This window comes from Marmota monax, unplaced genomic scaffold, assembly GCF_021218885.2.
Source record: "Marmota monax isolate L192 unplaced genomic scaffold, Marmota_monax_Labrador192_F-V1.1 WCK01_AAM20220418_F8-fsc00082, whole genome shotgun sequence".
NCBI classification, from domain to species: domain Eukaryota; kingdom Metazoa; phylum Chordata; class Mammalia; order Rodentia; family Sciuridae; genus Marmota; species Marmota monax.
This window is the reverse complement of record NW_026695207.1, coordinates 314,789-386,877: the sequence shown is the minus strand read 5'-3', so window position 1 is coordinate 386,877 and position 72,089 is coordinate 314,789. Positions and strand designations below refer to the sequence as shown.

The following is a 72,089-nucleotide window of genomic DNA, read 5'->3' as shown; positions in this document are numbered from 1 at the left end:
AAAAGTTAAGTTTTTAGTTAATATATAGGTTTTAATTAATATTCTCAAAAACTTCCATAATCATAATCTTATAGACTTTGCAAAAGAACCCATAGAATAAGTAAGTTTAGCAAGGTTTCAATAAAGGGAATAAACTGTGAATATATATGACTGCATAGTTGAGCCTCAAAATAACAAGGCTGAGTAAAGAAGCCAGACAAGAGAGGACACAGCCTTGTCCACTTTCTATGAAACTCGAGTGAATGCACTCTTTGTCATTGCAGTTTAATATGCATCAGTGGCTGCCTGGGGTGGGTGGCTGGAAGGTACAGGAGGCAGAGGTCACCAAAGGGCACAGGGAAGCTGGAGATGATGGGTGTATCATACTGTGATCGTGCTGCAGGTTTCATGGGTAAATGAACACATCAAAACTCACCATACTGTACACCTAATATGTATGTAGATTATACCTTGTCAAAGCCAATGAAAGAAGAAAAGTATTAGATCAAGAATAGCTAAGACAATTTTGAAACAGGAAGGAAAATAAAGGAAGGTTACTTAAGTACCAAAAATGACAGGCTATAAACTGCAGGACTCCCACAGTGAGGTGTGGCAGCAAGCAAAGGAGCAGATCAGAGAACCCAGAAGCCCGCACCTCCACGGAAGTTTAAGTAACAGAGTGGATTGTTCAATAGGTGGTACTCTGAAAGTGGCTTCTCCATGGGGAGAATATACAGAAGTCAATTCCTGCCTCTTGCCATTAACAATAATAAATTTCACTGGATTAAATATTTAGCTGCAAAAAGCAATACTTTTAAAGGCATACAAAGAAAATAAAGGCAAATATAACTTCAGGGTGTAAAAAATTCTCATTCTAAACATGAAACTGACAATTCATAAAAAAAATAATTGATTCTTTAAATTTCAAAATATGCCATTAAAAAAAGTGAAAGAGAAATCATAGATGAAGACTAGCTATGAGTATCAAATTGAATGATTAATTCCCAGAATTTATAAAGAACTCCCACAGATCCATATGAAAAAGACAATACAATAGAAAAATATGCAATTCAAAGGAAACCCAAATGACTAAGAAACTCACTCATATTCAGGAAAATTAAAATTTTCCAATTAAAACCCCAATCAAATGCCATTTTATATTCAACTTACTGATAAAAATTGAATGTGCTTTTATTACTACAGATGGAAAGGCATGTTGTTTACTTCATGGGGAGAACATTGTTGAAGTCTCTGTTAAAGTTGAAGCAGAATGCATTCCACAGCCCCTCAATTCCACTTCCGGGTACATAGCTAGAAAACCTTTGCACATGAGTCCCAGAACAATTAAAAAATATATTCCTGTCAGAAACAGGAAAAGGAAGCAACAAAAATTTTTGTCAATAGAATAGATTTCCATAAATGTGGTAGTCATATGGTCAAATACTATATAATAGATAATGAATATACTCTCAAAGTGTCAGTGCAATAAATCTCAAAACATGTTGCAAGTTGCAGAATGATACTGTAGGTTATCTTTCAGTAAAATTTAAAAGCCCATAAAATAGCAGCATAATTATCTATGGGTATTTATACATATAGCAAAAGATTAAAATATGAAAGAGACATTCTCACTGGTGAAGATGGGAAGGGAAGAAAGAAAATAGAATCAGGACAAATCCAGATGCCTTTGCTTCTAATAATGTACCTCTTTTTTTAAAAGACAGGAAGAAAATATGGACAAATGCTACTTGATCACACCTGAGAGTTCACAGAGACCGAGAGCAGACGGTGGTTTTCAGGGGCTGTGGGGAGGTAGGGATGGGGAATTGGGTTTTCAGGGGTGCTGAGCACCAGCTTTACAAGATGAAGAGGTTCTGCAGGTGGATGATGGTGATCTTCACACTGCAATATGAATTCCCTTAATGACACTTACTTGTACACTTAAACATTGTTGAAATGGTAAAATTTACGTCATTTAGATTTTACCACAATTAAAAATAAATTATCAAATGGTGAAATAGTATAATACTGCACTACAAAAGAATTTAAGGCCCAGCGCCCCGCTGGCGTGGTAGACACGTCACCCCAATTGGAGGAGGGGCAGAGCAGAGGCGCCACCCCACGGCCCATGCCTGCAAGGTAGGCAGACCTGAGACCAACTGGCAGAACAGGCCCAGAGGCCCACTGGCGTGGTAGACACATCACCCCAATTGGAGGAAAGGCCCAGCTGCTGCCTGCAAGGTAGGCAGACCGCGCGTCCCGGAGAAAGGGCCCAGCGGCCCGCCAGCCTAGTTGAAAGATCACCCCAATTGGAGGAGGGACACAGCCGTCGCCCGCACCTGCAAGGTAGGCAGACCTGCAACCTGGAGAACAGGCCCAGCAGCCCGCCAGCTTGGTAGACAGATCACCCCTATTGGAGGAGGGGCCCAGCCATTCCCCGCAAGGTAGGCAGACCACGCGACCTGGAGAAGGGGACCAGCGGCCTGCCTGCGTGATAGACAGATCACCCCAATTGGAGGAGGAGCACAGCCGCCGCCCGCCCCTGCAAGGGAGACTTTGCAACTATACAAGAGCAATATAAATATATAGGGGGAAAATTCAATAACACAACAGTTTCACCAAGCAGAAAGAAATGCAAGCAGTATGAAAAGACAAGGAAAGAAAAGACCACAAGCAATGCAGTGGTCTCAACTTTAGAAGAGGTAATAGCTGCAGAAGATGGAATGTCAGATAAAGAATTCAGGATTTACATGCTTCAGATGATCTGGAGTCTCAAGGAAGACATTAGACAGCAAAATCAGACAATGAAAGATCACTTCAACAATGAATTACATAAACAAATCCAAGAAGCAAAGGATCAACTATACAGGGAGATAGAGGTTATAAAAAACAAACAAACAGAAATCCTAGAAATGCAGGAAGTAATAAACCAACTTAAAAACTCAAATGAGAATACTACCAGCAGAGTAGAACACTTAGAAGATAGAACATCAGACAATGAAGACAAAGTATTTCAACTTGAAAAAAACAGACAGCTCAGTGAGACTCTTAAGAAACCATGAGCAGAACATCCAAGAAATATGGGATAACATAAGGAGACCAAACTTAAGAGTCATTGGGATACAGGAAGGTATAGAGGTCCAAACCAAAGGAATGAGCAATGTGTTCAATGAAATAATACGAGAAAACTTCCCAGACTTGAAGAATGAGACAGAATCCCAAATCCTGAAGCCTACAGGATGCCGAACCTGCAAAATCATAAGAGATCCACACCTAGACACATTATAATGAAGATGCCCAACATACAGAATAAGGAGAGAATTTTAAAAGCTTCAAGAGAAAGGAAGCAGATTACATTTAGGGGTAAACCAATCAGGATAAACAGCTGATCTTTCAACACAGACTCTGAAAGCTAGAAGATCCTGGAACAACATATTTCAAATGCTGAAAGAAAATGGGTTCCAACCAAGAATTGTGTATCCAGCGAAATTAGCTTCAGGATGAAAGATGAAATTAAAACCTTCCATGATAAACAAAAGCTAAAAGAATTTGCAGCTAGAAAACCATCTCTTCAAAACATCCTCGGCAAAACATTACAGGAAGAGGAAATGGAAAATAACAATGAAAACCAACAGTGGGAGGTAGTACAGTAAAGGGAAAAAATAATCAAAGAGGAAAAACAAACCATGTTAAGTAACATAAATAAACAAATATGGCTGGAAGAACAATCCATATCTCAATAATAACCCTAAATGTTAATGGCTTAAACTCACCAATTAAGAGACACAGGCTAGTAGAGTGGATCAAAAAAAAAAAAAAGATCCAACAATATGCTGCCTACAGGAGATGCATTTGATAGGAAAAGACATACATAGAATGAAGGTGAAAGGTTGGGAAAAATCATATCACTCATATGGACTTCAGAAACAAGCAGGAGTGTCCATACTCATATCAAATAAAATAGATTTCAAGCCAAAGTTAATCAAAAGGGAAAAAGAGGGACACTACATACTGCTCAAGGGAACCATACACCAACAAGACATAACAATCATAAATATATATGCTCCAAACAATGGTGCAGCTATGTTCATCAAACAAACTCTTCTCAAGTTCCAGAGTCTAATAGACCACAATACAATAATTATGGGAGACTTCAACACACCTCTCTCACCACTGGACAGATTTCCAAACAAAAGTTGAATAAGGAAACTATAGAACAATAATACAATTAATAACTTAGACTTAATTGACATATATAGAATATACCACCCAACATCAAGCAGTTACACTTTTTTCTCATCAGCACATGGATTCTTCTCAAAAATAGATCATATATTATGTCACAGGGCAACTCTTAGACATTATGAAGGAGTAGAGATAATACCATGCATCTTATCTGATCATAACGGAATGAAACTGGAAATCAATGATAAAAGAAGGAAAGAAAATTCATGTATCACTTGGAGAATGAACAATAGGTTACTGAATGATCAGTGGGTTACAGAAGACATCAAGGAGGAAATTAAAAAATTCTTAGAGATAATTGAAAACACAGACACAACATATCAGAATCTATGGGACACAATGAAAGCAGTTCTAAGAGGAAAATTCATTGCCTGGAGTTCATTCCTTAAAAAAAGGAAAAACCAACAAATAAATGATCTCACACTTCATCTCAAAATCCTAGAAAAAGAAGAGCTAAACAACAGCAAAAGAAGAAGAAGGCAAGAAATAATTAAAACCAGAGCTGAAATTAATGAAATCGAAACAAAAGAAACAATTGAAAAAATTGACAAAACTAAAAGTTGGTTCTTTGTAAAAATAAATAAGATCAACAGACCCTTAGCCATACTAACGAAGAGAAGAAGAAGAGAGAACTCAAATTACTAGCATACAGGATGAAAAAGGCAATATCACAACAGACACTTCAGAAATACAGAAGATAATTAGAAATTATTTTGAATCCTTATACTCCAATAAAATAGAAGATAGTGAAGGCATCGATAAATTTCTTAAGTCATATGATCTACCCAGATTGAGTCAGGAGGATATAGACAACCTAAACAGACCAATATCAATTGAGGAAATAGAAGAAGCCATCAAAAGACTACCAACTAAGAAAAGCCCAGGACCGGATGGGTATACAGCAGAGTTTTACAAAACCTTTAAAGAAGAATTAATACCAATACATTTCAAGCTATTCCAGGAAATAAAAAAAGAGGGAGAACTTCCAAATTCATTCTACGAGGCCAACATCACCCTGATTCCTAAACCAGACAACGATACTTCAAAGAAAGAAAACTACAGATCAATATCTCTAATGAATCTAGATGCAAAAATCCTCAATAAAATTCTGGCGAATCGGATACAAAAACATATCAAAAAAAATTGTGCACCATGATCAAGTAGGATTCATCCCTGGGATGCAAGGATGGTTCAATATACGGAAATCAATAAATGTTATTCACCACATCAATAGACTTCAAGATAAAAACCATATGGTCATCTCCATAGATGCAGAAAAAGCATTCGACAAAGTACAGCATCCCTTTATGTTCAAAACTCTAGAAAAACTAGGGATAACAGGAACATACCTCAATATTGTAAAAGCTATATATGCTAAGCCTCAGGCTAGCATCATTCTGAATGGAGAAAAATTGAAGGCATTCCCTCTAAAATCTGGAACAAGACAGGGATGCCCTCTCTCACCACTTCTGTTCAACATAGTTCTCGAAACACTGGCCAGAGCAATTAGACAGACGAAAGAAATTAAAGGCATAAAAATAGGAAAAGAAGAACTTAAATTATCACTATTTGCAGATGGCATGATTCTATACCTAGCAGACCCAAAAGGGTCTACAAAGAAACTATTAGAGCTAATAAATGAATTCAGCAAAGTGGCAGGATATAAAATCAACACGCATAAATCAAAGGCATTCCTGTATATCAGCGACAAATCCTCTGAAATGGAAATGAGGACAACCACTCCATTCACAATATCTTCAAAAAAAATAAAATACTTGGGAATCAACCTAACAAAAGAGGTGAAAGACTTATACAATGAAAACTACAGAACCATAAAGAGAGAAATAGAAGAAGATCTTAGAAGATGGAAAAATATACCCTGTTCATGGATAGGCAGAACTAACATCATCAAAATGGCGATATTACCAAAAGTTCTCTATAGGTTTAATGCAATGCCAATCAAAATCCCAACGGCATTTCTTGTAGAAATAGAGAAAGCAATCATGAAATTCATATGGAAAAATAAAAGACCCAGAATAGCAAAAACAATGCTTAGCAGGAAGTGTGAATCAGGCGGTATAGCGATACCAGACTTCAAACTATATTACAGAGCAATAGTAACAAAAACAGCATGGTACTGGTACCAAAACAGGCGGGTGGACCAATGGTACAGAATAGAGGACACAGAAACCAATCCACAAAACTACAACTATCTTATATTTGATAAAGGGGCTAAAAGCATGCAATGGAGGAAGGATAGCATCTTCAACAAATGGTGCTGGGAAAACTGGAAATCCATATGCAACAAAATGAAACTGAATCCCTTTCTCTCGCCATGCACAAAAGTGAATTCAAAATGGATCAAGGAGCTTGATATCAAATCAGAGACACGCCGTCTGATAGAAGAAAAAGTTGGCTACGATCTACATTCGGTGGGGTCGGGCTCCAAATTCCTCAATAGGACACCCATAGCACAAAAGTTAATAACTGGAATCAACAAATGGGACTTACTCAAACTAAAAAGTTTTTTCTCAGCAAAAGAAACAATAAGAGAGGTAAATAGGGAGCCTACACCCTGGGAACAAATCTTTACTCCTCACACTTCAGATAGAGCCCTAATATCCAGAGTATACAAAGAACGCAAAAAATTAGACAATAAGAGAACAAACAATCCAATCAACAAATGGGCCAAGGACCTGAACAGACACTTCTCAGAGGAGGACATACAATCAATCAACAAGTACATGAAAAAATGCTCACCATCTCTAGCAGTCAGAGAAATGCAAATCAAAACCACCCTAAGATACCATCTCACTCCAGTAAGATTGGCAGCCATTATGAAGTCAAACAACAACAAGTGCTGGCGAGGATATGGGGAAAAGGGTACACTTGTACATTGCTGGTGGGACTGCAAATTGGTGTGGCAAATTTGGAAAGCAGTATGGAGATTTCTTGGAAAGCTGGGAATGGAACCACCATTTGACCCAGCTATTCCCCTTCTCGGTCTATTCCCTAAAGACCTAAAAAGAGCATGCTACAGGGACACTGCTACATCGATGTTCATAGCAGCACAATTCACAATAGCAAGACTGTGGAACTAACCTAGATGCCCTTCAACAGACGAATGGATAAAAAAAAATGTGGCATTTATACACAATGGAGTATTACTCTGCATTAAAGTATGACAAAATCATAGAATTTGCAGGGAAATGGATGGCACTAGAGCAGATTATGCTAAGTGAAGCTAGCCAATCCCTAAAAATCAAATGCCAAATGTCTTCTTTGATATAAGGAGAGTAACTAAGAACAGAGTAGGGAAGAAGAGCAGGAGAAGAAGATTAACATTAAACAGGGATGAGAGGTGGGAGGGAAAGGGAGTAAGAAGGGAAATTGCATGGAAATGGAAGGAGACCCTCAGGGTTATACAAAATTTCATACAAGAGGAAGTGAGGGGAAAGGGGAAAATAATGGGGGGGAGAAATGAATGACAGTAGAGGGGGTAGAGAGAGAAGAGGGGAGGGGAGAGGAGGGGGGATAGTAGAGGATAGGAAAGGCAGCAGAATACAACAGACACTAGTATGGCAACATGTAAATCAGTGGATGTGTAACTGATGTGATTCTGCAATCTGTATACGGGGTAAAAATGGGAGTTCATAACCCACTTGAATCAAAATGTGAAATATGATATATCAAGAACTATGTAATGTTTTGAACAACCCACAATAAAAATTATAAAAAAACAAAGAATTTAAAAGACAGGCCGAGAGAGATGTCACACAGAAAGAAGAGAAGGCATGTGCACAGGATCCATCTGGGGACCCATCCCACATCAATGGGTAGGTGCTCAATATTATAAAATACCCAGATCCCCCAAGGAGATAGTGCCACAGAATCTCAGAGGATAAGAACCGCTAATTTGGGACAAAAGTCTCTGCTGTAAGCTTGACTCTCCCATTTCTCTTAACAGCATCTCTGCTACTTTAATTGTGATTTGTGGATGGTTACAGAGAGGGAGAGCAGAGAGGTTGGAGAGGTGCTGGTGGAAAGATGGGGTTGCAACCCATGTAAAACTTGATCCAAATCTGCTGCCTGGACCTGGGATTAAAGTATTTCATCACCTACGCATAAGGTGCAAGCATGGAACTGGAGGTCAAGAAAGCACTCATTCCCTGCTTCTACAGAATCCCTTCCACAATATTTGAGGCAGGACTAGCTACACAATTTGCAGGACCTTGTGCAAAATGAAAATACATGATCCTTTGCTCAAAAAAATGTGAAGAATTATAGGCTGCAATAGCAGAACATAACATCAATCAGCAGGTTTTTCTAGGCCGTTGCCCTGGGGGTCTGTCCCGGCAGCCAGCCAAATGTCCAGGCTGCAGGAAGCGGGTAGGCAGCAGAGGAGACTGTGCTGGGCACTGTGAAGTGCTCAGAGGCAGGTCCTTCCTCCACGAAAACATGATCAATCCCACAATTAGGGTTTATTTGTCCAACAGTAGCACTACAAGTGAAGGATATGAAGGATAAACATTACTAAAAGAAGCCACCATTTCTCCTCCCATATTCTAGGAAAAAATAATGAAACCTTTGCTTCAGGTGCCCCGCCAAGAATGAGAAGGGCAGAGGGGTCCCAACAGCAGCCCCAACATTTGGTTTCAAGCCTCATTGCTGAGGAAGGCCTTATCTTCTTTAAAGAAATGGCCAGACCTCTGTGAGAAGTATTTTGGAGGCAGGGAGCTTTCCCTGAGGGAGCCCCACAATCTTTCTATATTTCCTGCTTGTACTAGCACATGTGTCAGATAACTGTTTTGGAGAACTCAACATGTAGACACTTCTTTCTTTATAATACATCATATATGAATATAAATCTTTGCCCTTCCCCCATACCTAATGGGAGAGAAAAATTTCTGCTACCCCTGAGCCACCAAAGTGCAGCTTCAGAGTCAAGAGACCATGGTGATTAATAGTCACACTCTTGCACCAGTCTAGCATGTATGAGGCCTTGAATTCAATCCCCACTACTTTTAAAAAATAAAAATAAAGAGTCCTACTCTTTTCGGGCCCAGTTCTACAGCTTTCCATCCATGTGACATTGAGTGAGGTGGCTGATGTCTTCAAGTCTCAGTTTCCTAATCTGTAAAATGGGGACAAGAGCAGTTAAGGATTAAATAAAATAATAACCATAACACTCCTGCATCTAATAGAAGAAAAAGTTGGCCCTGATCTCCATCATGTGGGATTAGGCCCCAACTTCCTTAATAAGACTCCTTTGGTGCAAGAATTAAAAATCAAGAATCAATAAATGGGATGGACTCAAACTAAAAAGTTTCTTTTCAGCAAAAAAAAAAAAAAATCTGTGAAGTGAACAGAGAGCCTACATCTTGGGAGCAAATCTTTACCCCCTCACACATCAGATAGAGCACTAATCTTCAGGGTATATAAAGAACTCAAAAAGCTAAACACCAAAAAAATAAATAACCCAATCAATAAATGGGCCAAGGACCTGAACAGACACTCTCAGAAGATGATATACAATCAATCAACAAATATATGAAATGTTCATCATCCCTAGCAATTAGAGAAATGCAAATCAAAACCACTCTAAGATTTCATCTCACTCCAGTCAGAATGGCAGCTATTATGAAGACAAACAACAATAAGTGTTGGTGAGGATGTGGGGAAAAAGGCACACTCATACACTGCTGGTAGGACTGCAAATTGGTGCAGTCAATATGGAAAGCAGTATGGAGATTCCTTGGAAAACTGGGAATGGAACCACATTTGACCCAGCTATCCCTCTCCTTGGTCTATACTCAAAGGACTTAAAAACAGCATACTACAGGGACACAGCCACATCAATGTTTATAGCAGTACAATTCACAATAGCTAAACTGTGGAACCAACCTAGATGTCCTTCAATAGATGAATGAATTAAAAAATGTGGCATATATACACAATGGAATATTACTCAGTAATAGAAGAGAAAAAATTCATGACATTTGCAGGTAAATGGATGGAGTTAGAGAAGATAATGTTAAGTGAAGTTAGCCAATCCCAAAAAACTAAATGCCCAATTTTTTCTCTGACATAAGGAGGCAGATTCATAGTGGGATAGGGAGAGGGAGCATGGGGATAACAAAGAGGGGCAGGGAGGAGGCAGGGAGTTAGAAATGATGGTGAATGTGATGGACATTATTATCCAAAGTACATGTATGAAGACACGAGTTGGTGTGAATATACTTTGAACACAACCAGAGATATGAAAACTTGTGCTCTATATGTGTAATAAGAATTGTAATGCATTCTGCTGTCATATATAATTTTTTTTAAAAAAATGAATTATTAAAAAAAAATAACCACAACACTCACCTCTAGTCTAGCACATCAGACTCCTCAACAAATGTTAGTGCTTATCACTGATTGAATCACAGGGTCCAATGAGGATGAGAATGTACACTTGGTCTGTGTACATTCTCAGGGGCCAGTTCAGCAGCAGCAGGTGAGTTCTGGTTTAGAACTCAGCCCTAGCCTCATCTGCAGCTCTACCCTCAGCTGCCCGCTCCACTCTGAAGAATGTCCAGCAAAGCTTAGAGCCCAGGCCTGGAGAGAACAGACACCTCCTTCCAAGATTCCTACCCTGTCCTCTGCCATCCCCAATCACCCACCAGGCCAAACTCTTCAAAACATGGCCTTTATCAGTGATGACATTTCTCTCCTCAAAAGCCTGGTCCTCAATGCCTTGTGCCAGAGGTTCAAGGACTTGCATGATACAACAGCATCCCACAAGCTGACCCCATTGATCCCAACTCCACATCCCCCAGCCCCTCAGGCAAGCCGGGCTGCTCCCTGCCCTGGGAATATCTACCAGCCAACCTGGCCTAGCAGTACAGGACTGCTAGTACCAATGGGTGGAGTACCTGGAATCTGTAACTTACAGAAAGCATCAGAAATAAAACTTCCTCTAGACCCCTGTGCTGTTCCTGAATGTGGTGGTGCACACTGCATTGTTCATGCCAAAATAAACTAAAAATGGGTCAAAGAGTTAAGCTCTTTTTTTTATTAACTCTTATTTTTAGTTGCACATTTTTATGGGGCACAGTGTGAAAATCTAATCCATGTATACAAAAGGTAATGATAAAAATCAGGATGATTAGCATTCCCATCTCCTTAGACACTTTTTTAAATTCTTTGATTAACATGTGATAAAGGTACATATTTATGAGGTACAGTTTGATATTTCAATATGTGAATGCAATGTGTACTGATCCAATCAGGGCAGTTAAAGTCTGCTCTGTCATTTGTGCTTGGAGCCTTTGGTCTCCTCTCCTGGTTATTCATGAAGTGCATAATAGGCTGTGGTGAACCTCAGTGGGTGCAGATCCTGTCCCTGCTGCTCTGCTTCAGGACCTGTAGCCAACCTCCCCTGCCTCTAGCAATCCCACTCCACATCTGGAGGAACATTCTCAACGCAGAGAAGGCCTTTCTGAACATGACACGAGCTTTGTCACTCTCCACGCATCCCTCGCACAGGAGTCTGTTCATTTTTGTCACCACTACATTCTGAAGTCTCTTCAACCCCCGGAGAAATGAGGCACTGCATTGCCCGAGCCCTCATCCCAGCATGGTTCAGAGTGAGAGCCCCCCAGGGAGGTCCTGCAGGAGGGGACAGACACGTGCTGGGGGCTCCTGAGAACCTCCTGTACACAGCAAGACAGAGAATGTGGCACAGAGACTCCTGGGCACTGCAGCAGTTCCCCATGAGAAAACCCACTTCCAAGCTCCTGCCTGAGATTTCCAGAGCCCTTGCCCATCCTCCAATCCCCCAGGTCTTCCAAGGATGTGAGCCACATTCCCCTCATTAAAATGTTTAACACCAGGATTATGTAGAGTGACTTCAATTTTCCAACCAACCCCTGTCTGATCGTTGGGAAATTATGCTACAATTATATCCACACATGTATGAAATCACATACATACAAAAAGTCATTCTTTTTAACAGCAAAAAATTGGAAACAACCCAAAAGCACATCAGTAGTGGGCAATGAAAAATATGATACATTCAGAGTAGATTGTCATTTGTCACACACTCTTCAAGTACCCATGTGGCACATGAAAGTGAAAAACACACAAAATTCAAATTGACTTATATTGCATGCAACCATTTGTATCATAAAGAAGTGCAGAGAATGCTTGTAAGAAATCAGCGACTATGGGTGGCTTGGGGGAGGGATTAGGAAACTGGTGAACAGAAATGGAGGAAGCACTATCCCTTCTTTTACTCTGGAATATTCTATCATGTGGCTACATTTAAAAAAATAAACAGAAATATGCAATGAATACTATTCAACCATAAAAAACAGATGAAATCCTATTATTTGCGACAACCTGGATAGGACTGGAGGTCATTATGTCAAGTGAAATAAGCCAGGTACAGATTGAGAAGTACCACATGATCTCACTCCTATGTGGGATCTAAAACATTGGATCTCAGAAGTTGAGACTATGATAGTGGTTACCAGAAGCTGGGGGGCATACTGAGCGGGAGAAATGGGGAGAGAGGTCAGTCAATGGGTCTTCGGTCATAGCGAGATCTTACAGTGATCGACTGCACAGCAGCATGACGACAGGTAATGATAATGTTCTATGAACTTCAAAAAAGCTATAGGAGAATTTTGAAGGTTTTTTACCACAAAAAAAAAAGTTGATAAATGATTGAGAAGACAGATAAAGCTTGATTTGAACATTACAAGATGTTCATATGTATTAAATATAATTTGGTAACCCATAAATATGTGCACACTTTTGCCAATTAAAATTTTTTTATTTTTTTTAGTTATTAATGGACTTTATTTTTTTCATGTGGTGCTGAGGATTGAACCCAGTACCTCACACATGCTAGGCAAGCGCTCTACCACTGAGCCACAACCCCAGTCCTAAAAATAAATTTTTAAAAGAAACAACCATTTGGTTGGTAAGATTATATAACCACATGAAAGGCCAGAGCAACATCAACAGAGGCCTCTCTTTGGTCTGTCTTCTAATCTCCTCCTGAAATTTAAAACAAATTAGAGAACTCAACTTTCTTCTTAGAGTGTGTTGGAATAATTAGCCTTTGGGAAGATTAATTTCCTATATCCATTTATATCCTTCAAGTTTATATCCCAAAGGATGAGGTAAAAACCAGATTGATATCTCTGTGCTTCTTTGCCTTTAAGAGTACTTATATTTCAAGTGTATGTATTTTATCTTTTAGAGCTGAAATATCTACTGTCTTGTTTGATAAATTCTAGAGACTGATTTGGCTTTTGTCATATCTTCTAGTTTAAAAATAAAATAAAGGGGGTATCTTAGTTTTCTGTTCCTATAACAAAATATGTGAATCTTGTACTTTATCAAGTAAACAGGTTTACTTAGCTTATGATTCTAGTAGCTTGAAGGTCCAAAGAGCATGGTGGCAGCATCCCGGCAAGGGCTCCCTACCCATGTTACAACACGGCAGATACATGAGACAGCAAGAGAGAGCCAACTGAGACAAACTTATCTACAACAATCCATTTTCAGAGGAACTAATCCAGACCCATGAGACCTGATCCACTCCTGCAGGGACACACTGATCCCTTCTGAGTGTGGCACTCTCATGACCTGACTCTTCCCGCTAGGCCTGCTGCTTCACTGTTCCACCACCTCCAACACCAGCACCCTGGGGACCAGGCTTCCAGCACGTGGGCCCTTGGGGGACAAGCCGCACTCACACCATAGCCAGGGCATCCTATACTCCTTGGGAATGAGATCCAGAGCCTTTAAACCTGCCAACATCCTCATCCAAGAGTGGCACAGGTGCCTCCACTGAGTGGCAGCCACTTGAATTCCATGACATAGTGAAACTGAGGCTCAATATCAGTGGCTCTAAAGAGCCTGTTTTTTAGGCCACTATTCACAATCCCAAACATGGAATAAAACATCTAACACGATGAACAAAAAAGACATTTTAACTCCCCAAGGAAACTTCTCTAATCATTCCAGCAAATGCTCCTTATTTATTCCTTAAACTCTTGTAATATTGTATATAATTTCAGTCATTATTACTTTAAATATTGGCTATCCACCAATATAGTCATCTGTGTTTGGATGCTTTTTTTAATATTCTGATTGTTATTAGTTTTTAGACAGTGATAAGGAGATATTGTCCAGCTGCTTCTGATATTGCCACACAAAGTTAATGGAGATGCTTTATTTTGCTTTATATATATATTATCTCCTGCCTTTCCAGTTACGTCTGTCAATCACTCTACCTTCCTTTTTACCTAAGTCCTTTCTAGCTGGGTGTCTCTCGCACAGGCAGGAGCCCCGACAGCTCCAGCTCCCGCGTGGCTTTGCTCCGGGGCGCAGCACCTGCAGCCTATCAGGCCTCTCCTGGGAGATGTCCCACTAACTCACGCCTCAGCCAGTCACCTGACGCTGGCCATCCCTCCGTGCCTCACTTCAGTCTTCCCTCCTTCAAGCTCTGCCTCAGCCGCCTTCCCTGCTTGTCCAAGGGACAGAAACGCTGCCAAGATGCTTGAGGAAGAAGATGCATTAGAAGGTGTCATGTTGAACTGTGCCCCAGAAAGACCCTTGTTGAAGAGCCGGTTGTGCCCGGCTCAGAGCTACTCCACGATGTGTGGTCTTCAGGCTGTGCCTAAAACAGTTACTCCACTTTATAATGCAGGAGTTTGCCCTGAGCTACCCCATTCTGAGTTTCTGTGCGGTGGTGGAATTGACTCTGAGCCTGGTTCAGAGTCGACCACCTACCTAGCACAGCCACGAGTAACAAACTGGTGAATTCTCCTGCTCATGAAGATGGAGCTAATCAGCAGCACAGGGACACGTGGGCATATCAAACTCACACGGGAAAAACCAGGCCCATGAGCTTACCCAACATCCCAGACCACAGAATGAAGCAAGTCATACTCGAGCCCACGTTTCAGACAGCTTTTTCACTGCTGTGACTAAAAGACCTGTCGAGAACAATTTGAGAAGAAGAAAAGTTGATCTGGGTCTCACAGTTTCAGAGGTCTCAGTCCACAGGCTCCATTTCTTGGGGCTCCAGGTGAGGCAGAACATCATGGCAGAGGGGTATGGTGAGGAAAGCAGGTCACGACACCACCACAAGGAAGCAGAGAGAGAGAGAGAGAGATGCCGCTCACCAGACACAAAATATAAACCCCAAAGGCACGCCCCCATGCCCCACCTTTCCAGCCACACCCTTCCTGACACTCAGTTAATCCCCAGCAGGTGACTGATTCACTGACTGGGTTAAGGCTCTCACAACCCAACCACTCTCCTCGGAACCTTCTTGCATCGACTCACACATGAGCTTTTGGGAGGCAACTAACTTCTAAACCATAACAGCCCATAAAAGGAGGAGCACCCCAAAACTGAACACAGCATCATCCTGACCCCAGCACCTGGTCACTCATCAGGAGCCTTGCCCAGGAAAATCTCCACAGCAGCGAAACTCAGGTTTCTTCTATGGCCCCACACAGCACGGTTCCTCCTCCCAGTGCTGACAGCAGGGCCCACTCCTGCTGACTTCTCAAGCCGAGGCTCCCAGCTGACAGCAAACTACTGTCACCTGGCCTAAAATAAGTTCCTGCGCTTTGACAGCTCTGTGTCCTGAACAAGTTCTTGGCTGGCTTGTAATTTTATCCGACCACCTACAGTGACTCTCTGCACTTTATCTGCTCTCTGGGTTTGCTCAGTTGAGCCTCATGAACCCTCCTGGCTGCCCTTCTGAATCCTATATATACAACGTGGTAAAGGGTGCCTCTCATTTGAGTGTTGCAGGTATTAGTAGTTAAGATTGGAATAAAAGAACCTGTAATTGCCCAGCTTACAGTTATCAGGTGACCCACGAGTATTCAGTGCACTAACTGCCGCTGCTGAAAGTGGTGTAGCCTATGAATTTATTTATTCAACACATTTTGACATTGTAGAGAGACACAAATGTGTTTTGTCAGTTAATGACATAGCTCCCTCGTGACATCCTAGTATCTGTGAATGTGACCTTACTTTTAAATAGGATCTTGGCAGATGCAATCAGGTTAAAATTATCTCATTAGGATGGGCCCCAAATCCAGGGTCACTTGTGTCTTCATCAAGTCATTAGAGACACAGACATGCACAGAGGAAGACCGTGGGGAGAGATGCCTGTCAGAGCAGGAGAAGGGTAGAGTCACACTCTCACGGTCAAGGCACACCAAGGATCTCCACCAGGGACAAGGAGAGAGGCTGGACAGGCTCTCGCCCTCAGAACCCTCAGTGGGAAGCAGCCCTGATTTTGGACTTCAGCCTCTGTTACCAGGCCAGTGGAGATCAGAATCGGGTTCATGCTCCATGTCCTCTGCATTCCACGGAATTGAAGAATGAGCACTGAGAATACCGAGGTAAACAGGTTTACTTAAGAAAGTGATAGAGAACAGACTTCTTCTCCAATGGGACCTCGGAGTCAAAAGCCTTTGGAGGAGTAAACTTGTCTCTCTTACAGCCCTGAGGACTTCTCTCTTTCATTTACCACTGTCTTCCCTTTGTTCCTGAACCTGCCTAGGAGACACACGGGAAGGTGCTGGGATGAGTGTCAGCAGCCTCGGTTCTCTCTTGGGTAAACAGTGGTCACCTCAAGACCCTCACCATTCTTCCCTACACTGACTGCCTGGTCTTTCTCCTACCTCACCTCCAGAACTGTAAGATAAAGTTCTCATGTTTTAAGCCACCTCGTTTGTGGTGTTATGGAAACCTAAGAAACTCACCCAAGGACCCTGGTTGTCTTGTGGTACTCAAAGACAGTATGAACTTGTCTCACGACAGTGTGGCTACATGAAGCCAGGCCGTGCACGCTTCCTTTGCCTCTGGGCTCCACTCCCTGCTTCATTCCTCTCTCTCTCTCTCTATGGACTCTCTAGAGGGGAGAGACCACATCTCCCAGCTGTCTCTTCAACCTCTGCCTCCATAAGAGATGGGCTTGACATTCTAGAAACTAAGACAAAACTCCTAGGGAAGGGCACACTTTGTCAAGAGCCCCCTTGGCCAATCAGTTATCAGAAGGGGAGACAGGGTCACAAAATAGCTGCTTAAGCAAATGTAGCAGATGACATCTTCTGGAAGCGTCCAGAAGAAAGGAACAATGCTTTGACTTAGACTTCAGTTCTGCCTTCGCTCTCATAGGCAATCCAAAGAATCCCAAGAGTCCTCCTTCAAGATTTCTCTCTCTCTCCAACACATATCAGTGAGGTTCTCTGCTTCCTGAAGTATGGTATAAAAAAAAAAAAAAAAAAGCCATGAAATGATAACATTCTATTCTGTAAAATGTTTTGTTTTGGGTTTTTTGTTGTTGTTGTTGTTGTTGGTATTGTTGTTGTTGTTGTTTGGTTGTTTTGGTACCAGGGATTGAAATTGGGACATTCAACCACTGAGCCACATCCTCAGCCCAACTTTGTATTTTATTAGAGACAGGGTCTCACTGAGTTGGTTAGTGCCTTGCCATTGCTGAGGCTGGCTTTGAACTTGCCATCCTCCTGTCTCAGCTTACTGAGCCACTGGGATTATAGGTGTGTGCCACTGCGCCCAGCCTGTAGAATGTTTTAAACTAGTCCTTTTAATTGGTGCATTATAATCATACCTAAAATTGGAATTCATCTCAAAGTGTTCATACATGCACGTGAGAGTTTGGTTGTTTAGACTTAACCCCTATTATAACCATTTCCAGACCACACTCACGGCTTCATCGATAAGGTAGTGGGGCTGAAGGGTAAAAGTCCTTGTAACCCATTATTCAGAAAGGTTGTACAATAGGTGTTCCTGGAGCATGGTGTTCTGACTTGACGACTTTTGCCTGTCCCCCTTCCTGGCTTACAATCCACATTCGAGCTCAGAACCAGGGTGGTTCTGCCTCCTTGCTCAACTCTGTGCGGTGAGTGCAACTGATGGTGTGGGTGTGAGGCAAGGCTTGGCTCCAACCAGTAGCCACACACAACCCAGGGCAACTGAGCCGAGAAGCATGAGTGCTTTTGAGGGACTCCATCACACCACTGACAAATAACTTGAAACATGTTCTTCCGACAGTGACTCAACAGCATCACCTTTGAATGCAAAGCAAGGTTCAGTGATCCATAGGCATCTTCTAATCTCAGGGCTACTTCTTTAATTAATTAATGAAGGACAAACATCAATGTCTTGAATTCATTGATCTTATCATGCAATCAAATTCTACAAGAATTTTGGGGATTTTTCCCTACACTTCTTATTGATAAGATCAGTCAAGACAAACTGCAAAATCTCAATGGTTTTAAATATTATTTCTCACCGATGCTTATGATGTATGTGGATTGGTGGGACTCTGCTCCATGTCCTCTGCATTCAGGGACACAGGCTGACAGACACACCACCATCTGACATGACAGGGGGAGGGATTGCAGCAAACGGTGCTTCAGCTCTGAAGAGGTTTGTCTAGAAGAACCACCTGCCACTGCCACTCACATTGCTCCGGCTGAGTGAGCCATGTGGCCATGCCTCTGTGAGCCACATGGCCATGCCTCTGTTCAAGGGGGCATGGAAGCACAATCCCACCAGGTGGAATATTGGGAAGAGTCCTCATCATCACTCCAGTCCAGCCCAAGAGTCGTCTCAGTTTTATTCCCTTAAAATCAATGTATTCTCTTCCCAAGAAAGACATTTCAAAATCCCATCCAGTCGTGAATCCAGTACCTCTGGGAGGTGCTCAGTAGTACCTTCAACAGGAGTGTGTGAGCTTGCTAGGCCACCAGAAGATAGATGGCTTCTTTGATGGCTCTGTAACAATGGGTGGCTTAAGCTGTAGAAATCTGTTTCTCACAATCTTGGAGGCTGGAAGTTCAAGATTAAGTTGTCTTCAGGGCTGATTTCTCCTAAGACCTCTCTCCTTGATTGGCAGGTGGCGATCTCCTCACTGTGTCATCTGTGAGGCTGCATCACTGGTGTCTTCTTCTTATAAGGACACCAGTCCTATAGGACCAGGGCTCACCACATGACCTCATTTAACCCTAACTCTCCCTTTAAAGGCCCAGTCTCCAATACAATCACAATGGAGGCCAGGGATTGAACATATAAATCTAAGGGACAAAGAAAATGTGTTACACATACACAATAGACTATTATTTAGCCACGAAGAAGAACAAAATCATGTCATTTGAAGGAAAATGGATGAAACTTGATTTCATCGATTATTTTGTTAAGCAAAATAAATCAGACTCAGGAAGACAAGAATCACATGTTTTCTCTCATATGTGGAATCTAGAGGGAAAAGAAGAACATTAGAAGGGTGAATATTAAAAAGAGGAAGGGAATGAAGGAGAGGGGAAAGGAAGTGGATATGATCAAAGTATGTTATATGAAGGTACAAATATGCCACAATGAAACACATTCTTCTGTATAATTAATATGCACTAATTCAAAATATCACAATTAAAAAATTAAAGGGATACAATTTAGTCCATAGCAGGAGGTGATTCACAATAACCACATGGTTCTGCATATGATTCCTCTTGGTCTGAAGACCATGAACTAAAAACACTAGCTATCTGTTCCATGCACGCATGCACATGCATACACACACACACACACACACACACAATTTACAAAGGCTATAGGAGGAGCAGACAACCTCGACAAGCTTTCCTGTTTGGGAAGAAGAAAAATGGGGGAGAGACAGCAGACACTGGTCTTTGACAGTTCTAAAATCTCCAGAGCAAGTAACCTGGGGTCTGACCTGGGTGGGGACAAAGTCCTGAAACAAGCCTGGGTGAGAAGCCTCATTTCCCATCACCACCGTGGCCTCCGGCCTTCTTTCCATTATGCTCCTCGCATAACTCAAGAAGCAAGCATCGGGGACCAGGCTTTGCTCAAGGGCTGCACTGCTTTCTCACTCTACGTCCTGCCCTGCAGGGTTGGTGGTCCAGGGATCACTCTAATATTTCTAGTCTTTCCTAGTTCAACCCTGTTATTCCCTTGTACACCTCTTGCAACAACTTCATCTGCTTTGTATTTATTTGATTCCAGAAAACTCCATGTGCTAACAGCCATGTCCACAGTTTTCTTCAAGATGTCTCTTATTTGGATTTTTACTTTGGCATGCATTAGTCTTTTCAGGGGTTTTTCATAATAGTGCTGTGATGGCCAAGGAAATATAGTCACTTGAACAATTTTTAACAATAGATCATGTCCTTTTTTCCAAGGCTCCATTTTAATATTATTTTATTGCCTAAAGTCTCTAATTTTATCATCTACTACTTGGAATCTAAAATCATAGCATTTCCAACATTGTGAAGTCTCAAATATCACATTAATCCCTGCTTGGAATCCAGCTAATTTCTTTCTGACCTTGTTTCACATATCACCTTGTCAAGTTCAACCAACAGAAACCAACATACATTACTAATATTCTGTTACTTGCCTCTTTCTCTAGAGCTAAAAATGCATTAGACATGCAATCTGCCTTCCAAATCATGGTGGGCAACATATTAACTAAACTTTTCTGCTGCTATAAAACATGTCACCTCTCCAAACTTTGCAACAATCTCTTCACTGCCTACAACCTGTCCTTCAGACTAATGATGAATACACTTTTCTTGTTATGTTAACACCCCTCTCCTGATAGCAATTTCTGTATTAGGCAGAAAAAATGAAATTATGGAAAATAAGTATTTTTTTTCTCAAATTACACGTACATCATGCATCAGCTAGTGAGGGGCAAAGAGTGGATTTGACTTCACTAAGGGTTGCAGACTGAAATAGACTCCACCATCTGGAACTATTGTGGCCAGAGGAAGTGAATGTAATTGGTGCACTCTATCCTAAAGACTTCTGCCCACATTTTTTTTCTTTTTTTTTTTCTGCCCACATTGTATTGGCCGCACCTAATCACATGGCTGTGCCTCATTTCAAGGGGGTGGGGAAGTCCAATCTTACCATGTCCCTGGAAAGCATAGCACCAGACTAGCAATAAAAAGTCCTTATGTCTATCTAGCACAATCCTTTTTTTTTAAGATAGGAGTACATAAGAATAATTTACAAATAAACTTTCTGTAAGACTACATCTAAAAAGAAGGGCCATAAATTATATTGTTATGCTGTGTGCATGTATGAATATGTAACAACAAATCCCACCATTATGAACAATTATAATGCACCAATAAAAATGTGGAAAAATAAAATAAAAAGGACACCAATCTTCATCCTTATTTCTGTATGTGTGAGAATACCTCTGGCCATTTCCCAAAGTGATCTTCCAAAGGCAAGTTCCACTGCCTATTAAGAGATACTATGTGAAAAAGGAAAGAAAAAAAAAGAATTGTGTAGTCTAGCAAAGCTGACAAATGGGGAAGATACTAAACATTTCCTTCACTCCAGAAGCACTCAGGGACATCTCAGGGAGCTGGTACACCTTGATATACTCCTCAGGGAAAAATGGCTCTCATTTCTAAAACAACAATTCAGTCAGTGAATTGAGTCTTTGTTATGTCTAAGTTTCTGTTTCTCAGGTGAATTAACTCTGTGCTTGGTTATTTTGGAAGGTGTCCAAAGAATTACCTGTAACCAGAGAAGTCACCTCTGTGTTATGGAGCAAGCTATAGCATGCCAGAGTTTTATACCCTGCACTTCTTGGCAGGGAGGCATCAGCCAGCGAGTATGAAAAGACTTGATGTTTCGGGGCTGGGGATGTGGCTCAAGCGGTAGCGCGCTCGCGTGGTATGCGTGCGGCCCGGGTTTGATCCTCAGCACCACATACAAAGATATTGTGTCCGCCAATAACTGAAAAATGAAATATTTAAAAAGTTCTCTCCCTCTCTCTCTCAAAAAAAACAAAAAAGACTTGATGTTTCATATAGATAATTGTCCTTGCTCCCAGACAAAAGTGTGGGACTGGTCCTTCTCTTTTCTAACCAAAGCCAGTTTTGCCCTTTTAGGAGTTCTTTTACCATAAGTGCTATTTTATCATCTGTACTGATGTCATTTTACTCATTTAACAATAGAAGGATGCACTACATTCCATTACCTCCACGGGCCTGCCCCAAACTCCCCTGTGTAACCTCACTGATGCTAGCCTACTACCATACTATTACTGGAGACCTTGACTTTGGGCTACTAGGCCCTGCTTTTCTCTATGGAGTAAGTGTATCTACTATGCCCTGGTTGATTACTGGAGACCTGGGCTGTTGGCCACAGTGTAACTATTATGTCCTGGTTCTCTCTATAGAGGACATGGAGGCTATGGACCCATTTTTACCTAGTTACCATTATGTTTATGACTTTAGACATGCAAGACTGATTTACCTCCTGTTATTAAACTGCATTGTGAACAACTTAGTGTTTGAGACACTCTAGATAATGAATTTCCTCTCTTTCTGTTCTTTTGCCTTATTACTTCTAGAACATTGGGAGCTTACTCAAGAAGGATAATGCTCCACAGTTATGTCTTCTCTGGGAGTTGCAAACAAGACTTAGCCAGCCTGCTGAGCATAAGCATACGGGTATTCCAAGAGAGACGGAAGCTTTGCTGATCAGTGAACAGAACGAACCACAGCTGCTAATTTACCTCTGGCTCGAATCGGGAGTTGTGACTTAAGCCATCTCCAAGGGCTGGTTAAAGCTCTGATTCATGCATGAACCACCCAGGCCATATGGGGTAGGCAGCTCAGCCAGAGTTGGAATTTTCTACTCAAATTTTATTGAGTGCGGGAAAACAGTGCTTCTGATACCAATCCATTGCCATTTTCTGATTTAACAGTATCATTTAAAGCCACACATTTTAATCTCTGAAGATACAATCTGACTTGCTCACAGGTAAAATTTACGGAGAGCTACTAAGAATTGTCCTCCTGACTACATGGTCATTTCCATCTCTTTTCACAAAGGCCTTAGTCTCTGTCAATCCCCAGCTGTGCGTGATGTGCCATCAGGAATAATGCACTGAACCTGTGCTCCTCAAACTTCTAGAGCATCCCTAGCAGAGGAAAGTGCTCATATCCAGAAGGGAATACAGCAAACTTTTCTGACGATGACGAAATTCCTTTGAAGAAGTTCCTGTTCTCTCTTTTAAATGTGAAGAAATTTGGTCTTCTACTCCATAGATACTTATGATAATTTTAATACAATAGTAAATACCAGGGTCTAGTCAGGAAACAAACCACACCCATTATTGTAACAGAATTTAATTTAAAAGTTAATGAATATGGATGACCTCAACAATGCAGAAAGCAACAGACACTCTAGAGCTACAGAACCAAGGAAAACAGTGAGTCCAGGAAAACAGTATCTTTCCAGAACCAAGGAAAGATACTGGGCTTCTGAAACCCCCGAAGTCTCTAAGAGAGGACATCAAGGTCTGGTGTGGATGTTTCTTGGGGGACAGAAGAGGCTGGTTCTGGATATGTGGGGAAAACTGCAATGTGCAAGCAAGCGCTGCTGCCGAAATCTGGGTTTTATCTGTTTACTGTAAGGCACAGAACTGCCACTGTGGCTTAATCAGTGACAGGAAAACAGGAAGGAGATCCCTCCCCCTACAGGCCTTGCAGTCTCCCTCTATCGCCCCCTATCGCCCCCTCTTTTTTTTTAATTTTTTATTGTGGGTTGTTCAAAACATTACAAATTTCTTGACATATCATATTCCACACTTTGATTCAAGTGGGTTATGAACTCCCACCTTCACCCCATACACAGATTGCAGAATCACATCCGTTACACATCCATTGATTTACATATTGCCATACTAGTGTCTGTTGTGCTCCGCTGCCCCCTCTTGACAGAACCTAAAAAGGAGCCGCTGGGAAAGCGGAAATGTCTTTGCAGACTAAACTCCAGCAACTGAAAGCTGACCCTGGAAGGGCAGAGCACCTCTGAGGGGCACAAACTTCAGAGCCTGCACAGATTTGACTGTTTTCTAGGAACAGTTCTAGCTGAGTTGGTTCTCCAACAGATGGAACACACTGATTCATCCTCTGGTTCCAATGCTTCTGCCAAACTCTTTATAGAGACCTGACAGTGCACCGACATTGGCCATAACCAGCCCTGTGTGGATTAACTGAAAGGCACTGAGCAAGGCCCACGGGCCCAGCGTTCCTATTCTGGTTCAGCCACTTCTTTATGACCTAGGACATGCCACATCTCGGTTACCTCTTATTGAATATGGAGGGGTTGGATCAAATTTTCTTAGTCCATTTCAAATTTATAAATCCTGGAGATTATTATGGGAAAACTCACCTTTTATTAGCATCTTTTGTGGATAGGAAACCCCAAAACAGTAAAACTTCTAAGCCTCTATTGGGATCCAGAAGAAATGTAAAGAGAGGTACCAGGAAGAGGAGAACCATGAGAAAAAGATGTGGGAGAAGAAAACAGAAACCAGAATAGAAGGGTGCTGAACGGTGATGAGGTGAAGTTAGGCACCCACAGCAGGAGATGGTTCCTGCCGTTTCTGCAATTCTGATTACTTACAATGGCTCAGCTTGTGATTTCTGGTGGTTGTGCAATGGAAGCTTTGTGTGCTCTATAATCCTGTGCAGACACACACAGAATGGGAACAGCCTGCTCTGGGAAAGTCCAGCCTTTCCTCTGTAGGAAGAAATTAGAATCCCAGTGTTGACCTAATCCTCTCCTCCCCTCCACACTGTAAAAATGGAAGATGACAGAACTATCAGTATTGCCATTTGCCACAAAGCATTTCTTGACATCCTGTTCCCTTCATATAGATGGAATACTTTGTGCTTCTTGGCAATACTGTGTTATTTCAATGCAACATATGTATGACTCACTCCTTTGCTAAAGGATGAATTGCATCCAACTGGATCACAGAAAAGACAGGTGAGTACCAAACAATAGACAGTGTTGTATCTGGACTTCGTGCACATAGAGTTGATGTCAAAGCTCTTACAGTTCCCCTAGGATGCCCCTTGAATTTGGTTACAAATCACTTGGTGATTAAATATCCTCTCCAAGATACCATGGCTGACCTAATGAGGGACAGACTCATCATAACAGATTGTTAATCTGAGCTGGCCAGGTTTTTTGCCCTTTGTTTCATTTTCAAAGGTTTTTATTACTGTAAGAATTTGGTAATATTCTTTATTAGGATGATAAGTTTTGAATTGCTTTTCCTTTTATTATCACATTAGTTCCTTCTTAATGGTTTTACTAGAACTCAGAAGTCTCCCGAGTTTTAATAACCTCCCTTTTTTCAGTACTTATAGTCATGGAATTAATTGTATAAAATCATGATCCTTCACTGAATGTGTCACCAGGCCAAAAGAAGAAAATTCAGTAAGAAGAATTAGACCTTGAAGAGTGATTAATGATTCATCGGGCTACGGATTCTTCACTTTAAGACTTTCATTTGCTTTGCTATGGCAAAATTTCTTTTCTTTCCACCTCTAAGAATACCCTTCAGACTGAGAAACACTTTTGAATTCCTGGAACTGAGGAATAGATAGTAAAGATTAAACTTTGTACACATCAGTTGACTTTTGAAAAATAAATGAAAGGGCTTCTTTTTGTTCACCTAATACTCTTTTTTGTATCTGACTTTGTTTAAAGAAGGGACAACACGCAGGCATGGTGGTACGCCTGTGATCCCAGAGGCTTGGGAGGCTGAGGCAGAAGGATGTCAAGTTTGAAGCCAGCCTCAGCAATTTAGCACCTCCCTAAGCAACTTATCAAGACCCTGTCTCAAAAAGGAAAAGTAAAAATCAAGGGCTGGGATGTGGCTCAGTGGTAAAGCACCTCTGGGTTTAATCCCTGGTATGAAAAAAGAAAGAAAGAATAGACGACACAAGATGAACTAAAGACAATTGTCATCCAAATTTTCTTAGTATCTTATTTTCTTGTTCATGTTCCCTAATCCATGTTGGTAGTCATTCTCCCAAGAATACATGTCTACTAATTAAAGTACTAAGATCAAATCCTCTTTATTAAACAATAAATTAATTAATGTGAATGAATACTAAAAAGAACAAAATGTCAACTATAACATGCTCTGGAAGAACAATTTTAAATAATCTTTTATCTTAGATACTGTTGAACAGTGAGACTATCAAGCAGAAATAGTCACTTTCCAAAAAAGGAATAAATAACTAAAGGCCCAATTACAAGAAAAAGATTTTGGCAAATTAAAATCATAGTTAAAAATTCATTTCAAAGGAAAGATTATTTGGGGTGATTAGAAACTTTTACTAGTACATAACTATAGACAGACAGACAGACCATAAACTTATAGAATATGAATATATATACATATCAACTAAAATCTCTCCAGCAGCAGCAAATTAGAACATTATCCCCATGTCAAAATTTCTATTCTAAATCTAACATATAATGGATGCACAATAAATGTCGACTAAATTAATGGGTGTGTTCAGTAATAGGTTTAATCAGATTAAAAATAACTGAGCCCATCAAACATAACTCCCTTGTCTAACAAAGCTATAAATTTTAGAACTAGTCAATTATTGATGGATTTGATCTTTGGGGAGGTAAGTTATTTCTAAAGATGTAAAATAAACAATTAAGGTGATAACCAAAATAAGGCACAGACTAGTCCTTGACACATATAAAACTAAAAATAGATTTTAATTGCTTCAGAAGCATCAGGTATCCAAGTAACTTCACTGGTGAATTCTCAAAATATTTAAAGAATTAACAACAATCCTTAACAAACTCTATGAAATAAACTTCAAAAAATTAAAAAGGAGCCAGACATGGTGGCACATGCCTATAATCCTAGTGGCTCGGGAGCTTAAACAGGAGTACTGCGAGTTCAAAGCCAGCTTCAGCAAAAGCAAGGTGCTAAGCAACCCAGTGAAAACCTGTCTCTAAATAAAATACAAAATACAGTTGGGGATGTGACTTGGTGGTTGAGTGCCCATGAGTTCAATCCCTGGTACCAAAAAAAACAAATAAAATCAAAAAGGAGAGAACATTTTCCAATTCATTCTGAGTACAGTATTACCTAATACCAAACTAGACAAAGACATTACAAGAAAACTACAGATCAATATCCTTATTATGCAAGGCATGGTGGTGCATGCTTGTAATCCCAGCAGCTTGGGAGGCTGAGGCAGGAGGATCACAAGTTCAAAGCCAGCCTCAGCAACTTAATGAGACCCTGTCTCAAAATAAAAACTAAAAAGGGCTGGGGATGTGACTCAGGGTTCAATCCCTGGTACCAACAATAGTTAAATAAATAAAAATAAAACTTTTAAATCCTTTATTAGGATAGGAACAAAAAGTCCTCAGTAAAATACCAGGGAACATAATCTATAAACATAAAAAATTATTCATTGTGCCAGGTATGGTGGCACATGCCTGTAACTCTAGCAGTTCAGGAGGCTGAGGAGAATCGTAAGTCAAAGCCAGCCTCAGCAAGTTAATGAGGCCCTAAGCAACTTCGTGAAGACCCTGTCTCTAAATATATATATATGTATATATGTGTGTATATATATATATATATATATATATATATATATATATATATAAAACTGGAGATGTGATCAGTGGTTAAGCGTCCCTGGGTTCAATTCCTGGTACAAAAAAAAAAATTCACTGTGATCAAATGGGATTTATCCTATGAGCACAAGATTGGTTCAACACATGAAAATCTATCAACGTAATATGCCACACTGATAGGAGGGGGAAAAGACCATATATAGAGAAAAATGATTTAATAAGATCTAACACTATTTCATGATAACAACACTTAACACACTAGAAATAGTGGAAAATTTCCTCATACTGATAAAGAGTATGTCTGGAAAAATAAAAAGCATAGATAACATTACACTTAACGCTGAAAGACTAAAACTTATCCCCAAGGACGAGATTAAGACAAAGCTGTCCACTCATTACTTCTACTTAACATTGTACAGGAGGCTGTAACCAGAGAAATTAGACAAGAGAAAGAAATAAAAACATTAGGTTAGATGATATATATAATCTTGTGAATAAAAAGGTCATAAAGGACTCATAAACTATTAGATCCAACAAAATATATGCAAGTTTTATATGCTGAAACCATAAAACTCTGATTTTAAAAATTTAAACCAAAATAAATGTGGGATATACCATATTCATAAACTGAAAGACTCAATATTGTTTACATACAATATCTCCCCATTTAATCTACAGATTTAATACAAACCCTTTCAAAATCCCAGAATTTTTTGGTAGAAATTGACAAGTTGATTCTAAAATTTATATAGGAAGGCAAAGAAACTGCAATAACCAAATTAATTTTTTAAAAGAACAAAGTTGGAAACTTACCATCCAATTTTGAGACTTACATAAAGCTGAAATATTCAAAACTTCATGGCATTGAATAAAATATGGACACATAAATCAATGAAACAAAGTATAGAGTCCAGAAATAGATAGATGATAGATAGATAGATAGATAGATACTGTCAATTGATTTTTAACATGGTTGCAATGGAAATTCAATGGAGAAAAAAATAATCTTTTCAACAAACTATGGGAATGGGAATCATTCTATAGTCACGTGCAAAGACATAAACCTCAATGTACACAAACAATGCCAAATGGATAGCACATTCTTGAATTTCTTAGAAAGTTTATACACAGGACAGCAATCTTATTCCTAAGTATTTACCAAACTTCAGCAACCAAGTGTATACACACACACACACACACACACACACACACACGGCTATATGCAAATGTTTATATGATATACTGCCTTACCTTGGATCCATAACAATGGAGTTGGCCATTTATGGACAAAGATCTCTGAAATCATGAGCTCCAAATAAAGTTTTCATCCTCTTAAGTTGTTTTGGTCAGGTACTTTGGTCATAGAGATGCAAAAACTGACTAATACAAAAAATGGTACCAAGAAGTGGGGTTGTTGCTGTGACCAAACTGACCATGTGTTTCAAAAGTCTTTGCAACTGGTTTGCCAAAGATATTTGAAAAAGTTCAGATATGTAGGCAGAAAAAGCTTTAGAATGTTGTCTACTTTTTTGCCCATGTCCTGAGACTTTGTGTAAGGCTGAATTAAAAAGTGATAGAGTAATTAATCTGGCCAAGGAAACTGCATGGCAGCAGAGCCTTCAGTCATTGGCATGGATATTGCTAACAGGTTTAAGCCAGTTTACTGTGACAACAGGAGCAGAAAGCAGAGCTAAAGGATTCTAAAAATTTGCATTTTGTCAAGAAAAGTGTTTGTAAAACTGGGGCCAAGGAAGGTGTGCTTGTTGAAGAGATTATAGTCATAAAAAAGATGCTAAGTACATTGCACAGAGACAATACAAATGGAAAAACAAATTGACTTTTAATAGTTTACCTCAGAAATTTGCAAAACCACACTCACTGGCTCAAGGGTATAGACGGGAAAATTCCTTTGAGAAAAGATCACGGAGGTGGGTGGGTGCACTGCTTGCACAGGGGGGGCATAAGAAATTGTTTCACATAACTCAACTACTCAAGGCACTCAGAGACTCTGCATCCCTGATCCCAGGGACCCTAGGTTGTATGAGCTGGCAAAAATCTTAGTATCATCCATGCCAAGTGCTGGTTCTCAGGAATGCAGGATGCTTGAATTAAGGGGTCATAATAGCTTCCATCAAGATTTCAAAGGAAGGCCTAGGAGGTCAGGTAAAGTATAGTAGGGTCGTCTTTCCTGTGGGCTGCCCCTGAGAGGGCAATATGTGAAGCTTTGAAGGTAAAGCCAAAGATAGAACTAGAAAATGGCTCCAGTCCCTTATTTTAGGGAGAGTACATCAAAGTCAGGGATAAGGTTTCAGTGGGTAGAGTCTTGCTTCATGATATCTTGCAGTCAACAGGTTGATTGGAATCCTGGCAAGCCACATCCATCTCTGAGAGGCTGTGTGGCTAAGTGGCTCCAGCAGGTCACCCCATCTCCAGTGCAGTGCTGAACCTGGCAGAGCTAGGTAGGATATCATGTGTACTGGGCAGTCTCAAACAGGCAGGAGTGCCGCTGGGATTTCCCAGATACCAGACTCTCCTACCAAATGGCTTCCATGCAGATTTGAGTCATGCACATTTCACAGGTGGCTTCTGGCAGTAACTTACTTTTGATTTTTAAAGGGGCTTACAGCAAAAAGTTTGCTTTGGGTCTCAGAGAAAACTTTGGACTTGGACTTTTGGCCAATGCTGGAAATGTAAGACTACTGCACTCTAGGAGATGGACATGAGTTTTGGGGGGCCAGAAGCAGAATATTATAGTGTGTCATAGTTTATATATGAGATGTTTATTATAGTTTATATATGAGATGTCCCCAAAAAGGTACTACATTAATACAGGAATGTTCAGAGATGAATGAGTGGATTGTGACAGCTGTAACCTAGTCAGTCCATCCTAGTTTGAATGGGATGACTGGATGTTAATTCCGGCAGGTGGTGCATAACTAGAGAAGGTAGGCACTCAAGTTCTTCCCTGGAAGGATTCATCTGCCCTCTGTCCCCTTCCTCTTCCTTTCTCTCTGCTTCCTGGATGCCATGAATGAAGCAGTGCTACTCCACCATGCCCTTCTGCCATGTTGTTCTGCCTTATCTATGGCCCAGAGCAATGGAGTTGGCCATCTGTGGACTGAGATCTCTGAAACCATGAATCCAAATACACTTTTCCTCCTCTAACTTCTTTTGGTCAGGTATTTTGGTCACAATGATACAAAATCCACTAGAATAATGACATTCTGACAAAGGAAAAACTATGTGAACAGGAAACAGCCCAATGGTTGCCAGGATGTAGAAGCTAGGGAAGAACTGACTTCAAAAGGATACAAGGGAATTTTGTGAACAATGGAATTATTCTATATCTTCATTGTGTTGATAGTCGTGACTAAATGAATTGTCAAAACTCACAGCACTGGACTGGGACTGTGGCTCAGTGGTAGAGAGCTTGCCTAGCACTTGTGAGGCACTGGGTTCGATCCTCAGCACCACATAAAAATAAATAAAGGTATTGTGTTCATCTACAACTAAAAAAAATATATATATATAATTAAAAAAACACTGCGAACTAAAATTTTCACAGTGCAAATTACACCTCAACTGTTTAAGTATATGTATGGCTTTCATATTCCACCATTAACACCTTAAAATACCAGGTTAAAACATTTCTTGGGGGTGGATATAATCAAAATATGTTATTTTCAAGTATAAATATGCTACAATGAAATCTTTTATATGATTAAAATGCACTAAAAAAAACATTTCTACACAGTACTTACATGTGTTGCCATTATCAGCCTGTGTCAGAAGATATTTCTAATTTCTTAGGACAGACTATGGGTTTTTCTGAACCAAGGACTGAAAACTGAGAGAAAAATATTATCAAGCCCACTTTGAAACATTTCTCCTGCTGTGGAGAAAAAAAAAAATGTCTGTAAATTGCAAATCACTGTCCTTCTTCATTTCCCTTCACATACAAATTGAGCAGTAAAACCCTTTCTTGTTTTAATTCCAGCAATAGTTCATTTGCTTCTGAAAGAATTCATCATAATCAATCTGAATTATTTTCATGTTTGCTAACAGATTGCAGGATTTGACCAATAGTCATATGGATAATCTGAAATATTTGTTTGTTGATGTTAGTCAAAACATAATCCATTGTGTTCAATAGCAAATTCTTTATGCCTGAAATAAAAATCAGAACCATCTGTTTTAATAGAAACTCTCCTTAGAGAGGATCAAAATTTCATGTCTTAAATGGCATCAAATAAAAACCAACCTGAAGAAATAATCACCAAATGACTGAAGATACAAAATACCTACATGTGAGCCAAACCATGAAGCAGAACAAAATATAAATCTATCACGTACTTATCTCAGAGAATTGCTGAGCATTCAAGCTTTTGCTCTTCTTTTTGCCTAAGTACTAAGTGGGTGGAAATGTTTTCCTTTCATTTACTGGAAACAAAAGTGATGCTGCATCAGCAGATAGGATGCAAAATAAAACATTTTATAAAAACAAGATGACGCCTATTTAAATGTGATCAAAGCAAAATGACAAAGAGGCTTCATTAGAGAATGAATTTTGCAATCAAAAGTTGTATTCAGAAAGATTTAAATGGGGGGATGTCCTGGTGGTGTAGCTCAGTAGTAGTTTCCTACCACATGGAAAGCCCTGGGTTCAAACCCAGCCCCTTGGGAAAAAAAAAAGTGGAAGGAAAAGACCTAAGATCTACTAAAGACAGAGAACAGGGTCCATGCCAGGATGTAAAGGACCAAGCTGCAAGGGAGAGAGGAGGGCATTGAATATTAAAGGAAGGAGGAAAGATGTCAGCTCAGTCAATCTCTGGATGTAAAAAAAATTATTAAACAGAAAAGAATTAGTGAATTGTAAACAAAAGCAGAAATGTGTTATATTCACAGTTCTAATTTTGGAAACTACTGCTCCGCAAAATACATATTTGCATTGACAGATGATAAATGAAAATTTTTAGTGGAGGGAATTCCCTCCCAATTTGTCATCATGCTAAGAGAAAACATTTTCACTAAAAATTTCAAATGTGTGAGCTAGCTATGATGGTGCACTCCTGTAATCCCAGCTATTGGGAGGCTGAGGCAGGAAGATCACAAGTTCAAGGCCAGCATGGGCAACTTAGCAAGACCCTATCTCAAAATAAAAAATAAAAAGATCTGAGGATAGAGTTCAGTGATAGAGAATTCCTGAGTTCAATCCCCAATACTGGAAAAAAATTCAAATTTATGTCCATTTACCCAGGAAGAAGCTAACATTTATAGAATTCTATAGTTATAAGAACCAAAAGAAAAAACAGAAGAGAGCAAAGTGCAGTCCAACTAGGGATTTTTAATCCACAGACATAACCATATCCTTTAACTGCTCTAAATTAATCCCATCTCCAAGCATGTGAGGATAATATAATGTCCAGAGAACTGAGAGGTTGTATGAATGAGATGGATAAATCCTTACTGGGGATGTTAGAGAGATTGAGTAGATCAAGAGAGGTGCCGGAAGACTCCAGAGGCATGTTGACATTGTTGTCAGGTTGAAAAGGTGAGGAAGACCTATTCTGGAAACCACAGACAAAAGGTAGTTGGCATTAGTGGGGATTCTGCATGCCTGCAAAGAGACAGTGCGGCAAGTTACTAGGAACACATCACAACAGGGTGACTAGTTTCATGATTTAAACTACAGAGATGAGACCACTAGGTCTGGGATGAATGGCAAATAGTGTTGCTGGACTATAGCAAGACATGTGCCCAACCCTCCTGATATTCTTCCCCTGACCACTGGCTCAACAAGTATCTATGGACCCCCTGAGATGTGCAGGCCTGGTCCCCTACGTGCTCCTGTGAGGCTGATGCTGTGGTTACATTCTCACCCACAGTCCTTACATTCAAGACAGAAGCACAAGCTGTCAGCAGCATCATGAGTAGATTATAAACTAAATGAACAATCTCTTATATGTGTTGTCAGTCGAACATCCCAGATATGAAAGGAGGTCTCAGGGATCTGATCACAGCCCTGTGTCAAAGTTTGTGGCCATTTCCCTCAAGCAACATAGATGAGAACCCTGGTCACAGTGTTGTATGTGACATAAAATGCACAGGGATAACCAAACGATTGATTAAATTAGTATCCAACAGCCCTTAAAAGCCTGTAGCAGTGGGCATATCTAACATGATACAATTTTTGAAAGAATATATTGAAGGTTCTTTATCTGTTTCAAAAACAGAAAATCGCTAGGATCAACAAATAACTTCACTTGGTGTGATTCATCTGAAAACAGTACATGGTGAATGTGGCTTTTCAGAAGCCTAAGTCAACTCCATATGAATGGAGAGTGTGAGTCTCCATCTTATTTGAAGATGAATTCAAGATGAAGACAAGGTACAACTGCTGTCCTCTGCACTGGGGGCCATAACTGGGGACAGTGTCCATTTCCAGCTCGCTTGAGAAAGATGCCAGCTAACTAGCTTCTGTTAAGAGGGCTGAGCTATGTGAAGAACTGTGGAAATGGAAGATTCCCTGGGACAGGACAAAGTTCCTCAGATATTCCAAGTCTATCCCATGGAGAAACTATTAGACTTGTTCTGGGTTGGTCCCAAGGGGGAAATTAGGGAGAATGGATGGGAAATGCTAGAGAAAGGTTTCAGGTGTAGGAAGACCTAACAGGGCTGCCTTAAGAATCAGAGTGAATTGGCAGTCCCTGGGCACATTTCTGCAGAAGCTCCAAAACCACAGAAGTATTTTAGACAGGGGTTGTGGCCAATTCACAGTCAATAACCCAAAACTCCCATTCAGTGTTGTTTGTTTTGCTCTTTCGACAGACACATCTGTTGAGTCAGCTTTCCACTGCTGGGACAAACACCTGAGAAAACTCAGAGGAGGGAAGATCTTGGGAGTCGCAGTTTCAGGGGTTTTGGTCCACGGTCAGCCAGCTCCATTGCTTTGGGCCTCAGGTGAGGCAGGACATCACGGTGCAGGGAGTGGCAGAGGAGAGCTGCTTGGTTTATGGCAGAGAGGAAAAGGAGGGGGGCAGAGAGACGATACAGACTCCAAGGGTACGCCCCCAAGAACCCACTCCTAGTTTCCACCATCTCCCAGCAGTCCATTCCACTATGACTCACTCAGTGGATGAATCCACCAACCAGGCCAGGGCCCTGGTGATCCCATCACTCCCCAACAGCCGTACCGCTGACCACTGCTGTACGGGGACCAAGATTTCTACATTTGAGTTCTCAGAGGACATTCCAGACCCAAATCATAACAAAATTCTTGGTTAGATGATATTAAAAGCAAAGAAAAACATGTCTTGGCTTTTATCTTGCTATCAAAATTGGGTGTTGGGTACAACCAGTTCTAAAAGCTAGCATTAAATTTTCAGATAAAACAGAAAGGAAAATGAAGGAATGGAAGGGAACAATTGGAAATGTAGCTGATCCACAACAGGCCAGAGGATGGGAGAGGACTGAGGGGAAAGCTTCGCTCAGGAAGAAGGGTGTTCCGCCAAAGCTGCCCTCCTTACTTCTCCACATGGAGTCCCTGGGTCTCTCCCTACCCGCCTTCTGTCAAGTCTATAATTTTTTGGTTCTTTGAGCTGCTGACCTAAATCTCACAAATTGTGTATTTCTCTTATCATTTCATAACAAAGATATAACAGGAAAAAGGAGGAGAAAGACTTAAAGGTTAAAAAAAAAATCACAAACAAGCAACACAGACCCATACAAGTGTTAGAAGTCAATTCTCCATTACTGTGTAAATTCAACTCCACATAACGAATTTTCCTTGTGCGCCTCAGCTTTCTGATTTCCAGAGTACTACTGACCACATGAGACTTTAGCAGAGTTCAGCCCCACATTATTGCTAAATAGCTGTCACTTTCATATGGGCTTTAAAAAGTTGTATCTCATAAGTGAATCAAAGTTAATTTTGTATCTCATAAGTGAATCAAAGTTAATTTTGTATTTTGATGTGCAACTTTAAAAATTACCTGGAAAGTTATATACATATACTATATATATATATGCATACATATATGTAAAAAATTTATTTTAAAATATACAGTGAAGGGGAAGTCTTACTCTCACCTCAGATCCCAGTCCTCATCCAGCACCACAAAAAAAAAAGTGTCTGATGTACTCTGTCACACTGCCTCTCCTTTAACTGCCACATTCCACACACACACACAAAAAAAAAAAAAACACTGCAAAGATGTTTACAGCAAACTCTATCTGACCTCACCACCTAAAGGTAGCCACCAAGTTTGAGATATATGTGGAGTTTAGTGAAACTACTGACATTTGGATTAATCATTATAAAACATAATTTTGCTACCCAATTTTTCACCCTGCAATATGACAGAGAAGAAAATGAATTTGATTCCTCCTTTCCTTCCTTGAATTAAAGCTGATGATCAATGAGCCATTGTTTTATCAATCCTTCCTGGATAATGTTCACACTGTAATATTAAATTAGAAAAATAAGACATCTAATTTCCCTCACCTATAAAAGTTATATGATCTTTTTGTTCATGTTCAATTTGCATCAGTTCATTGAGTCCCAAGTGTGCCAATTCCAATATCATCAAAATGTGTCGTTATTACAGTCTGAAGGTATAAGGTGTTCTGGCTAAAGGAGTTCCCAGATCACCAGAGTTTTCTCTCTGAGCTAAGAAACTTTGTGGCATTTAGATGCAGCTATCCTTATGTTTATATAAATATCCCTTTTTCTATTGAAATATCTAGTCTTCACTATCTTTGGGTGTTTTTTGTGTTTGTTTTTGGTTTTGGATTTGTTTGTTTTTTGATACTAGGGATTCAACTTACAGGCACTTAACCACTGAGCCAAATACCAAGTCATTTTGGGGGGCCAGGGGGTTTCTGGGGATTTAACTCAGGGGCACTCGACCACTGAGCCACATCCCCAGCCCTATTTGTTGCATTTCATTTAGAGACAGGGTCTCACTGAGTTGCTTATCACGTTGCCATTGCTGAAACTGGTTTTTTGAACTTGTACTTCTCCTGCTTAAGCCTCCTGAGACGCTGGGATTACAGGCATGAGCCACCATGCCTGGCCCCTGTCCTTTTTTTGTATTTTATTTAGAGAGAGGGTCTCACCAAGTTACTTAAGGTCTTGCTAAGTTGCTGAGGCTGCCTTTGAACTCATGATTCTCCTGCCTCAGCCTTCCCAGCCACCGGGATTACAGGTATACACCACCACACCCAGCAAGTTTCTTGTGTTTAATACCTGATATGACAAATGGTATTTTTACTAGTTGTAAAATTACCTGTTTTGTAAATGGAGTTCTTTGAGGAATAGGTTCATCGGCCTGATTAGATAAGGGAACAGGCTAGGACAGGCTAGGCTCAGCAACAGCTCTGCAGCTCGCTCTGGGATACCCAGGTTCCCTGGTCCATCTGGTCAGTGGAGATGGGGAGCCACTGGCCAGGGGAGCCTCTCAGGACAGAGGCTGGCTCGCTGAACTAAGAGAAGCCTGTTGTTCTCTCAATGTCTTGTGGCTACCACACCTCTCGCCTCAGCCTTGTGTCCTTAGTTTCTACTTCTCTGTTCCCAAACTGTTCCCTAGTTTAAATTCTCAGTATGAAATCCGCATAGCTCATCTTATCTCTTCCTGACAGTTACTTTTTTTGGCCAGCTTACAGCCTGCCTTAGGCTCAGAAGCCCAACCCTAGTCAGATGAATTGGGGATGAATGGGGAAGGCACTTTGGTCTTCATAATGTTGTCCCTTGACAGGGTTATGGAGGGCAGTGCCACTTAAAAGAGCATGAGATGCCATTAGTGACATATGCCTACCAGGGGCTTCTAGAACAGTCTCCTGGTCTCAATCAGTACTGAGTAAACACAACTATGTCCATTCTAGCTAAAGTTTCTGGAGTTTTCTAGATTCCAACTTTCCACTGAGGAATCATACTTCACAGCTGGGGTTCTGGTATAATTTATCTTCCCTTGTCAGCCTCCCAGTATTTTGACTTCTTTATTTTGCAATACGACAGTAAAACACTGCCATAGCCTCCTTATGTTTGTGGGGATGCCAAGTTTGTCAGCAACATGTGAATCACCTCCATCACCAAAGGCTGCTTCAGTGCTACCCAGACCTCGGAGTTCTACACAGACTCAGGCAGCACCGCCAGGGCTGGGAACCCTTCCTCACTGCAGGTCATCCTGGGACTGCCGACTAGCAGGCAGATCCCTTCTGCAACATCTCCACCAAGTGGCTGTCCAGCCTCTGCTCCCCAGTCTCCAGGGAGGAGCTTGCCAGCTGAAGGCAACACATTCCAATTCTAAATGCCTTACGACTGCACTTCTGGGGCTGGAGTGGTGGCTCGGTGGTAGAAAGCCTGCCTAGCATGTGTGAGGCACCGGGTTCACTTCTCAGCATCGCATATAAATAAATAAAATAAAGGTCCATCAACATCTAAAAAAATAATAAAAAAAAAAAAAAGACTGCACTTCCTGTTGAACTTAAACTTTTTGTCCCCTTAGCATCTACCCAGTGACCCTGGTTTGCTCCCCAAAGCCAATCAGAACCGATTCCAGGTAAGCGACTGAACACCATAAAGGTCTTGTGCTCCTGTGTCTGGCTGTGACTGAGCAGGTTGGCAATAATGCCCCTTGGATTTAAAAACAACACATTGAAGACTGCACCACCTACCTGAGGATAATGGGAGGAAACAGTACACGAGGCTCCCTGGCACACAGTAACATCCGTCGCTTTCCTGTCTTCTGCATGGCAACTGCCTCAAACATCCTCTCATCCAGAGCAGACATTTACAGCCTATTTAACTGTGCAAGGGGGGGGGGGGGTACACACACCCAGAATTCATTTCCATTTACTGATGAAGCTTCTTCTGTTGCACTTTCTATTTCTATTTTTTTACTTCATCCATCTAATCCATTGTTCATGTGGGGACAGATCACAACAAAGGTATCCTCTGTGTGAGCCAGGAAGGAGCCCCAATGACCCAGGTGACCTCCCCATGCAGGCACAGTTCCAGCTGCCATCCAAAGGTATTGCAGGGGAACTTCTGGAACCCACTCAATGATCTCCCACCATCACTTCTGGGGGAGGTCTACCTTCCTTTCCAGCCAACCCACCAGAGACCGCCTCCCCCTTGCAACTTGGCTCCCTCAATCCCCCTTCCTCCTGGGGGCCAAGGGAACATTAGCAGAGCAGGGAGAGCCAGGAGAGTGCCAGGTATGGCTCTTCTCAGTTACCAGTTCCTGCACTTGACAACACTACTGCCAGTGTAATAGTTAATTTGAATTGTCAACTTGATTGAATTAAGAGATGCCAATGATTAAGGGAGTTCTGAATTAGTCAATGAGGGTGTGTCTAGGAATGACTGGCATGTGGGATAACCAACTGAAGTGGAGACTCCCTAAGCGTGGGCAACACCATCCAATAGGATAATGGCTTGGATGGAATAAAAGTTAGATAACATGGGCTGGGGCTGTAGCTCAGTGACAAAGTGCTTGCCTAGCATGAGTGAGGAATTCGGTTCAATCCTCAGCACCACATAAAAATTAATAAAGGCATTCTGTCCATCTACAACTATAAAAAAAATTTTTAAGAAGTTGGAAGAACAAGGAAGCAGCAGCAGATGCAAGCTCAGTTCTTCTTGAATGGGCTCCTGATTACTGCTGCAATCAATGATCTGAGGATATCAGACTCGCTTCTTCACTCTTCCAAAGCAGACTCTGCCAATGATTCTCCAGAGAATTTCCAGAAGCCTTCAGTCTCAGACTAGGGTATAACTGTTGATCCCTCTTGTTCTGGGGCTTCACCCTCTTGGACTGCGCAGCTACTGGTTCTGCCAGCTCTCCAGCTTGCAGATGGCCATTGTGGACTGTCCAGCTTCTAACCAACCTAATAAATCCCCTTTTTATAATTAGACTTCCTGTTGATTCTATTCCCCTAGAGAACCCTGACTAATACAGCCAGGCAACACTGACCCAAGGTGATCTATTGCCTTCATTCCCCTAAGGGTCCCATGAAGGCCAGGACCAATGGCTTCACCTAAGATGATGCCTTGAGGTAGAAGGCTCAGAGTCAGTTCACCGGTTCAGCAGCATCACCAGGACCAAATCTTCCTCACTGGCCTTGCCTTTCATCTCCACATTCCCCCTCATGGTTACAGAATGGCAGCGAAAGCTCCAGCTATTCCTGCCTTATAGGGCATGTGCAAAGCCAGGAGGGGAAGGGTACGATCCTTGGAGAGGTACTTTAAGTAGACTCCAGTTGTGTATTCTGCAACGACAGAGGCCTTTCCTGGAATGTGCTCAGCCAGGGCGAGGCTAAAAACATATCAGAGCACAGCTGAGAGGACTTCCAGCCCTCAGAACGCTCCTTCCTTCACAGCCAGGTCTTTGAACCTCCAGCCGTCAGGAAAGGTACTATGGCATACATGTGGTTTAAATGTCAGGAATCTTGCATTTCCTCTATTCTGCCTGGTATGACTTGCCACAGGGCACACCATCTCCCAGTAATGGTGGAAAAACAGTGAATGTGGAAGAGGGTCTCATTTCTTAAATCTTTACTTGGTTTTACCTGTACTTGGTGGAGCTAAACGTTTGAGGAATTCTGAATGCCAGGACCTCAGAGTCTGAGGAGGTCCACCTGCCACACTTGGAGAACACAGAGGTCACGTCCTGGGCATCATGCTGTAGGAGAAAGATTTATTCAGATGTGTCAATGGAAATGACCAGTCTGTTCACCAAGGGGCCTGTTGAGGAGAATCACCCCCACATTGTATTCCTATTTTATTTATTTATTTAGCACTGTTGGAGATCAAACCCAGGGCCTCATACATTCATGCATGCTGGGCTAGTACTCGTATCATTGTGCTATCCACATTATTTCTTCTATAACTTTAAATTTTATCATGTTAGCACTGGCCCCTGGTTTCAGCACATACAGACACTTATGAATCCTATTTTTGACAGCCAACATAGCAGCTCTCATTCCCAGTCTTGTGTCATGAGCAAATTATCCTATTATCCTAGTAATGGACAAAAATTCAGATCATCTAGAGAAGGCACAATAACCTCTATAGAAAAATTGTTATTGTACCATTTACTTAACAAGCCACAATTTAAAATTTTTTTAATTTTAAAAAAGCAAGATCTTACAGAATTATAACACTTCTATGAAATGGTCTATTTTGCTCTGAGATTACAGGAACATTTGTGGAGCTAAAGGAGAGACTCCAGAAACTGCGAATTGTAAGAGTCAGGCACCTCTAGAAATCCACCAGGAATACATCAGAGGAGTGCTGAATACTCCCAACGCTGTTCAAAATCCTGCCTTTGCCCACCGTGACTTCACGGGTCCTTCTCCAAGTATACCCAGAAAAATTATAGGACTGGCTAGAGTGGAAGGTGAAAATGAGAGCCAGATACCAAGAATTACCCTCCCACCAAAGCTACATACCTCAGGGAGAATTCCCTCTCATAGGACCCAGGGTTTGGGGAAGGGGGTGAATGCAGTAGTCAACAGATGTCCACCACTCCTACCCCTCATCCCAAACACACACAGAGCTCTCAATACCTTCACAGCTTCTTTATTTCAGAGAATTTTACACACACTACATTTGCTTGCTTGCTTACTTGTCTGTTCCCCGCTTACAGAAGAGGAAGTCCATGAGGCCCAGGTCCAGCCCATCTAATCTCCATGGAATTGCAGGATTATCACAGTAGATGCTCAGTTCAAACATGTGGAATGAACGAATGACTACATGAATGTGTCCCCAGACAGCTCTCATTTAAATGAAAATTATCAAATGCTTCTATTTTTATCAGTTGAGTTAAAGATGCAACCATCTTTTTTATCAAATCTCCATTAAGGTAGTTTAGCATTTTTGTTATGATGTGTGACTGGGAGTTCAATTCTTTTCTGTGATAAGCACAGATTATTCAAGCCACCATTCAATATTCATTTTTCAGATATATGAAGGTTGTCTACTCAGATTCAAAGGTTTTCTTTAACTTGTCTTTTATCTAAATCAGTCAAGTCTTTTCTCATAAATGAGAATTATTAAATAAATGGCTGCTCTCATAAAATAAAGAAGCAACTAGCAGAAACTATCTGCAACTTCCATGAATAAGCTTTTCCTTAGTGCCTAAGATAATAAATACCATTTGCAAACCAAAACTATGTGCTGTGAGCTTTACAAATCGGTCCCCAGTCCCTGTTCAGTGTGTTGTTATCCCAATGCCACAGGAACCCAGTAAGTGAAGACTCAGAGGCAGCAAGTCACTGTCCCTGGCCTATTGACAAAGCAGAGCTCTGCACCCAGGTCAGGCCACACCAGTACTCACAATTAGTTATTTTATTACTAAGTCATTACCAGTTACTACAGTGCATCATGAATCCTCTCTGAATGTCATAGTTGATCAAATCTAAAATGCAATCAGTTGAAGTTAATGTATAACTGCATCAAATGTGCAATACTGCCAATTAAAGCTATGGAACACTTTCAATTGGAAAATATGTCAATTCCAGAAATGTTAAAATGTGTACATACATATATACACACCCATTCACACACACATGTACACATTATAGATTCAATGAAATGTAGCAATCTACTAGCCTAATAATCCAATAGCCAAATTATTCCTAAAAAATGTTATAAAATTAATTTTGCCATAAAGTACAAAAAAGAGAAAAATCTTAAGAATGAATTAAGCTACAGGAAACTTGCAAACATTTGTTAATACTCTTTAAGAATTGTTTCTCCTGATCTAAAGCAGTAAACCATATAGTTTATAATGTAAAAAGCTGTTAACATTTTTCCTACCAACAAACATGACCATTGCTTATTAATATTTTCATGCATCCAAGTACACAAAAAGGCAGTAAGTACATTTTTTAGAATATTCCATTAAAAGTGGATTTTAAGTCTACCTGTTTTTCTTAACTTCTATTTGTTTTATGTAAAAGCTAAGGAAAATAATACGAATTTCTCATTCCATACCAAAGAACAATATGCTCTGTTGCTAAAGATACTGCTGTAGGTCTCTCTAGAATCAAAGACAACCGACGCTTTAAAAAAGCACTCTCGGAAGTCTCCTACTTGAACAACTAGAGAGGCATCGATTCTCATCGATTCTCAAACACATTGTGTTTTCAGGGCCTCTTTTCTCTTCCTCTAAAAGTGCTCACATCATAAACCCACACAGTGTCTATCCCCTCTCCGGTAACATGGTCTGGGATCCAGTGTGGGAAAGGGAATCGGCAAGCAATGACTCTTGCGTCATCCTCAAGTTCAAGTTCAAGTTTCTTCTCCAACTGCGGCATCTGTGAAGAATAACAGCCATTATTTCAGTAAGCAGGTAGGCAAAAGAAGTGATTCCAGAACACCCTTTTTTATTCAAGAAGCCCTGAAAATACTTGTTAAAAAAGGTCACTTCAGGTATAAACACATCATCAAACAATCCATTAATACAGAAGACACATTAACCACACTTAAAAGAATATCTTCTAGTATCAATTATAAAATATCCATTTTTGGCAGACATATGTCATAGATTTCCAGTTTCTATCTAAAATTATGTTGTGGCAATAATTAAAACCATTAACAGCTTCAAATTATTGACCTATTTAGACTTTTCTCCAATAAAAAAGGGTTTTATTATTTGCTGAAAGTATCAACATTTTAACTATATCAGCAAAAAAAAAAGCTGCTTAGAAATTTATCTGTAGGTCCTAAAAATATAGTAATACCTCATGTCCTAAAAACACTTTTTTTCCTACTTTCTTCATTTAGCTTGCTATTTTAAGATAATTTTAAATTTACAGAAAATTCGCACTGGGCATAGTGGCACACGCCTGTAATCCCAGCAGCTTGGGAGGCTGGGACAGGAGGATTTCGAGTTCAAAGCCAGCCTCAGCAAGCTAGCGAGGCTTTGACCAACTTAGCAAGACCTTATCTCTAAACAAAATATTAAAAAGAGCTGGAGATGTGGCTCAGTGGTTAAGTGTCCATGGGATCAATCCCCAGTAGAAGGAAGGAAGGAAGGGAGGGAAAAAGGAAGGAGGGAAAGGAAGGGAGGAAAGAAAGAAATTTTGCAAGAACAGAACAAGGAAGTCCTGTATTCCTCCCCCAGGGCACCAGTTTGAACATTCTGTCACGTGGGCTTCATCATGTTTGCTCTCTTCCTCTATGACATTCTTCCTAAATCATTTGAGAAGAAGCTGCATATAGCACACCCTTTTCCTCCTTAACACTTCAGTGTGTATTTTCTAAGAAAGTTTATCATCTTATACACTCACAGCAGCCACCGCATTCAGAAACCTTAACATCATATTCCCACAATAGTTCCAATAATACTCCAAATTTGTCATTGTCCCAATAGTGTCCTATATCACATTTCCCCCAAGGCAGACTTCAGACCAGACACATGTTGTATTTAGCTCTAATGTCTGTTTGATCTCTTTTAATCTGGACTCATTCCTATCTCTGTCTCTCATGACAATAAATCAAATGGTCCTCACCTCAGGCTGCTCAAGTTTGTTCCCAATGCCCCAGCTACAGGGATGTGAACTCATCAGGACTCCCCGGATGCTCTTGAGGGTAATGTTAATCACTGGATTAGGATGAAATCTGGGATCTCCACAGTATAGTTACTATTTTCCCTTTTATGACAAGTGAGTAGTATTGACGGGGGAGACGCTGTGAGATGATCCAAACAAACTGTTGCTCATCAAACAACCCCTACCCTCAAAGTAGCACTTGTTGATGATTCTGACCTCACTAGGTTCCATTTTCACAAGTGTTGCAAAGTAGCAACTTGCTAATTCTGTCATTTTTTTCTAAATGTAGAATCAGCTTTCTACTTTAAGAATTTTCCAGACTTCCCCATCTCCCTCTGTCTACAATTATCAGTAACTATGAACACCTATGATCTCATCCCATTCATTGAGTTATAATACATTACTGTCCTTGTTTATTCTAATGCTCAGATTGTCCTAATTTGATCACTGGAAGCCTCCCACAGCTGTTCTGTCTGTCTCTTGGACAAGCTCCCATTAAATATTCTGAGTACTTCCTTATATTCTGGCTCAACAAAATGTTTCAAGCTTTTGTATCTTCTCTTTTCCAGCCCCAGATCAGCCATTTCTCAAAGATTCCCAGTTCCTCTTAGTGAAAAATGATATTTGGAAACCAAGATCTGAGCAACAACTGCTTCCTTTAAAAGTAACCAACTATAGCAAGAAGAACAAATCAATAGTGCTTCCCTGAAGGTTTTATTGCTGATCTACATCTTATAAAAGTGACTTGGAAAAACTCCTGCACAGGACTTATGGCTGGAGTAAGCCAAATCCTAACTTGTCATTAGAACCAATTCCAAGATAATAAAGGATAAGTTCCATTAGGGATGGGAGGTTTCTGTTCTTAAGAGCCAGTAAGGGTTTTGTTTTGTTTTGTTTTTTTAAAAAGTTTCATTTCTTGAAGGGAAAATTAAGTAAGCAAAGAATGAGACAATGTGTGTTTTTCCAAAATATCAGAGGTTTCTTATGGTAATTTTGCTCATCAAAAGGATAATTGCAAACTTATTCATATTACTATTATTCATTTCTCTTTTATAGTTTCTTTTATTTTCAAATGATTGTCATATGCTAAGTCAAGATAAACCTAAAAATGAAAGGAGCTATTTCAATCATAAGAAATTAACTGACTAAATTACACATAAATATGCAATGAATCTGGCTCTTGATATCAAACACAAAGAGAAGCAGTGATGTGTCCTGCCTATAGAATGGAATCCACAATTACTCATACAATTACAGGTTTCAAAGTGACACAAACTCATCTTATTCTAATTACACCTTTAAAACTTTGAACACAAGTTGAACTAGCTCAAAAGCATGAGACAGATCAGCCATGTCCAGCAGCAGCACAGATGTGCTGGACCTATCCCTGCTCTCTGGAGACACACTCCCCTTGCCCACTAGGGTGGGAAGCGCCTCTGCCACCAGGCTTCCCTGGGGGGTCCTTGGCTGGTGGCCCTCGTATCCCAGACCTCAGATGTTGGAGTACAGAGCTCAGGCCACGGTTGGCTCCTCCAGGTCACTTTAGCCTTCCTAGCTTCAGCACCTTCTGCACATTCAAGCCTCACACACTGCTTCCAGCTACTTCTCACCACCCAACCCACCCTGGTCCACACCTGAACCCATGGACACCTTCAAGAGCTCATGACCTAAGGGCCAGTTTCCACTGTGTACAAGTGTACACCACCCCTCCTTTAATTTCAGTTACTGCACAGCACTTATTCCCTTTATGAACGATATATTTTATGTAAGTGTCTCATTTAATACCTACGCTCCCCACCAGCATAGAACCTCAGGGCAGGGGTGCTCTCTGTTGTTCACTAGATACTCCAAGGGATCAGAACAGAGCTAGGTGCAAAGTGGCCATAACTGATGAACAGAGAGTAGAAGGATAGGCATTCAGTCATGAGCCGCTTTTCTTTATCAGAAAATGATACTTTCATTCATCAATTCATAACAAAACAAATGAGTGGTTCTCTGAAGTTCACAGTTAGTAGCTTTCTGGGGAAAGTACAGATAATGGGTATGTTTACACCATATTCATTCACTCAACAAGTATTTATTGACAATTGCTCTGCCAAGAGATGATGAGCTGGAGGCATGTATCGAGGACAGCTGAGCCACACCCCTGAGGTCACTATACAGTGTATACACACAAACATGTAGAGCCAACAGACAAGGAGGTGCAGGATGCCTCCTCTGAGGACAGGGGAACAAGTGCTACAGAATGGAAGACAGAGTGCTACAGCTCACCTCAGGTGATCAGGACAGCTTTACAGAGGAAAGGACAACTGGCCCATGAGTGGCCAGGAGGTGCTCACTGGGGCCAGGGTGGAAAACATATAAGTGGGAAGGGATGGCCCCAGGATCTGGCAAGAGAAGCCCAGTGAAGTCCAGAGGCTGAAAGGATAGGGGCTGAACAGAGAGCTATGGGAAGCATGGTGCAGGCCAGGCTAGAGGTGAGCAGGGGCCACTCCAGGCCAGCCTAAGGGACACGCTTGGTGCATACGCTGGTGTTACATGTGATCTCTGCAAACCTAGACTGAGTCAGCAGATCGGAATGAGAATCCTCATCCTATCACGTGAGAAACACACTTGTGGGGAAGTGCCACAACGGCCTGATGTTAGGCATAATCAGTCGCGCATCAGGAGCAGGGTCAAGGATCTATACAACCAGGTTTCCTCCCTCTGTACCTCTCCAAGGATTGTCCTCGCTCTCCCGTTAATACCTGTGCATCAGCTGCCACAGGAAATGTTTCATGGTGTGCTGGTTTGGCTGAGCTATCATCTGACCATGACTGGAATAATACCAGTGCTCAGAAAATGGGAATGCCTTTTAACAGAAGGACTCCTAGTCAGGCCCAACCCCAAGAGCCAACCTGGCCTCCAGCTTCCCAGTCAGACATTCCCCTTCCCCCAACTCCTCCACTTAGGCAGGGTTGGTGCAGGCTGAAAACATGAGGGTCCCACATGTGAAAATCAACCTTCTGGGCCAACAGAAGCCACCAGCACACGCTGCACCCCAATCAACACACTAACATGGGCAATGCAGGTGAGCTGAATCCTCTCACCACAGGGAAGGTTTCAGGAAGAGTGGAATGCCACAGGCTCCTGGCTAACATTTCCTATGTACTGAAGATGGGGCAATAATTACAAAAGCACTTATTGAAATAATAAGGCACTTACTGCCTTTGAGTGAAGAGCTCCAAACACTGTTTATAATCAAACATGATAGGAAACCCCAGGAGAGGCTGCACAGGTCACACATGACAGTGGCCTTACCTAAAGGCCACTGCTGCCCTCCGCTGGGTCAAGGCTGCATGGCCTTGTAACCCACAGCTCAGCGCATCATCCCACCTCTCTGGACAGCATGGAATGCCCAGCAAATATTAACTTTCTATTTTTACAAAGTGTGGAATTTAACTTAAAGTTACATATCTCCAAAATGCTAATTATTCCATTAAAGAAGGAAAGCCCAAACATCATAATAAGGAGTGAAACACAATCAAAACTCTTCATCAAATATGACCCCAAATAGTTAAATAGTCAGGAATCTGTCCTGCTACCTGGCTTCACTTTCAGAATAAAAGTGCAGAATCCCAAGTTCAGTGTCAATTTTAGGTCTAATGAAAATCACAAATATACAAAATGCAGTCCTTTCAAGGATACGTGACAAAAACATTTCTAAATTGTCTTTAAAAATTAAAGAGCATGATGTTACACTGAAGGTTCTAATCGTTAAGAATAAATTTCTCAAGCACTAAAACATCTTATTTTATATAAATCTGAATAAAATGACAAAAAATCAAATTTCCCTTTTTTTAATTACAAGTGGTATCAGTTATATAGTGCCATTTCTGCAAACATCCAATTCCACCCAGATTATTATGGCTACAATTATAGACTTTGAAAAGTAAAAAGGGATTTCTTTCTCTGGTCTGTAAACCAGCAATTACAGCAGAAGCATCCCAGCCTGACCATCTTCTCCAGGGCTGAAGAGGACATTTTCAAGAGAATTCTATTGTATTTTCACTTTTTAAAGCACAAAATCAAAGTTCAATACTCAGTTCTTCAGCAAATCAGTCAACTGAAGTAAATTGAAACTAGTCAATGCTCATCCACCCTGAAAATTATCTTCCTGCAAAATGGGAGGAATGATCAACTCAAAGAGAACATCCCATTAACTTCCTCAACTGACTTCGGCTTGGTCTAAAGTGAGCAGCCATGAAAATCGTGAACTGCATTCCACACTGGGACCTCATAAGGAAGTTTTCAGACTGGAATTTTAAGACCCTGGAGGATCACTGAGATTTTTATCTCAAACAGAGGTTTAAAAATATGGCTAAATCTTTTATGGTTAAATGTAAGGGCCCTGAACTATTCTATTAAACTGATGAACTGAAATTCAATGTGCCCTAGAAGTCCCTGGAGGCCACCAATCTGCACATGGGTGAGTGGCCACATGCTGGCTCTAGAAAGGCCTGTAGCATCCTCCGCCCAAGACAGACAGGGGAGAGGGGTTACACTGACCATGGCGGGGTATACTCACCATCTGAGGCACACCGAAAATAACAACATTTGAGTACTGCGAAAAGGTGACCTAAGTGAAACAGGAAACAATGGGTAGATTAATTCTGAAAAGTCAGACATTAAGCTTGCTTGTTGCATAGAAGGGAGTAGCAATTTGCCAAGCCGTGGGCTTTCACAAGCTCCTGAAGAGTGGCCCACTAAGTACGCACAGTGAGCACCATGCTCCCACTTCCATTCATGCCAGTCCAACTCCTGAGTTCTCCAAATGCTCCCCCATAACTAAGGCATCCTCAGGAACTCCATGCAGGGCATGCCCAGGGACTCTAAGGCCAGAGACTCCCAGGGTGGTCAAGCCTGGCACCTGGGCCACACATTCCCACTCCACTCTATCAGACACCAACCAGCTCAGCAGAACTCGGGGATTTTATGCTGAGCTATCGTCAGAATTCTAACCCCTCCACCTCTCTAAAATACTATGGAGAAAGTTCAGTACAATGGCTTCTCAACAGCTGAAAACTGGGGGATGTGAGGGAGTGCTTTGCCAGTCAAAATTCTATTGCTCAATAAAAACCTTATTTACTCTATGGAGCGAATGTTTAGTTATATATGGCGTGAAAAACAATGCCAGCAAAACTCTAGTGGATTTTTATAAGCTACTGATGAAGATATTACAATGGGAAACTCTTATTTAAGGCATTTTATGGAGCACTCTTACAGGAAAATTACAGGGCTCTTTCTAGAGTAAATTCAAATTTGGAAGTGCCTCACACTTTATGAGGACAAGAAGTAACCCTGACAGTATGGTTAGTGGAGTCTCTGTTCTCCTCATGGTCTAAGTACACATGTAAACACACACACACACACAAACGTGCATGAGACAGACATTTATCAAGACAATTTATAGGATTTCCACAAGATGGAAAAATCTCATTATTCCATAACAAACAAAAGAGAACATTTTAATTTAGTCAATAAATTCTTGAAATTCACATGACCTATCATATTATAAACTTAAAAGTTTCTGTTCTACTTGTAAAATTTGTTTAAAATACATCTAATTATGCCAAAATATTCATTGGATTTTAACTATTTTTTTCTTTTAAGACGTTTTCCAGTTGTTAGTCATGTTAATTACAATACAAAAGCTTTTGGTTGGATTTTTCTAGAAGTATCCTCCACCACTTTACGTACCTTCCATAAATCTGAAATATAAAATCTGGCAGAGCCGTGCACACCTTCTTGCCAAGCACGGTATCTGGAGTACCAAACCAGCCATGGATTCAGTTCATAACCAACAGCTGAAAATCCTTCCTTCGCAGCTGCTATCACCTGGAAAGAGGCCGAGATTTACTAAAAAGAAGAAAAAGCTATGACATGTGGTCAAATTATATAAATATTTTCTACTTAAGACTTAAAATTCTAAAACACTCCATCAAAAAGCTTTCTCCTTAATAAAAACACTATGTAAAAATGTGTCTCCAGAGTTATGAAACCTGTGGATTTGGTGATGGCCAACCCAGCTAAACTCAAGTTTTCTGGCTTTCATCAAATATTTTAATATCAGAACAGACACTGAGGTTTGCTTCAGAAAACTGTGTAATTAATTCTGGTCTAACCAACCCCAACAAGCAGCTGCTGAGAACCTACCACCTTTTTCATTCCATCAGTGGGCTACACAGCAGCGTTAAGTGAACAAGCCTGGGAGGACAGTTTCATGAACAAGTAATAACAATAAAATGACCTGCTGGTAAAGAATCTGCAATCAGTTACACATTTTCTTAGCATTTAACGATCATACAATTTAAATTAAAACCAGGGGAAAAAACCAGGTGCTGTGACACACACCTGTAATCTTGGGAGGCTGACGCAGGAAGATTGCAAGTTCAATGCCAGCCTCAGAAATTTAGTGAGGCCCTAAGCAACTTAACAAGACTCTGTCTCAAAATAAAAAATTTTAAAAAGGACTGGGGATGTGGCTCAGTGGTTAAGCATCCCTAAGTTCAATCCCTGGTACCAAAAAATAAAAAATAATAAAAACAGGGGAAAATAAAATGAGTGAGTTTAAATAAAAAGTCAACTATAGAATCCTACTGGTCTCCCAAAGGCGGTAAGTATGGTGGAGGTCCTGGGATCTCTCTACCCAATATGCCTTGACCCCACTCTTCAAGGGAGCACCCTTACCGAGCTGTCTCATAAGGGAACTTCCCAAGTAACTACAGTGCCACAAGGCAACCACTTTCTTAGAAACCAGAAAGGTGCCCTTCATGTATGTGAAGGATTCAATATGGACACAAACATTTCCTCCTAATCAATACTCGTCTCCCAATTTCTTAAACACTAGTGGTTGCCAGAAGTTGAGGGAAGGAAATGAATAGGGAACTAGTGTTTAATATTCAGAGGTTCAGTTCTGTGAGACGAAGAGTGCTGCAGAGGGGCGTGGTAATGGCTGAACAAGGAGAATGCTCTTGTGCCACTGGGTATACGTTTTTCAATGCTTAAGACGGTAAACATATTTTATCACACTTTCTAATTTTTTTAATTTAAAAAATAAAAAACAAGAGTGACTTCCTAAAGCCTTCCCAATACTCCCAGGTCATGATCACAGAACAACAGGATTTGGGTCCACTGGGCTGGTGAGATGTGTGTAACCCTGCTGGTCTCCACACTACCTGCTTCTAGCACACCTCTCTGGCTCAGTCTTTCTCTCCAGCGCATCATCAGGATGAAGCCTAAGGACAGTGCCACCTTACACACTGAAGGCTCATTTGCCAGTCAGTGGCCCTGTCTTTACTTACAGGTTCCACTGGGGTCAAGTTGAGCTGAAGTTGATAAAACCTGATCTTTAGCTAAGTGAGGTTCTCACTGGCTCCTCCTTATTTTAACTCCATGTTACCCCACAGGAACTCAGATTTAAATATGAATAAATGCTGAGAAACACATAAGCAAACATCTGAGCAGCAAATAAGTATGAATTGTGAAATTCCATGATCAAACATGTTTCATCTAATTATGCCACCTTTACTGGCCAAAGAATTCTAACAATTTGATAAATTGTTCTTTTCTACCTGTCATGGTTACAGAGTTCTTCCTCCTTTAAAAAAAAAATAAATCTGAGAAAAATTTCAAACACATGCTAGTGCTCTAACAGTTTAGTCAAACAAACAAAAAATGAAACAACTACTCTCTCAACCTGACAGATCTGGCAAGTCTTTGCATAGGCCTCACAAGAAACATAAAGAGAAATTTTAACTATCCTCATTCCAAACTTAAAATACTGTGGCATAACTCACAATGCGTCCATCACCACTACCAATGTCTACCAGGGGTCCTCTTCTGCATCTCAACATCTTCACGACATTTTCAATCTGCTTTGAAGTTGCAGGCACAAAAGGTAAACAAATTTTCCGCAGGGCTGGTGTGATAAACGGTGTAGCCACAGCATACACAGCCACCAGTGCTCCACCTACAATCCCAGTAAGGAGGAACCCCCACGGGCTTCTCTTCACACTGCTGGCTTCTGAACTTGTGGGCAGAATGTGTCCCAACTGCCTTTCTTCTTTCAGTGCTTCTGGAAGTGTACCTACAGAGAGAAAGCAAAAAACCAAATCTGAAATCCAGGACTATACTGTTTTCTGATTTTTTTTTTTTTTTTTTTTTTAGTATCAGGAATTGAACCAAGGTTTACTAAGCTACATCCCTAACTCTTTTTATTCTTTATTTTGAGACAGGGTCTTGCTAACTTGCCTTGAACTAGGGATCCTCCTGCTTCAGCCTCCAGAGTCACTGAGATTACAGGTGTGTGCCACTGTGCCTGGCCTGTAATTCTTATTGACAAATAAACTAATGCTTTTTAAGAAAACACAATTTGTCTGAACATAATCTAAATTACAAGGTTAAGATTCCACAATGAGTTCTAGATTTCATTGACAAAATTTAAGTGATTTGGAGAAAATTATTCAATAGAAATGGAGGACTAAAATCTTTTCTTCTCAACATATTGGTTTACTGATGTCTAGGAGTCACCTGAGAAAACAGTGTATTCAAACTCTGTATAGTAATTTATTAGTTCAATATCCATTTCAATATCCATTAGTACATGCTTTTTATGTTCTGAACAAAGAAAGTCTCGTAAACAAATACACATGAAAATGTCTAAACACTACCTAATTCAAGAAGGACAATTGGCCGGGCATCTATAATACATTTCACAAATGCAATTTTGAAGTAACAGAAGAGACAAATATCAGATTTTACCAAACTCTTAAGTATAGTAATAAATTTTTTAAAAAGCAGATCCAAAAAGAACAAAATAAGAGTCATTTCAATATTATCAGAGACTAAAACAAACACCCTCCCATCACTGATCACAGAAATGAGTGTCACCTTAAAAATCCTCGAGTTTTGTCCTTTAATGCTCTTACCAGGATGTAAAAGTGATATGGTTTTAAAAATGGTAAATGAGGAGCACAGCACAGGAGGGAGGAGTGTGTCTCCTCTGGAGCCCACTGACCCTGTGACACCAGCTGTCAATTTACTTCGACCCTGAATCCCTCCTTTCTCATTGCTGAACCTCTGTTTTCTCAACTATAGCGTGGGGGCCCTAGGTGACTGCAAGGATAAAATGAATGGAGACAGGTAAAGCACACGGGACAGGGCTGGGCACACAGATAGCAGCCCACTGCATCACCAATCACCACCATGCTGGAGACACCAAAGCCCACGGCGAACCAGACCATCTCTGCCCTCAAGTAGCTCCCCACGTTGCTCATGGCTATGGCCTAAAACACAAAAATCCAGAGGAAACAGGAAAAGGCAAGAGGGAGAACATCAGATCCTTGCCATTTATAGATGTGACTGTTCATAGCTTCATTATCAGTAAGCCAATCAAAAGGCCCACTGCTTAGTTTGATAACTGCCCTAAGAAATCACCACACACTTAGTGGCTTGAAACAGCACACATTCATTTCCATGCAGTGCTGGAGCTCAGATGTCTATAAGGGGACAGCAGGGCTGTGTTCCTCCTGGAGCCTGAAGGGTAGGATGGGTTTCCTCGGGTTTTCCAGCTTCCAGAGGCTGCCCATATTCCTTGGCTCTTGACCCCACATCACTCCAATCTGTTTCCATCTTAGAATCTTCTTATCTCACCTTCCTGTCTCCCTCTTTCTTTACAGGGATCCTAGTAAAAACATTGGGCCCACCTAGATAACCCAGGATAATCTCCATCTAGAGATCCTTTATCACACCTGCACAGGTTAAAGTGATTACAGTGTAAACATTGTTGGAGGAACCATTATTCTATCCACTGCATCACGACACCATGTCACCATGAACTGGGACGATGTACTCTGACCCCAAATGTTGGCATACACAGCAGTGGGTTACACTTCAGGGAAGTTGGCCAACCACCAGGATTCCCAGCTCAGCATGGCTTTATTCTTCTTGACTTCCGAGGCCCCCTGAGGGGGAGGGAGTTTCAAAACTGGTTTCATAGTGAAAAACTAACTCAAGAGAAAAAAACAAGTCTCCTTACTAGCACTAGTGATAGAGGTAAAATAAAATTAAGCTTGAGAAGGTGGCAAGTATTTGATAGAAAGCAAATTCTTTAAATGATTTCAGATAAATTGTGGCATTGAATGGAAGAACTTGCCCACTATACTTGTGCATTTGTTTACCTAGAGAGGTCAAGGTATGTTTGTCCTGCCCTTTATAGAGTCATGCTGTGGGCACTCCAACTGCATAGTACAGTGGCTCAGAGGATCTGAGTCACACAATTTAGAGTCTCAGAACTTAAGTAGGGTAACATAAAGTAAACTGCTACTACAGCATGGTTTGCTTGCCAGTAAAATTGAGAAATAATTGTTATTCTTTTACCCCAATTCAAAATTGAGAAAGACAAGACTTATCAATAATACCATCCCCATAGGGTTAGTGGAACAGCTAAATAAATAATACAGACGAAGACTTAGCACAGGCCTAAGAGACTGAGTAATGACTGTTAAACTGCTATTTTTATTCTCAAGACTATAACTTGGGGAAGGGAGCTCAATTTCTTAATAGCTTTACTGACATATACATAGAATTTGCCCACTTAACATTACAATTCCATATTTTATTTTGTATATTCATTGATAATGTGCAACCACCGCCAATTTTTTAATATTTTCTTATTACAAGAAGTCTCTTATCCTGCAGCTACCATCCACCCCCACCACCCACCTCCCATCCTGCCCTAAGCTACCATTAATCCATTTCTGTCTCTAGAGTCCCCTATTATGAACTTAGTGGAGTGGAATCAAATCATACAGTGTCTTCAGTGACTACTTTCACTTAGCATAATGTCCTCAAGATTCACCCATGCTGGCTCTTGTATCAGTACGTCATTCCTTTTTATGGCTAATACTCAACCACATGACTATACCACATTTTGTTTACCCATCTGTAGTAAACACACACAAGTCAGTCAATCAAAATTCTACTTAACCTGTATAAACATAAACCTTTCCATGCAACCAGCAAAAGATACAATAAAGAGCTCCTGGTCTTCGGGACCTCCCAGTGGCCTGTGAGTATTAGTGTTGAGGTAGATAGGTGAGGTGGTGAAAAGCACTGTAACATGCAGGAAATGCTGTGGAAATACAGGGTAGCAGGAGGGAAGACTGATCCCAGTTATGAGACCAGTAAGGTATTGGCAGAGAAACAGAATTTGAGCTGGTGGGCAAATGAAACATACCTTGGAACCAAGGCGTGGAAGGTGAGGAAGTCCTGGCTGAGCAGAGTGGAAGATTAATAGGAAGGCAGGTGTTTGAATACAAGGATATGTTTATTTTATTACATGTGGACTAGATTGAAGTTTTTTGAGCAAAGCCACTACAATATTTGGGTTTTAATGGATTTTTAACCCTTTTTAAAGGACCATGTTCAGATTCACAGGACTATTTACTAAAATGTAAATTCCAAGAGACTTCTGTCAGATATGCTGTTCTGAAACATCAAGCCATCGTATTAAAGAAGAGCTGTGGTGAGGATTTAAGAGAACTTTCTTAAAAACAGAAGACTGCACAAGGTTAACTTCTGTTCTGTCTCCAGGACCTGTCTACTCAGTGACTTCTGATACTGGTTGAAAAACACAATTTTCAAGGACAAATTCCGATTAGCTAAAGACAGAGACAGGGACTAAGATGTTCAAAAAGTTCAAGGAAAAAGGCCAGAAAGATCCTGCTTGTTTGGAATTGTGACCAGCCACATGTTTGAAATAGGGTTTGTATTTGAAGGTCACAAGACTTAGGGCTGCTCATTGTGTAACCGCATATGCACACTAGTATAACTAAGGCTTATGTTCCTTTAGAGGCTTTTCTTGTATTGGTCCAATGTCATTTGTGTCCTTTTTGCTGCGTATCAGCTATTGATTAGGAAAAATCCTCCAAACACGCCTGTGTTTCAACAGGAAATAAATTACACAAAGGATGCTATTAGACATTTTCTATTCTTCACAACTATCTAATGAGCAAAATGAATTGCAGGCTTCACCAGTGTGAACAAGGAAGCACCAACTCGGCAGAAATGAGACCCTACTACAAAACCTAAAATGCCCTTGATGTATCACCCTAAGCCTAGACAAAAGGTGGGCCAAGCATTAAAAGAAGTTAATGGACCACCAACCATTCCAAATGTTATAATATATGCATTTATTTCAACGTTCAAGACCTAATAAAAATTGGTAGTAATTAACAGGAGCAAACCCTTGTCCTATAGAAGATGGGGTGAAGAAAACTGGAAAACCCACAACAAATAAATCTACCTATAGGTTGCGATTTAGGGACATGGTACCATCTATTTAAGATTAACAAGAAATATACTTCTGAAGGCAGCAGGACCCTGAGCAACAGGCTGTTTAACTTTGCCTCATAACTAGCTTCTAACCTTGTGCGGGTTACTAGATTATATGTGCAAAATGTGTATTTATTTAGCAAACACTTAAACACCGCGTGCAAAGGACTAGACACTTCTCCCTGTACCCCTACTGCAGCCCTACGAAAGGTAGATATGAGTGTCATTACAGCCATTTTCGCAGACAGGGAAACTGAGGTACAAAGGCACCAAACGGGCGGTGCAAAGACGCGGCTCGTAAGCGGCATGGCTGTGACCGCACTGAGGGCTGAGGCACGTGCCCCACGGCGCTCGCAACAGCCCCCGGCACACAGCGCCGGCCGACCACTGGGGCCCAAGACCCCAGCACCGGGACAGGACAGGGCACCCGACTTTTGCAGCCCTCGAGTTCCAGCAAGCCGCCAGCCCCACACCGAAAAGGAAGTACTGCGCCGCTCCGGCCTCACCTCCTCCCTCCATCGCGAGACTTCCTGCGGGGCGCAGGGAGAGGAAGTGGATCCTACCATGTCCTCCCAGTCGGGTGGGAAGAACTCAGAAAATGATTTAAATAAATGAGTTTCTCGTTGGGACCCACCGCTCGGAAACTCTATATCGTAAATCTTTAAAGAAGTGACTAAATTTGGCCTACTCTTGGCTCGTGTTTCTAAAAGTCCCCGTCAGTCTCTTCGCACTGCCCCCCCTCAACTTTCCTGGATGATAGAAGTTCCCAAAGGCCACTGATTCCAGAAGTTACTGTCTGGCGTAAAACTAGTCTCGGTTGAAAAATAAATCTCCAGCGGCCGCTCTACGCATGCGCGAGCTGTTGAGCCCTCCCGCGAGAGGAAGGCGCGTTCTCAGTTCCGGAGCGGTCTCCATCGGCAGTGGGAAAGTAACTCCTGTGGCTGAATCATGGCGTCCGTGGGGACCCTCGCATTCGATGAATATGGGCGCCCCTTCCTCATCATCAAGGATCAGGACCGCAAGTCTCGGCTTATGGGACTTGAGGCCCTCAAGGTAACGGCTCGGGACACGCATGCGGTGGAATAAGGGAGGGCGGCCGGTGCTGTGGCTCTGCGCCTGCGCAGGCTTAGGCGCGGTGGTGCCATGTGCGGTCCGGGAAAGTGGAGACCCTCTTCTTCAGGCAGCCGTTCTCGGCCCCGGCCGCGCACCCCGCTTCCTGCGCTCGGGAAAGGCTGCCCGACAACGCCGTTGCCTTCGCGGGGGCTGGGGCGGGCCGCCAGCGCCCCCGGAGCTGGGCGGCGGCCCCAGGTCAGCCCGCGCGGGGAGCAGAATCGCTTTTCGGCCGGCTCTGCAGCCCCCAGAGCTCGCTGGACTGCCTGGCGGGGCCACCCGTCTGGTTAAGGCTGTGTGTCCAGCTCTCAGCTGGTGTACCCGCAACAGCCCGAAAGAAACAAGCTCGTTTTCTTTGTCACTCGGAAAGGTTTAGTCGCAGTATTTCACTTTTGAGTGCTTTTATGTGTGCGGCGTCGTGGAAACTTGAAAGAGCGAAGAATGGACAGATAGCTATAATTCAGGATGGCGTGTGATTAGAAGGGAGCCCTGCAAACATTTGATAACGGCATGGCATTTGATCAGGGATTGGATGATACACCGTAGAAGGCAACGTTTTGAGCTAGACTGAACAGAATAAGGCAGAATAAAGAAGTTTTAAGGAAATCAGGGCAAGAGTCCAAGTTAGAAAGGATCATCTGAATACAGATGGTAGCAGAGAAAATGTATAGGAAGGGACATTTTGGGGTGGGGCCCTTCAGGCGTTTTATGTGGGTAAAGCATGGCACCAGGTTCACATAGTGGCTTGTCGTTTAAATAATACAGTTCTGACTGTTGGACTTAAGTTACACAGCCTCTCTGGACTAGTTTCCCAGCAGGGCTGATTACTGCCTGAGGACTTGACAGGTATTGAAATAGTGTTATGAAGCCTCACCTCAGTGCTTGATCCATGCTGGGTACAGAGTTTATTTTCTTTCTTTAAAAAAAAAAAAATTTTTTTAAAGGTATTCATATTACATACTCAGTTCCACTTTTCACCTAAAGGAAATTGCAGATAAAGTAACATCCAACTCACCATAAATTTAACAATACAATTAAAGGTACAGATTATCTTGTATCAACCATTTTGTGCTAACTATATGGAGTTTTTTGTGTAGTCTTCACCCTATGGGATAGGTACTGTTTTACAGAACTGGAAATTTAGGACCAGAGAAATTGCCCATGTACATAGCTATTAAAGAGCACCACTTTCACCCTTGGTATTGTTGACATTTGGGTGTAGGTCATTCTTTGGTGTAGAGCCCTACACTGTGTAGGGAGACCTAGCAGTTTGCCTGATCTCAACTCACTACATGGCAGTAACATCTATCCAGATTTTGTTGGGGGCAGCTGGGCTTGTTTCTGTTATTGCAGTACTGAGGTTTGAACCCAGGGCCTTGCACACATGCTAGGCAAGCACTATACCACTAAGCCCTCGTTTTTTTGTTTTGAGACAGGATCTCACCAAGTTGCCCAGTCTAGCCTTGAACTTGCAAACCTCCTGCCTCTTGTCTCAGTAGCTATGATAACAGTTGTGCACCACTATATCCAGCCCCCTCTCCAATGTTGGTGGCCTAAAACATATTCAGATATTGTCAGGTGTATCCTGGGAGATAAAACTGCTCCCAGTTAAGAACCTCTTCCCTATGATGGTTATCTTTTTTAAATTTCTCTATAAAGACATACCTTTCAAAATGTATTTTAAGGGCTTCCAGTGTTTTCACAGACTGAATTAACTTTATATCTTTTGTAACATGCCAGGTTGACCGAAAAGGTTTTACTGAACATGTGCATTTGAACTGCTTTAAAGAGTAGCGGGGATTTTGATGGGAGGAGGGCTTTCTATGCATGGGCACCTTAGAGGTTGAAAATGTGTTTAGAGAACAAGCAGAGATCATTTTCACAGAAGGAAGTTGAGTTTCAGATTGTGAAGGGCTTTGAAGAACAAACTGAAACTTTTAACTTGCATGTTGAGGCACTGGAAGTTATTTAAAGTTTTGGAAGTATTAAGTAGCTGTTTGGGGAAAATTAATTTAGTTGGGTATGGAATGAACTAAGGGCTAGAAGGCGATATGAGACTTTGAAATTCTGTAGGGAGCTTTGAATCTGAGTTAGGTTGTTAAAGCAAGAAAACAAAAAAAGAAAGGAAACAGCCTTTGGAGGAAATGTGAGCCTAATTAAGTGTAGGTATAGGGAGGGGTATTTACAAGCTTTGGTTATCTTAGGGTTCTCATGTCATTGGCATAAGTTTTATTTGCAGAGGGGTGGGAGTCAGCTAGGAAGATTGTTTGCTGTAACTAACACCTCTGAGTTCCAAGGATTTCTCTGCAAATTAATAAACCTGTCCAGATGTTACAGCAAGGCATGTTATTTATTTTCTTAAAATGTAGAAACAAAAACCTAAGGCTTATTTAAACCAGTAACATTAAATCTTTTAAGAATTTAGAAGCTCTGATTCTGCACACTTTGAGGCTCTTCAGTTTGAGGGTGTGTACCTTGAATCCTCTGATCTCATATAACATCTAGTTGACTTAAAAGAGAGAACCAAAATGGGAAAGAATAAAGGAAATGTCATTAGCCATAACATTTTCATGGGTAAAGGTTACAAACTCTTTTTCCCTTGTTATTTAAAGCCTTAAAGTTAATTAGTATTTTGTTGAAATTCTTTGGTTGTATAACACGTTGCTGTATAACAATTTGCCTTAAAAATGCAGGGTAGTTGGCTTAGGAAGGAATTGTATTCTAAAGGTGCACAACCTAAAACAAAGCATGCTAAGTTCTTAGTTCAGCCACCAAAATCCTGTTTAGTCTACAATGTAACTGAACCACGGTGCCTTAAGGTTTATATTTTTCTCTCTGGAAACAGAACTGGAAGGATAAGGAAGAAGAAAGTTTAAACAGGTTAAAATAGAGCAGCCTACCCAATTATGTGCCTCCACAGAATCACTATTACCAAGTTCTTAACCACTATTCAGAACTTTTTTTCTTTGAATTATCTTTCTTAAAACCTTTGACAGGCAAGGGTAACTCCTCTGTTTGGGTTATATGTTATATGTAGAATCCACAGGAATATTTTCACAGTAGACCACAGTATGAAAGTTCAATATGTTCCATGTCTGTAGTTGGACTACAGCCCCTGGCTGGTGAGAGAATTGACTCATTGACATGTCGAGGGTTAAATGGGATAACAGAAAGCAGTCAAATTCTGTTTCTACTTTCTTTGCCTACTAAAGCCAGTAATCATAATTGTTAACACACTTAGTATTAGACCTGTCAATAGCCTCTTAAATGTAGAAGCTGCCAGAAGACAGACAGGCAGAGACGAGTGTTTTTGGAAATCATCACCTCTGCTTCTAACTATTGAAATGGTTTGTAACTGGGTATCTTTTCTGTTTTATTTAGTCCCATATAATGGCTGCAAAGGCTGTAGCAAATACAATGAGAACATCTCTTGGACCAAATGGTAAGAGTCTTAACAAATCTGTATTCTTTAGCAAAAGTTTTAAATGAAAGTCAATGTAATATCTTTAGAAAACTGTAGTACAGTGTCTCATACCCTACACAGCCCAAATGTTTTAGTGTATTCCAGATTTCTTAAACATGGTTCTGTTAATTGTGTGTGCAGTTTTACATCACACTTTTTTTTCACTTATTATCACTTCTTAGCATTTTCCAAATTATATCTGTTATCTTTTGAAATTCATATATTTAGTGGTGGTCCATAATTTTTTTTCTATTTCTCTGGTTTTAGCCACTTAGATCTGTTTTTCAGTGTGATGTTGCTTTAGGTTAACCAGTCTAAAAATGTCTTCATACAGTATTTTTATGTATGTTGAATTATTTGTTTTCTAATAAATTGTATAAATAAAAAGAGCTCTGAGTTGGTATTGGGTTCCCCCTTCTCAAAAAAAAAAAAAAGGCCTTCTAAGCATTATTTTCTTTCTAGGACTGGATAAGATGATGGTAGATAAGGATGGCGATGTGACTGTAACTAATGATGGGGCCACCATTTTAAGTATGATGGATGTTGATCATCAGATTGCCAAGTTGATGGTTGAACTATCCAAATCCCAGGATGATGAAATTGGAGATGGAACCACAGGAGTGGTTGGTAAGAAAAGATAGCTTATCCTTTCTCATCTAAGAGGTTTGAAATCAATCACAGGGCTAACATGCCTACTGAAAATACTTGCTCTGGATCAACTCATGGGCAAACAGTGGAATCTAAGCTGAGCATGCCACAGGTGTGCCATGCTTTTTAAAATTTAGTGTCACTGTGGGCTGGAGTTGTGGCTCAGTGGTAGAGTGCTTGCCTGGTATGCATGAGGCCCTGGATTCAGTCCTCAGCACCATGTATAAATAAATAAAACGAGAGATCCATTGACAACTAAAAAAAAAACTGAGTGTCACAAAAGAACAGAAAGAGTAGGAGGGCACTTAAGAATGTGAAAGAACAGCCAGCTGTAGTGTGTAGTTCTTTATTGTGGCTGGCTTTTTTTTTTTTTTTTTTTTTTTTTTTTTTGAGGTGTAAAGGATATTTAGGACAAGCAGGGGGGATTTAATTATAGATCATATAATACATAATGGTATTGTGTCAGGATTCGTGTTTTGTTTTTGTTGCTTGTTGTTTTGCTTTGCTTAGTACCTGGCCATTGCTGAGGCTGGCTTTGAACTCCTGCCTCACTCCCAAGCTGCTGGGATTACAGGCGCCCAGCTCTCTGTTGTGTTATTTTTGTTTGCTTGTGTATTTTTTGTTGTTTTGTACTGGGGATTGAACCCAGGGGTGCTTAAGCACTGAGCCACATCCCCAGCCTTTTTTTAATATTTTTAGAGACAGGGTCTCTTTAAGTTGTTGTAGCGGGCTTTGAACTCTCTATCCTCCTGCCTCACCCTTGTAGCCTCTGGGATATAGGCGTGCACCACCACCATGCCTGCAGGATTAAGTTTCTTGACGGTTACATTGGAGTTTTATAGGAAAATGTCTTGGTTCTTGGCCAGATGCTAAAATATAGAATTGTGGCATCATGATTTCTGCAACTAATTTTCAAGGACTTGGACAGAAAAAGAGGGTGTATGCATATCAAAATGTTAAGTGAACATTTAGTGTTCACTTTACTGTTCTTGCATTTGTTTTTCCCCTGACAGTTTAGACATTTATAGTTTTTTAAAGAGTTGGAAAAGATTGAAGAGATTAAAAATCTTTCAGGTTGCTTTTTCTGCAACTAATTTTAATTCAACAAGTATTAATTCAACACATCTGTTGGATGCCATTATGTGCTGACATGGCTCGGTGTCCTTGGAGATCAGCAAATTTAGGATCAACAAAACAAAATTCATCTGTGTGAACCCAAAATGGGAGGATTGGTAGAGGGAGAGAATAAATAATTAACAGATTTGTGAATCCTCTTAACACCAGGATAATTTTACTGAACAGAAGTCTCCTGGTCCAGGAAACATAAAAGTGTTATCTCCTTATGAAAATAAAAACGTTCTTACATTTTGTTCTTTATTTGCATTCTTCACATCACTGAGGATTGAACATTGCTCTGTAAGGAGAGACATGCATGCTATAACTTCGCTAGGACCAAAACAAGGCCTCCCTTTCAAAAATAGCCCAGCTTCTAAGATCATATCCACCTTAATTCTGGGACTATCTTTGATAATTTTACTATACTAAAAGTTTTAACGTTTTTCCCAGTCTGACTGTCACTGTCCTGTTTGCAGTCCTGGCTGGTGCGTTGCTGGAAGAAGCCGAGCAGTTGCTAGACCGAGGCATTCACCCCATCAGGATTGCTGACGGCTATGAGCAGGCTGCCCGAATTGCTATTGAGCACCTGGACAAGATCAGTGATCGTGTCCTCGTTGACATAAAGAACCCTGAACCACTGATTCAGACTGCAAAAACCACTCTGGGCTCTAAAGTGTGCGTGTTATGTTGGTAGAATGTTTCCCTGTTTCTAAAGGCAACAGTATGATGGCCAGTTTGTTACTGATTTGATAAAATTTTCTGTTTAGTTTTGCTTTTATTTAGTGTGGATATAGACATAGGCATCTTGTGTTGTAATTAGAAGCTAAATTTCCCAGTTCAGTTGCTAAATTTTGACAATGTTTGTGAAATATATAGTCCTTTTAATATAGCAGGATAGGCTGATTTGAAATCAACCAAAAAGGGTCTTACATAACACTTCTATTTCTATCATTTCTTTGTTAGGAAACTGGACAAAAGGAGTTTCTAGTTTTCATTTAGCAAGCAAGCAAATTTACTGGTCCAGAGTTTTAATTTAGTAAGGAGGATCAGTCGTGAAATTGACTCACCAGGTGTTTGCATAATACCTTCTATTTGACAGGCTTACTGCTAAGTATTGTAAGCACAAACACACAGTTTTTTGAACAATAACAGAAACGTGGTTGATTGCCATAATGTAGCATAAAAATCTAGTGTAAGGTCCTTTATTACACTTTTTATTTAACTCATAACAATGCAAGAGGCGGCTATACTTTAATATGTGAGAAAACAATATGTTTCAATTTTCTGTATGTGTGGTAGTTTAAGCAAAAAGGAAGTGGTCTCGGGAAATGCAGGGGTCAGGGGAAATGCAGCCACTGTCTGCTGCCTTCTCTCCAGGGAAGACATCCTGGCTACTGAGAATAGCTTCTTGACAAGGTGCTGGCTGCCTTGGGTGGCCCCCTCCATGGCCTATCATGATTTTCTCATGAAAGGAAGACAGTTGTGTGACCTGAACTATATAAACCTTACTTAATTGTTGCTTTATAAGTTGAACTTGTTCTGTTTGAAAGTTCTGTTTATAACTCAAGTATGTATGGTTTTTTACTACAAATGCTTAAATGGACGGATGGTAGCCAAATATAAAGCAGAATATTGTAAGTTACCTACTTAGGATACTAACATTTTCAGTTTCATGGTTCTCTTATGACTTGGATTTCAGACACTATTTGAAGTATTGAATTTCCCTTGTGGTTTTCTCTAGACTCTTTAAGTATTTCACAGCTTTCAAAAAGATGACATCCCCCATCTGTAACTGATGCTGTAGAGGGAATTCTTATAAAAGTAGACTGCCCCATCTAGGCTTTTCACTTCTCAGTAGGTGCCCGACTCTCAGAGATAAGATTTATTGCTTTTTCTGGGTGATTTATCTTTCCCATTCTACTTTGAACTTCTAAAGTAGCCATACATTTTGTAAAAGTAGTGCACTCTTTGAAAAGTCTCAGTGCCATACTACAGTGGTCTTTTATGTGCATTCGTAGTGGAAGGAAATAGTAAATTTTAGTGAAAATAAAGATGCATTTTCCCCCATGCAAATTTATGGTCCCCTTTGGAATCTATGAATCCCAGGCTGAGAACCTGCCCCAGATGGAAATGAGGTTATGATGGCATTCCTTTCTAGAAAACTCTAAACAACATAAGTTTTGAAATCATTGTGAAAAAGTTCTGTTTTCTTCAGTGTTAACAGCTGTCATCGACAAATGGCTGAGATTGCTGTGAATGCTGTCCTCACCGTGGCCGATATGGATCGGAGAGATGTTGACTTTGAGCTCATCAAAGTAGAAGGCAAAGTGGGTGGGAGGCTGGAGGACACCAAACTTATTAAGGGTGTGATCGTGGACAAGGATTTCAGTCACCCCCAGATGCCAAAAGTAAGTCATTGCTTTTAAAGCTTCACACCATGTTTTAACTCTTAAATCTGCCAATTTAAATGTTTTTATTTTTCCCCATAGAAAGTGGAAAATGCTAAAATTGCAATTCTCACATGTCCATTTGAACCACCTAAACCAAAGACAAAACACAAGCTGGATGTAACCTCTGTGGAAGATTTTAAAGCCCTTCAAAAATATGAAAAGGAGAAGTTTGAAGAGATGATTCAACAAGTAAGTCTTATATAAACTGTTATGAAATTTAAACTCTCAAAGGATGGAATTAATTAAGTATGGTTAATAAAATACATGTGGAATTGACCTGAATCATCCTTTGATATATTGATATAATCAAGGTAATTGTCAGTTACTTTGATACTCCATTATGTGATTACAAATAATGTATAACATAGTATTTGTTCAGTTTTGCTTCATAAAAATAATAAACACAGAAAAAAGCCAAATGTCATATAGAAAGACATAAAATGAAATGGTTAGTGTGCTTTGAAGAGTAAGCACCATTACCTAGAGCTGTACTTTTGATTGTGCTATTTTCTCTCCTGGAACATTTGATGTGATTTTTCGATGAAAGTTGCTCAGTCAGGTCAGTATGAGTTTGTAAATATCTTAATGTTTTCCCCTGGCCCCTGATAATGAAGTGTGCATGTTACCTGTCAGCAGTTTTTGCTGACAACATTGATAAACTCCAGGGTGGGCAGGGGAATGCTGGATGAGGTGTGCTGGAAAAGACAAAAACCAAGATAGATGATTTGGTCATTTGCAGGCTGCTAAGATGAATAGAATGGTGTTAGGGCTAGAGACTAAAATGTTAAAGAATGAGAGTGACCTAAGAGGAACATCATAGGCTACTGTGAGAAGCAAAAGGGACTCTTCCCATTTTGAGCACATCTTAAGGAAAAATAGCCTCCTCTTAAAGAGGAATGCGGGGCATTTTAAAACAGTCTGTTTACAGCAGATGTGACAGAAACATTGCATACGTAGTCTACTCTTGATGACCCAACTTCCACAGAGGGAGGGAAAAGAGATGGATAACCAGGGAGTGGTGGGTGGTCTGAGAGGCTTTGGTCAAATGGGACCCTGGAGGAATGGTTTGTTGTGTCCTTTCTTTCTTGAGAAAAGGCACTCAGGTGTTTATTTACATGCTTTCTAGAGCAGAATTGCCTGTTTGGGCCCTAAATTTTCTGTTGATCCTCAGATTGTCCGCTCAAATGAGACAAACAAAGAGTATAGATGAGTGTGTGTTGTAACATTTGGGTTTTATCCAGGTACACAAATGAAACCACTTCATGGGTATTTATGCCAGGGTAGAGCTGTTAACCTTTGGGAGAGGTTAATATTGGTCTTTTGGCAAGTCTTGTTTTGCTTCACTCTTAACAGTGGGATGGAGCATAAATTATAGATTGTGGTTTCAAAGCATAGTATGAAAAATGAGGTGATTACTATAGATACTTGTAGTGACATATTCATGTAGTTCCTTATTAGTTTTCTGTGTTACTTGTTGTTTTTGGTTTTGTAATACCTACTTTTTACTAGTATAACTGGTATTTCTTTTTCTAGATTAAAGAAACTGGTGCTAACCTAGCCATTTGCCAGTGGGGCTTTGATGATGAAGCAAATCATTTACTTCTTCAGAATAACCTGCCTGCGGTTCGCTGGGTAGGAGGACCTGAAATTGAGGTAGGAAATCCCATGCCAAAAGCTTACCCTGTACATAGGGGTTGAGCTTGCAATGTATTTAGAGGCTGTTTTGGTAGGAGTTGCCTTAAATAACCACATTATGCCAAGGATCCACCAATTAGAAGAGAATGAGCTGGGGGAAAGGAAAGTGCTAGAATCCTTTTTGATTGGATAATGGTTCTGTGTATTTCTTGCGTTTCATGCCATATTGAAATGCTTTTCCCTGGTTATTTCACTTGCTTCTCATTAACTTTCCGAGGCAGTAAGACTGGGCTCATCCCTTTCTGTGTTAGCCTGATACCAACAGCTGTCCCAAGCACTGTTGTGGACAGCAGATATGCACTATCTCTGTGGTCCTCCCTTTCCTCCACTGCAGTACACATTCCCGGAAGAAAGACAGGAACCCTGCCTGGGTTGTTATAGCCACGTAGCAGCAAAACCAGACCAAGAATCCCAGGTCTTCAGAACCTGTGCATTCTAGCAAAGCACTTTGCATTGAACTTGAAATTATTTGTCCAGAGAGGTGCAGCAATTCTAGTGAAGAAGGTGGTTCTGGATTACATTTAGCTCTTTTTTGGTCCAGTTTGCCAACATTGACCTGTGTTGTCTTTGCCTCCCTGGTGCACCCCAATTAGCTGATTGCCATTGCAACAGGAGGACGGATTGTCCCTCGATTCTCAGAACTCACAGTTGAGAAGTTGGGCTTCGCTGGTCTGGTACAGGAGATCTCATTTGGCACGACTAAAGACAAAATGCTGGTCATTGAGCAGTGTAAGAATTCCAGAGCCGTAACCATCTTCATTAGAGGAGGAAATAAGATGGTAAGAGTCAGGTTGTTTGTCCTGGATTTCCTGATTTTGGTACATGGTTTGGCTTTTTTGCCTTGTTTTTTCCAACTATAATACCATTACCATTAATCATGATGCTCAGTTACAGTGTAAAATTACTAACGATAGTGTTAACAAGGCCTTTTTGCTGTCCCTTTGGTGGGAACAAGAAACCTATATAAATAACCATTAACAATCTCTGTTCTTCAAGAATAAATTTTTAGCACATTGTAATAAATGCAAATCAATGTTTTACCTCATAAAAGAGTATCTGAATATGGTAACATACCCTCACCATGTGTTTTAACATGGATGGCTCTAATAAGGAACTGTTAAGACATATTTCAGTACCCAGCAAACTCTTAAGCAAAACTAGATATTTGGCTCTAAATGAATAGACCTTGATCCCATTAATTGACACAGAACTTTTCCCTAGATCATTGAAGAAGCAAAACGGTCTCTCCATGATGCTTTGTGTGTCATCCGGAACCTCATCCGTGATAACCGTGTGGTGTATGGAGGAGGTGCTGCTGAAATATCTTGTGCTTTGGCAGTTAGCCAAGAAGCAGATAAGGTAAAAGACACAAAAGATTTAAACTAGAGGTTTGTGGTATGCGTAAGAGTAAGGCTGTGGAACAGAAGCATCGTGAGCTTCATGAGTGTTTAACCTTAGTTCATTCACATGACTTACTTACAAGCTCCAACTCACATCACCATAACACTAGCATTACTTGGCCATTTTTGATCATTACAAATCAGTATTTCTAACTTAAAAATAAAACAGTGAGACCTGCTTTGTTGTAAAAACATTTCTCGGACAAGTGTTTTATAATCCTCACTCTTATTCTGTAAAAACTTCTGTTCTGGTCAGTGAAAAAAAATCAAGACAACTTATTCAACTCTTTAAAAGTAGTCTTTTCAAAGTATATAATAATATAATTGTTTGCAGATTACTGCTGGATGGTATTGGTTGGGTCTGGTTTTTTCCAAATGCGCTTACTATACCCTTGTGCCCTTCCAGTGTCCAACCTTGGAGCAGTATGCCATGAGAGCTTTTGCAGATGCATTGGAGGTCATCCCCATGGCCCTTTCTGAAAACAGTGGCATGAATCCCATCCAGACCATGACTGAAGTCCGAGCTAGACAAGTAAAGGAGAAGAACCCTGCTCTTGGAATTGACTGTTTGCACAAGGGTACAAATGGTGAGGAACTGTCATGATTCTTTGTGTGGAGCTTTAAGTTGAAGAATAATGTTACTGTTCAGTATGTTATGTACGCTATGAGATTTATCATCTTTTTAAATACTTAAACACGCTTTGGCTATTAGTCCTGGATTTTAGAATGTTTTAAACTGTAAGAGTTGGTTAGCCCTAGCAACGTGAAACTCATTACAGTAACCATAAGATATGATATGGAATTTCTAAGGATGGCATATCTTAATCTCTGCTTTTAAAAAATAATTGCCTTCCTTTTTAACACAAATGTCTTATCAGTGAGTTCTGGATGTCATAAAACAGCTCTGAAATGGACTTCTAGTTCACAGCTTACTGTGTGGTTATATGCCCTTAGACAAGTGAATGTTTTGTAAACCAGTGCACGGGAACTTCTCTTGCTGTTGAACAGGTGGAGAACTTTAGCTTGTTGCATCATTGGTCTCATGATTTCTGTCTGATCAGGCCATAACTGGATTCTTGCAATCAGTCCCAACCACATAATGTGACAGTTTTACATAGAAGTATAGGTATATTTCTGTTTTTCAGGCTCAACATGCCAGGGATTTTAGTAACAATAACTCCTTGGCAGACAAGTATTTAATGTTTTTAACTTGAAGGACTGTGTGTATTAATATTAAGCATTTCTAGGAAACATTCAGATACCTTCAAGATGTACTAAGTTGAGTTGTGGATGCTTTGTAGGATGCAGTGTTGCTGATGATTTCTTTTCAGTAAGTTACTGAGAATCCTGTCCCCTTGCAACTGTTAACCAGATTCAAATTCCAGAATGTCCTTGGGAGTAATGAAATTCATCTGAAAATTAACTGAGATTAATGACCACTTGGGCACCACAGTTTGATTTGGATTTTTTTGTTCTTGTTTTGTTCCATTTGGTTGAGTTTGATTTTGAGATGAGGTCTCGCTGTGTACAGCCCACTAGGCCTCAAACTTTTGAAGTCAGGGGATCCTCCTATTTCAGCCTCCCACTAGCTGAGACTACAAATGTACAGCACCACACCAGCTGTATTTAAGTTTCACTGTGATTTCATAAATTTAAGCTGCTTATTGGTTGGCTATGTATGCTGTTTTGGGGTAATTGATTTACTTTATTTTTCAGATATGCAACAACAACATGTCATAGAAACCTTGATTGGCAAAAAGCAACAGATATCTCTTGCAACACAGATGGTTAGAATGATTTTGAAGATTGATGACATCCGTAAGCCTGGAGAATCTGAAGAATAAAAATTTAAAAGTTTAGAATAAAATGTAGTAGCAAGATTTACTACTGTGATTAAATAAATGGGTGTCTTGTGATGCAGCTACAGTTATTTATTATCACTTCCCTTTTTCAGATACTGTAGATGCTATAATAAAAATAGTTGTTTGGTAACCATGGTTTCACTTGTTCAGAGCTGTGTAATTGTAGGGATACTGTCTCACAAGCTTTGTATTCATTAAAGAGATCTCTTTAAACATAATCTTAATCTTCTTCAAGAAACATTTAGTGTACCATTAATTAAAAGCTGCCTTAATTGAAGGGGTTTGAGTATATTTTTTTTCCCCAGAGAAGCTGTAGAAACTATTTCAACAAGTTTAAACATTGCATTTGTTCATGGGATACATTACAGCATTAAGACGAGTGTGGGCTTGATCTGATTCCTCATCGTAGATGAGTATTCCAGCATCTAAAGTCCTGTTAACTGGGTTACAGTAGCACAAGTGGGTACTTTTTCATGGTGCTGATAAGACCAGTGGTAAAGGATTTAATGCTCTTGTTGTCCCCTTTGCTTGATTTTGGTCCTGGTCACAGTCCAACATGCAAAATCAGAACCAGTGTGGGCAGTTGTACCACCAGCAGAGGCTTAGAAGACAGTTCAGATTTTAAAAAGAGCAAAATTAATTGAGATTAGGACTCTTTGGCTCTAGTGGGCCTTGCAATTGCCAGGTATAATAGACTGGTATTAATTCTACTTTGTAAAAACAGCCACAGCCCTTCATAAGGACTAGACCTTGATCTGAGAATTTCACCTGGGTTGTCTCAGCTCTCAACCCAGTCTTTGGTGTTCTGCATCTCATTGCAAATAAGAGAGGCAATCTGTTTAAAGTTCCCATCTTATCCCCTATTTTGTTCCTACTTGTATTTGGTTCCCAATGTTTTCTAAAAGGCTTCTGTTCAGAGTCATTATGGTAAGAGTTTACTTATATGCCACCAGTGGGAGAGAATATGCTGAATTAAATCCCATAGAATTAAACTGGATTCCTAAATGGCCTAAGTAACATTCAGGTTTGTGAGCCCAGACACTAGCTATTGGGTGTTCATGTTCTCTCTATTAAGGACTTTTAGTACTTGGCTAAATAATCTGTGGATTTAGGAATAAGTGTTAGCATTCATAAGTTTGGTGTGTAGAACTGCAGTTGGGTATAAAGCATTATTAAAATTTGCACCACACATTCTGGGTACACACTGGAATGCAAATCAAATCAGACCTGCCTGCCTAGCAATCAAATTTTTGTATACTAATCATGGAGACTCAACTACCTGCCCACGTCTCACCAGATACCTTGACAGGTATTAACAAACCAGCACATCTCAGGTCTTGGGAGACTGGATGAATGAGAAAGGTGTCCTAAGCACCCAGTGTGTAAGGCTGTAACTAAGTGTCTGCAAACAGTCTGTGCTCTGACTTTAATGCTCAACCTAATGCAAAATGTTTTCTCATCCCCATTTGGTAAGATGTAAAACAGGCCCAGAAAAGTCAAGTGTAGTGAACTTAGGATTTTACGTTGTCTCCACATCTGCTCCGTGTAGATTCAATAATAGGCCAGAAGCCAGGCTGAGTTGCTTTTGACAATTTCTAGTGCTTCATTCCCCGGTTCCTCAGTGGTCATTCTGGACTTATATCTCACACAACCAGCTCCCTATGGGACAGCTAGAAACCTA

General features: G+C 40.7%; 2 protein-coding genes across 3 annotated transcripts; one reads left to right on the top strand and one right to left on the bottom strand.

Moving 5' to 3' along the window:
* Positions 1-41,298: 41,298 nt before the first annotated feature.
* On the bottom strand, positions 41,299-57,318 carry Atpsckmt (ATP synthase c subunit lysine N-methyltransferase). Of its 2 annotated transcripts, none has more exons than XM_046430361.2 (5): positions 57,171-57,311; positions 52,128-52,417; positions 50,029-50,166; positions 48,857-48,907; positions 41,299-43,053 (listed from the first exon to the last, which is right to left on the bottom strand). In XM_046430361.2, the coding sequence occupies exons 1-5, from the start codon at positions 57,181-57,183 to the stop codon at positions 42,883-42,885; spliced, it is 663 nt and encodes a 220-aa protein (XP_046286317.1). In that variant the 5' UTR covers positions 57,184-57,311; the 3' UTR covers positions 41,299-42,882. The 2 variants fall into 2 exon arrangements, with proteins under 2 accessions (XP_046286317.1, XP_046286318.1); XM_046430362.2 differs by having other exon boundaries at positions 43,028-43,053; positions 50,073-50,166; positions 57,171-57,318.
* Positions 57,319-57,544: 226 nt separating this feature from the next.
* Positions 57,545-70,685, top strand: Cct5 (chaperonin containing TCP1 subunit 5). The gene is made up of 11 exons (XM_046430360.2): positions 57,545-57,717; positions 61,156-61,216; positions 61,700-61,864; positions 63,478-63,676; positions 65,217-65,409; positions 65,491-65,640; positions 66,985-67,104; positions 67,740-67,925; positions 68,368-68,505; positions 68,953-69,133; positions 70,263-70,685. The coding sequence occupies exons 1-11, from the start codon at positions 57,613-57,615 to the stop codon at positions 70,388-70,390; spliced, it is 1,626 nt and encodes a 541-aa protein (XP_046286316.1). The 5' UTR covers positions 57,545-57,612; the 3' UTR covers positions 70,391-70,685.
* Positions 70,686-72,089: the final 1,404 nt, after the last annotated feature.

Coding starts and splice junctions, on each gene's coding strand:
- Atpsckmt (XM_046430361.2), bottom strand. Junction 50,167..52,127: donor GTAGTGGTGATGGACGCATT/GTGAGTTATGCC, acceptor GCCTCTTTCCAG/GTGATAGCAGCTGCGAAGGA. Junction 48,908..50,028: donor ATATTTCAGATTTATGGAAG/GTACGTAAAGTG, acceptor TGTTTCACTTAG/GTCACCTTTTCGCAGTACTC.
- Cct5 (XM_046430360.2), top strand. CDS start 57,613: ATGGCGTCCGTGGGGACCCTCGCATTCGATGAATATGGGCGCCCCTTC. Junction 57,718..61,155: donor TGGGACTTGAGGCCCTCAAG/GTAACGGCTCGG, acceptor TGTTTTATTTAG/TCCCATATAATGGCTGCAAA. Junction 61,217..61,699: donor AACATCTCTTGGACCAAATG/GTAAGAGTCTTA, acceptor TTTTCTTTCTAG/GACTGGATAAGATGATGGTA.